This window comes from Musa acuminata, unplaced genomic scaffold, assembly GCF_036884655.1.
Source record: "Musa acuminata AAA Group cultivar baxijiao unplaced genomic scaffold, Cavendish_Baxijiao_AAA HiC_scaffold_1137, whole genome shotgun sequence".
Lineage (NCBI taxonomy): Eukaryota > Viridiplantae > Streptophyta > Magnoliopsida > Zingiberales > Musaceae > Musa > Musa acuminata.
The window spans coordinates 1,545,574-1,616,190 of NW_027021349.1; the positions used below are offsets into that span (position 1 = coordinate 1,545,574).

Genomic DNA, 70,617 nt, shown 5'->3' on the forward strand with positions numbered 1-70,617 from the left:
GAAAAAGTACAAGAGACTACTGAGAAAATTTAACTTTTAAGAAAAACGTTAAAGACTGCTCAAAGTCATCAAAAGAATTATGCTGATAATAGAAGACAAAATATTGAGTTTCAAATCGGGGATTTTGTATTCCTGAAGGTCTCCCCTTCTAAAGACATTGTAAGATTTGGGAAGAAAGGAAAGTTAAGCCCAAGATTTATTGGACCTTTTGAGATTCTTGAGAGGGTTGGTTCTGTCGCTTACATGATAGCCTTGCCACCATCATTGTGCCATATCCATGATATATTTCATGTTTCAATTATCAGAAAGTATATACCTGATCCCTCTCATATCATTAAGTATGAACCGATGATGATTGATAAAGACTTGTCTTATGTGGAAGAGCCCACTCAGATTGTTGATAAAAATATATATATCTTGAGGAATCGGATCATCCCTCTAGTTAAATTGATATGGAGATATCATTCTGGAGAGGAAACAACTTGGGAGCTTGAGGAAAAAATGATGAAAACTTATCCTCATCTTTTTGTCAAATGAGGTCTGATAAATTTAGAGGACTAAATTTTTCTTTAAGGAGGGGAGAGTGTAACAACTCCCATTTTTGAAAATTTAGTAAAATATTTATTTGTAAAAATAAAAATTATTGAATAATTATTTTATATTAAATGATATTATATTAAAAGTTTATGACTAGGGACCTAAGAGTAAATATTAGAAGTTTAATATAATTTATGAAAGATTCAGATTTAAGTTAAAAAATAAAAAAATAATAACGGACATATGTCACTAGCTAACCTAAGGGTGCCACTTATCTTTTCTCTAAAGATGACACCTAGCCCCTTTCATGCATGCATGACACATTGCAACTTTTGCATTAGCCAAAACACAAATAATTAGATGAAAGGTTAAAGAAAACAAACCTGAAGAGTTGCAGCCAACGTGAGTTTGAGAAAAGATGAAGAAGAAGAAGAAGAAGAAGAAGAAGAAGAAGAAGAAGAAGAGCTTGAGGTTTTTCATCAATTTTCCCATATTTGAGATTCAAATAATTTTAAGGCAAGTGTTCTAAGCCCATCCCACAGTAACCTTAATCTCTATTTCCATTTTATTCTACAAAATTTGAAAGATTTCAACTGAGTACTAGACCATCTTTCGTTTTGATATAAAGCTATGAATCTGTAATTTTTCGGTAATCTGACCTCAATGCAATGTTTCGATCATAACATTTTGTAATAAACTCTGATTTAGACAAAGCCTATTCCATTTGAAAGTAGACAAGAAAATCTTTATTTTGATATAAAGATCGAATGATTTGGAGTTTAAATGCCTACTAAGACTTCTGTCTAAATTAACCCTACAGATTCTGCAAAACAGGGACTGAAATTTCTGACCTCTTGTTGCTTAACTACTTATAACTTTCTGCTGTGAACTCAGATTCATACAAAGTATGATTTATTCGAAGCTAGACTCAAAATTCTTTCTGTATATACCTGATTTGAAATTTTTGGAGTACAATTGCTAACTGAAACATCTGCTTTCATCGACCCTATGGATTCAGTAAAATAGAGCTAATATTTTCAGACCTTTCGCTACGAAATTATCTGTAACTCCCTATTGTAAATTCCAAATCTTGTAAAACTTGATTTGCCTAAAACTAGATTGACAAAGCTTTCTAATGACACCTACTTTGTATAAATTAGAGCACAATTGGTTATCTAAATAGTTCATACAATATTCCTATCAAATTCTGCCAGAATTGAGCTTTAGTCGATTTCGGCTTTCCTTGTTACTTCTCTTTGGAAATCAATTTCGGCAAACACTCTATAGTTAAGCTTTACATTATTACCTTAAATTTCTATATACTTTTGTCCTTTATTTATTTGTACATCTGCAGCTATCATCTAAAGTTCATGTTTGCATCGTAATGATTCGGCACATGCATCCTATTGTTCCGCATTTGCTTGCGAGTGTGCCTCTTCCAGTTTCATTTCTTTGGACATTGAATTCATCTAACTTTCTTATTTCAATTGAGCCATATGTGATTTCTTGAAATCCTTGTATGCCCTTGCTTTTGTTTCCTTTCAAATCTAAATACATTTGTGAAAGATTATGTTTGTATCGTATTGACTCGAAAGGCATATGTATATTTTGTTGTTCCGCATGTGCTTCCAATATATGCTAATTTCATTATTCATACTGTCCCTTTGTACTCCGGTGTTTGTGGGATAAATGTGAACCTTTGCCAGAAATGGTAAAGGGAGTTATGCTTAGAGCCCGCGATGCTCTGCCGACCCCCTATGACTTCACTCAGACGTGGGTGGATGGAGCTCCCAAACGTGGGAGATTTATGTTTGGTGGTCATTCAGAAATGGATGGACCATATTATATTATGATCTCACTTCACCTTCTATGTGTTTGATATGATATCCAAAACTTTGGCTATGTTTCTATGCATGCTTTGGATAAGAATGAAATGAATGCATCGTCATGTGACATTTGAGCTTCTATTCATGGTTTGTTCTTTGATATATTTCCGAAATGTTATAAGTCTTTGTTATACCTTGAAAACTACCATATGTCATCGATATGCTCCTTATGCTAATGATATACTCCAATTACCTTTCCTCGATTATATGAACAAAACGTGCTTCGAACGATACGACATTGTAATTCTGCATTCAAACAAAACATGCTACTATTTCATCTTGTATCTCTACTTTGTATTTCGATACCTTATTTGTTTGAAACCTGTCCTCTTTGCTATGGATATGTTAGTCATTTGCTGAGCTTTATATGCTCACCCCATTGCTATATAAATTTTTCAGGATAGTTTATCGCTCTCTAAAATATGTAAATTGGGTTGAGGCAGTGGAAGACTAGAAGATTTTGGGGCAAATATTTTGTACTTGATAGGTTGATGTTGTATAAGTTCTTTTTGGGTGTAATGAAATATCAATGACAAATCTAGATTGATGTATCTTGTAAATATTTGAAAAGTATCTCTTACTTCAGGATTTTGGAAATGTTAAGTTTAAACTATGTACTGATATAAACATGTAGTACATGTTGGTTTTGTGATTGCATTAATTGCCACGCTTATGGATTTATGATATAGTTATGGTTTAGTTAAGTTGCTTTTGGATTTTAAAGAATCATCTAGTGACATGATGTATGATGTATGATTATAAATTACACAGGTTTTGTTAATTATGGATTGTAGAGGTGAATGACTTGAATATTTTTCTTAGTGTCCTCAAATGTGTGATTGGATCCTGGATTGTTTGTTAAATTATAATTTTATCAATCTTGAGTTAGGTTCACACCTCTTGAATGAAAATTAAATTCGGGAGGGGCGTGACATCAGGCGACAGCAGTTCCAAGGTGATTGTACTATCGTCAGGTACCGTTAATTTGGGCGATGGTACCATCCAATGTTAATATTATATGGAGTTTTTTTTACTTTAATTTTAAAGTCATTTGGGGTCTATAAATACTTTAGCTATTCTTGTATGGAATTGTAAGAATTAAGCATAAAGGGGAAAGAATTCTAAGTTATAAAAATGTTGAAAAGATTGAGTTCCCTTGAGCTTAGAGGTTATTCTAAGGGAGGTGTGTGAGGGTTGCCTTGAAGGATGTAAATGTTATCTCCTAAACTTGTGAAAAGGAGAATGATTGTAAGAGGGTAGTTAGTCTTTGCCCATTGAAGGAAGACCGGTAGTGGAAACCGATGGCCTCAAGTGAAGAGAAATCGAGAGTGGATGTAGGTCACGACGATCGAAGCACTATAAAAATCTAGTTTGTATTTACTCTAAGTTTTTCATCTTAATTTCAAACTAATTTCTTACTTTCACTATGCTGACGAACTTGTTTCAAGTTAACATCTTTCTGATATCGATTTTCATCGAACATAATTTTTCAAAACTGACATTTTTATCGTAAGCACAAGGCATAATTTTTATCGATTTTCATGACATAGTATGTCATATTAATAGCTTCGGCCAAAAAATATTTGGATATGCTATATTCATTAAGTATGGTTCTTACCATCTCTTGTAAAATCCTATTTTTTCTCTCAATAACTTCATTTTATTATGGATTTCTTAGAGTAGAGAAATCATGATCATACCTATTTGAATCACAAAATTCTTAAAAATTATGTTTTTTAAATTCACCACCATGATCAATACGAATAAAATAAATCATAAAACCTTTTTCATTTTGAACTTGTTTGCAAAACGTTGTAAAACATTTAAAACAATTACTTTTATGTACCAAGAAGAATGTCCAAGTATATATACTATAATCATCAATAATCAAAAAAGTATATTTACTATCTCCTATACTTGTAATATCAATTGGTCCAAATAAATTCATATAAATTAATTGTAACTATCTAAAGCTACTCACTTGATTTTTAGGTTTAAAGCTATTCTTTATTTGTTTACCTAGTTGGCATATATCACAAACTTTATCTTTGACAAATTTAATTCTAGACATTCCTCTTACAAGTTCTTTAGTTGCAATTTGTGAGATCAATTTTATACTTGCATGACCTAATCTCTTATTCCAAAGCCATACATCATCGTTTAAAACCGAAAAATAAGTTTATCATGAAAATCATCAAGATCAATAGTATACATATTATCGCTCCTTAAGGCAATCATAGATTTATTTTATGTGTTATCTCTATAATGTAAGTATTAGATTCAAATTTTATGTTATATCTCTTATCACACAATTGATTAATGCTTAGTAACTTGTGTTTTAAACCATCTACTAACAAAACATCTTCGATCAAAAGATTTGATTTATTATCTATATTTCTTTTACTGATAATTTTTCTTTTATTGTTATTTTCGAAGGTGACATATCCCCCATTTTGGCTAATGAGTTTCAAGAAATGTGTTGGATCTCCGATCACGTGCCTTGAGTGATAGAAATAATAGAAGATAAGAACAAGAAGCTTTATTGTAGAAATGAAATAGCTTTAGCTTAAATATATTAACATGTTCCCTCTCCTATTTATACAGATTAGGAGGAAGAATTTCCCTCAACAGAATAAACAGAATAGAGAGATTTCCTCATATAGTTGGGGAAATCTTATCTTCTATCAAGTTGGGAAAATCTTATCTTCTATCATGCCCCCGCAAGATGGTGCTCCTGATAAGGATACCAATCTTGGATCGATGCAAAGAGGGCAAGAGCATATCGCTGTTGTTGCTGCGATTGTTGTTGCTGCGATTGCTGTTACTATGAGGGCACAAGTGTTCCCTTCGTTCTCCTTGCGTCCGCCCTTCGTTCTCCTTAAGTCCGCCGACTGTTGGCGGATCAGCGAAAACTACCGCGGTGAGGAAGATGAGGATTGGCTGTGGAGCCTCTCAGGAATGTGACTATAGTGACGTTGGTCGCTGGCCGAAGGCAAGGGCGAAACTTCGCTTTTCTCAACGGCGTTGGTCGCTGGCCAAAGGCAAGAGCGAAGCTTCACTTTTCTCAGCGGCGTTGGTCGCTGGCCAAAGGCAAGAGCGAAGCTTCGCTTTTCTCACTGCTCTGATACCATGATAGAAATAATAAAAGATAAGAACAATAATTGAAGAAGCTTTATTGTAGAAATGAAATAGCTTTAGCTTAAATATATTAACATGTTCCCTCTCCTATTTATACAGATTAGGAGGAAGGATTTCCCTCTAAACAGAATAGAGAGATTTCCTAATATAGTTGGGGAAATCTTATTAAAGACATACTTACAAGAGAGGGGTTTACTTTAAGTACAAATTTAATTTTAGATCATTGATCTATTTTTCTTTACTTTTGGCATTAAATCATATATGGTTCATTTAGAAACTCAAACCAATTTATGAGAGCTATATTTTTTAAATAAACATATATAAGCATAATGACCATATCTTCCACAAAAATTATATTTAACTTTAGGAGGAATATGTAATATAGATCCTTTTACAAATATAGTTAGCTATTATTGAGTGTTACTACTCATGAAGTCGATTCCTTCTATACATAACCTTTATTAGTAAGAATCATATTTAATGATTTACTTTCAATTTTAAATTTTTTTAATATTTATTATAATAACATATTTTTCTTTTTGAACGAGTCTAACTCATCACATTTAGTGTAAGATATTAACAAGCAATTGTTATACTCATTTTTTTATTTATCATATTCACTAAAGAGAGATACATGATCATTTTTTAGTAATTTATATTTCTTACCGATTGTTTTGAGTTCATCATATAAATCATGAAATACATCAAGTAATTCATTATAAAGTAAAGAAATTTCAGTTGAGTCACATACCTCATTGTTGAAAGTCATCAACACTTAGTTTGCTACTTCGTCTTCATTGGTTTGCTCTTCGTCTTTTGATGCACTTGATTCATCTCATGTTGGCTTGAGTGCTTTCTTCTTCTTTTGTGCTAGCAACGTCTTCTTCGATTATGAATAATCATTTTTTAAGTGTGCTAGATTTTGCATTCATAACAAATTATTATATCCTTTTTAAGTTCATTTTTATTATTAGATTTTTGTCTTACAGAAATTATTTTGTTCCTTTTCATGAATTTTTTAAATTTTCTTGTGAGGAGTGCTAAGTCATCATCATCACTTGAGCTTTCACTCTAGTGGTTTTCTTTGGTTCTAAGTACAATATCCTTCCTGTTCTTTGGAAGGTTTTCCTCTTATTCATGATGTATCTTGCAAGTTATTTCATAGGTCATTAATAATCCTAGGAGTTCTTTAAGAGGAAAGTTGTTCTAAGTCCTTTGCTTCTTGAATTGTAGTTACCTTTGGATTCTAACCTTTTGGAAGAGATCTTAAAATTTTATTAACCAATTCAAGATTAGTATAATATTTACTAAGAGCTTTCAAGCAATTGACAACATCCGTAAAATGAGTATACGTGTCACTAATGATTTTGCTTGGCTTCATTCTAAATAATTCATAACTACGTACCAAATGATTAATATTAGATTCTTTTACTATCTTCGTGAGTAACTTCAAGTGTGTGTCCAATTATCATGTGTAGTTTTACATGTAGAAACATAATTAAACTTATTTTTATCTAAAGCACAAAATAAAGTATTCATAGTTTTAACATTTAAAGAAAATATTTTCTTTTTAAGATCATTTCATTTATTTATCAGTTTAAAAGATTTTTAAAAACCATATTAAGTGACATTCCACAAATCAAAATCCATAAAAATCAAGAAAATATATACTTGTGTCTTTCAATAAGTATAGTCCGTCCCACTAAATATATGAGGACGAGTGATAGAGTAACCCTCTTGATTACTAGAAATAACCATTTAATCTCTCTTGGGTGTTAAACCGACTAAGAGAACTAGGCTCTAATACCAATTGTTAGGATCGTAAAAACACTAAGAGAGGGGAGCGGGGGATGAATTAGTATCGTATTATGAAATACCACCTATTGTCATGTATTATGAAATATCTAACTTCACAAAATCAAAACTTTTAAAATTCAAGAAAGCTAAAAATAAATGAAATCTGACAAAAATTTTCATCTATAAGATGAAAAGTTCAAAGTTCTAACCATTTCAGCAGGTATTATCGCTTATTAGTCACGAAAGAAGGCTCTATTAAATGAACAAATATGATACTCTAACATGATAATATTTAAAGAAAACTGGCAACCAGTGAACTCAACCCATCTATGGTGTTTGTGATTACTTACCATCACTTGATTCTCACCTGAACCTCAATGAGAAGGTGATTACTCGACATCTCCTAATTCTCACTTCGACCACAATGAAAAGAAGGGGTAGATAAGGATGTGAAATCAGATTTGTTGAATAATGATAAAAAAAAATTTTAAAATAAAAAATATGCTCAAAGATCAATAAACTAAAAACTATACTAAAGAAATCAATATAAGATTTAATATGATTTGATAAATCTCATATATATATATATATATATATATATATATATATATATATATATATATATATATCCATAGAGAAAAATTAAATTCTTCATGTGAGATCAATTACAAGAGGTTGAGTTATCCCAATCCAAGCATGACTTTTTTTAGACCCTATCATATAAATTTCATAGAATTCACATCATTTTTCTCCTATCCTCTCTAAAAACTCCATGGAATACTTTCCTTGGACTTGTTAGAGAGAAACTATTAAAAGTATTTTTTTCACATCTTACTCTTTCCCATCAAAACTTGTTAGAGAGATATTTATATAAAAACCAAACTCTAATAATTAGGATTTTCTTTCTTCACGAGACCTTCTTGTATTAGGATTCCTTATTCTATTGAGATACTAACTTCAGAAATCTCAAAATAATTACCAATCATAATAGTCTCTACCTTAGTGAATATTTTATCTATTTTTATGCCTCATAAAGCCTTCTAATCTTCATTGCTCATCTTTCTTGAATCTATGACGATCAAATCTTTACAACTCTTAAGTACACTATTTGAAAAAGAAGAAAAAAATTTTAAAACCAAAAGAATATCTAGAAATCAATAAGTTAAAAAGCGTAAAGCCGACATAAGATTTAATGTGGTTTGATAAATCCCACCTATATCCATAGAGAAAAATTAAATTATTCATCATATAAGATCAAGTACAAGGTTTTGAGTTATCCTCACTCGAGAATAACTTCCTTAAAAACCATCTCACATAAATTTTGAAGAATTTTATATATTTAGATACTCTCGATATGCTAGAGAGAAACCCAAAAGGACTAAAACTATTCTTCATATCTTAATTATCTTATCAAAATACAAAGATACATAAAATATTTATAGAAGAACTAAGTCCCAATTATCAAGATTTTGTTTTCTTCATAAATATTTATTCTTGGATGCTTACTTATAAATTCTAAAATACTTATCGATCTTAATAATATTTTATAATATTTTTATTCTCGATGAAGTTAGTCTGCAAGTGTTTCTTTGGTCTATGGTTTATGGAGGAATTGCTACTGTTAGGATCTGCCAATTTGGATTTATGTTATTTCTACGCTTCATTTTGCTTTTGTGCTTGTCATCAAAATCCTCATTGATTGATTTATTTATTTGTTGTAATAAGACACTTTACACTGGTTTATTTTAATTCTGATTTAATAGGATACATATATAGATTTTACAATCATGTATCTGAGTTACATTTTCTTCAAAGTTTTCTCCTCTACCTTTTTTTTTCTTTGGGTTTTTCATTACATTTTGCATTACCTGTCATAGAACAGCATTTCAAAGGTTTTGCTTTCTGATTTAATTAGTGTCCAGGAAATATCTTATAATATGTTTGAGGAAAATTAACAAATATACATTTCAGATTTCTGTACCTCCTTTGCAAGGAATTACTGATATTCTCTTATACTTGTTCCTAGTTAGATTGAGCTAAGGAGAAAATATTACGACGATAAGCATAAAAACTGTTATATGTAATATGTAAAATACTTTTATGTTAGGATTGAAATTAAATAGCATTACATTAGTTTTACGATATGTATCTTTTGATGTAATCTGAAAAGGATATCACCTTTAAATCTAAAATCACTGTTAATATAAAAGGAGAACTAGACTTTCTTCTCTTCTCTTTTGATAGTTCAAGGAGACTGAAAGAAAAACTATAATATCTCAACTGTATTCTCTACGAGATGTGTTGTTTAGATAGACCCTAGAAGTCCTATCTATTTATAGGTAAAAGTTGAGGGTTATGATAAATTATTAGAAGAATTCCTACCATCAAGAGCATCATCCCCAAAGAAATTTTATTATAATATAGATTTCTTTTCTGTTGATCAATATATATTATCAAAATTTAATTAGTTTTATTATATATCTTATTCAATTATAAAGGATCACGTAATCTAACAATAAGAAAAGATCTTTTGAGCTTCATCCTTTTCGGGTCATTATTATTTGATTTGGAACCAAAAAATTCTTAGGAAAATGAGAAGAAGAAAAAAACCATTGTCATTGATGGCAATCAAGTAATGGACAAAAATTTTTTTTGCAGCTAAATAACTATTCCTACAGGAAATTCTAATGAATGGATCAATCCATTTTAGTGGCATGAGTTCATTGCAAATATGTTATTTATTGGTTTTTCTTTCAATCGAGGAGATGTGCATTGAATCTGAGCGCGGTCGTTTCATGCGGAGGCATAAAATTATGGACGGTTTACATGACAAGTCCGTCTTCAGTTAACGGTCAGAGATGGGGCAACGTAACCTTCGTCTCTCCATCTCCCGGTCAACGCATGGGGTCAAGACTGGAATTTTACCCATAAATGGCCACTCAGTTGATGACCCTAAATTTACGAATTTACCCTTCTTTAAGATTCGTGGACACAGTTGAGTCCCACATCAGCCGCTCGATCGGAATCTGACGGTGCTGACCGTACCGGTGAATCCGTCGTTAATTCCGTTTCGCGTACTTCACGAAACGGGAGCGACGAGACAGGGACGTTAACGCGCGTTACTGTCTTCTACTAGTTTCCCAAGCGGCCTCTCGCGTACCATCGTCTGTGATGGAAGGCTGGGGTGGGACCCATTATCCTCGCCAGCCACAGAAGGGGTAGATGTAAGTTGGTGTGCCCAAAACGTTCCACCGTGGGGCCCTTGTAATTTGGCCGTTATGTGACATGGTGAAGGTGGTGGTGGAATCGATCTCTGCGGTGTGCGAAGTCGAGGGCATAAAACGCTCGCGTCCTCTGCTTCGCCACCTCTTGTTCCCCTTTTGTTCCCAGATCTCCCTAATTTTCTCTTGCGAGTTCGATCGATCGATCTGCGGAGGCGGCATGGCCGAGCAGCTCACCGACGACCAGATCGCAGAGTTCAAGGAGGCCTTCAGCTTGTTCGACAAGGACGGCGATGGTCAGACCCTCTCGATCCCATTATGCTCTCCTTCTTCTTTTTTTTTTTTCCTTTTTCTTATTTGTTAGACCTGTGCAAAATGTTGTTCTTTCATGGTTTTTCTATTCACCTTTTGGTGTTTGATCATGTCAATTAGACGTGTTGGTACTTGAGAGTTAACAAGTCTAAAAATCTCTTCATGCTTTCCTTGTGAGGTTAAATTGCTTGATAACTTTCGATGCTTTATTACAGACAGGCTGTTAAGTGTCATTCCGCTAGCTTTTCTTCTTTTTTTTTTATTGGAGATATTTTATGATTATTCACAATCTTTTCTTCTTTATTTTATGATTACTAGATCTACAGCTTTCTTCTTTCTACAATACCAAAAGATCACTATTTGTTTCTACTAATTTGACCCTACTGCTGATTTGGTGAAATCTGATATGTTTTGAGTGAAAAATCTGTCTGGCGATTCTTGTATCTCTTAAGTAAAACTTATACCTATATGTATGGTTTTCAGGACCATGTAGATAATTCTTTTGCAGCCAGAATAAAAATTACTTTTGAGATGAATTCATCTACATGAAGGAGTCTCATTTTTGGTGTACCATTTGCTATAATATTGATGTTAGCAATTTTTGTCTCTCTTCTCTCCAGTATTGCTAATGCTCATGTGCCATGTAGTGAGCATCATGATTCCATCTCCACACATCTGACCATCTGTTTGCTCTATAACTTTTAATTTTTCTTCTGCTAGATTATCTTTCCTTTTACTGATCCTCATTTCTGAAAGACGTGGAGTACAAAGTATTCATCATAACCATGAACATATAAAGAAAATGTGTATTATGCTGCCTGTTGGCTTTTTTTTTTTTTGCACTTTTAGCAAAGGATGGTTGCAAATGAATATTCCTTCTCATAAATAAAAAAGAAACATTTGTAATGTGTTCGTTTTTGGATTATTTGGTTGTTCCTAAATTTTTTTTTATAAGATGCATATTACCTGCATAATTTGAGAGGATTCATGTTTTGGTATCTTTTTAGTACACTGTCATTCCTAGCTAATGCACAAATGCAAACTGGAAGTGGTCACAGTATTGCTCCATAATAGTTGGATGCAATATTGATGAGATCACTATTTATTATCAGAGACCAGGTGGGGGAAGTTACCTACTTTTGAGTTTTATTAGCTGTTACTACAGTATCAACATAACATCAACCCAAATAACCTTTTTTATGTCTTGTTGTTTCCAATAAATGTTCCCTTCAAACTATTTGATGTGCTATTACTTTGCTATGATGAGTCACTGATAATTTCTTAACTATTTCTGTGGACCTGCCCCAATAATCTTTGCTAACCACCTAGGTCAAAAGAGAGTCAAGTGCATGAGTCAGACTACAAAGGTTGTTTGTTTGTTTGTTTGTTTCATTTACATATTAAATTAGTCAATAAGATTATTCAGAGTTTTAAATAAGAAATAAACCATAATTCTGGAGGCAAATTCATCCTTACCATGAAGTTTGCCTCCTAGCTCATAAAAGATTTAGCTCAGCCTTATTAAGTTGTTTATTTCAGCAAGAAGCTTTTACCTTTCCATTTTTATCTAAAACAACATGGTAGATATCACCAGCCATCTTGCCATCTGGCATATTCTTCAGAAATTATCTAATGGAGAAACCAAATGTTTTGCCGTACTTGGTAAACTGTGGTTATTGGCTACTTTCTGAAGTAGTCGATGCCCTGATGGAACCAAGCTGGTCTCACTGACTGGTATCTGAACCTGGCATTTTATTTAAAATTGTAAAATGGAAGTTTCTTTTTTGCTTCTAAAATGTAATTCTGTAGCTAAGATGTAGGTAACATTATGAGTGTGTGGTTGATCATCGGAAGAGCCTCAGCATTGTGATGCAAGAACTATTCAAATGCTCGATCTGATGACTCAAGCATGGCCTTTGCTGGAATTCCCTGGTTTTTTTGGGTGTGAATCATTTTTAGGTCTTTTGATAATTATTGATTTTATTAACAAAGTCAAAGCAAGGCCTCAGCACAACACAATATTGGCAGATTGGTTGATACTATTGTCCATTATGTGTCATACTGATCTCACATTGTACATGATCATGGAGATGCGTGTTTTCTTACTTGCGTTTGTACACATGCAAGTTTATGGAGAAGTGCAGTGCATTTATTAATTCATATCTAGAATGTCCTAGAGAAAAAGAACAGAGTTTCAGATGAAATTTTAGGTAGATTATCAATGAAATGGTTCGAATTGTTTAATGTGTGTTTATGGAAGGTACTTAAAGAGGTTAGCAACTGATTATATCGTTTGCTATATTTAAGTTGTATGGAATGCTTAAAAAGGTTAACAATTGATTATATTGTTTGCTATATTTAAGTTGTATGGAATACTTACATTAACAATTGATTTGTTCATGTGTTGTTACTCCTGAACACCAAGAACCCTTTTGGGAGCCGAGGAAGATAAAATCTTGGATGGTTTGATATGCAATGCTCCAATAGTCCCATATCAGGAGTTGATGATGGGTTGTACTAGTATATAAGACTGAATTGGTTTAGTTTAGTACTAATAATCTGGTCATATGTCTTTAGAGTTATGCAGTTCTAGACTCATTATTATTCCAAGTTATTATGTCAGTATGTCCATCTGGCCACATGATGTCTGATAAATGTGCTTTTTCTTATATTCAGCGTTGTGGAAATGTGGGGAGAATTAGAGGGAATAATCTCTGTGTGATACATGACAAATTTATGTTTCAAATTTCTTGTGTATGGATTTGCATATGTATAGTTTTTAACTTGTTTTCCTATCTTCACTTTTTGAATTTCTCCAGGTAATTTCCAAGATGGAGATATGGAATATCTATCAAACTGAATGATTTTTTATTTCTTTGATTATGGTGTATCTTCACTCATATTTAGATCAATGAAATTATCCCTGAGTACACAGGTGATTATGTTCAGTGATGGCAACCACTCATCTTGTAAATGTTACAACTTGTTAGGATGGTGTGCCTCCTATCAAACAACTTTTCTAGGCAGATTGCATTGGTTGGACAGGGGACATGTTGTATCACAACTAGGAACAGAAGTGATACATGTAAAGTGAACATTGCATGCGTCCAAGTTGTTTGCTTTTCATCTTGTTGCTCTAGTAACTGTCTATTTGGATAGTGACTTCTATTTAGACACTAAATGTTTTTTGTGTTGTATAGTATAGACAAATCATGTATTTAACTACATATGTTAGTTATACGTTGTGTCTATGAATAAAGTTCTTTGAATTTATAGCAATTGTTTTGTTTGATAGAGATAATAATGGCTATAAGATTGCTTCTCGAATGCTGTTATTAGGACCTTTTTAATTATCTACTTGACAGATTCATTCAGACACTGTATATGCTTCATTTCAAACTTGTGAGCTAAACCTCACAGTTCTGTTAAGTGGAAAACATGAGATTCTATTTCTCCTAGTGGTAGCAGCAGTTATATGCTGTTAATACGATTGAGCATATCAAAGCCATAGGGGCTTGATCATTTTGATGACTGATGTCTATCTAGCCTACCTTATTAGTTAACTAATATCTGTTTACAGTTTTTAAGGGTTCTGTATTGTTTGCCTAAACATAATCAGAATAATTCTAGAACTGCATAACCCGAAAGACATATGACCAGATTATGGTCTTGGGCTCAAATTCCGCCTTTGCCGCTTATACATTTGGGAAAAAAATTCTAGTTAAAGAAAATGACCTGTAGTTTTGGATGGAATTCAGTCGCAGATTTGAATAGATTTTTTGTTGCTGAATCTTGGCTTTATTCGTAAGCTAAGAAAAAGTCTTTGAAATTAGATTAACTTGTCAATTTTTTAAATATGAAGAATAAAATTTCTAGTTATATATTTTTTGAATTGGATTTTTGTTCTCTGTGGAATTCCAACAGGCTGTATCACAACTAAGGAGCTTGGAACTGTGATGCGTTCTTTGGGTCAGAACCCTACTGAAGCAGAACTACAAGACATGATAAATGAGGTTGATGCTGATGGCAATGGTACAATCGACTTTCCCGAGTTTCTTAACTTGATGGCTCGCAAGATGAAGGATACAGATTCAGAGGAGGAGCTGAAGGAGGCCTTCCGAGTGTTCGACAAGGATCAGAATGGCTTCATCTCTGCTGCTGAACTTCGTCACGTCATGACCAACCTCGGCGAGAAGCTTACAGACGAGGAAGTTGATGAAATGATCCGTGAGGCCGATGTTGATGGTGATGGTCAAATCAACTATGAGGAGTTTGTGAAAGTGATGATGGCGAAGTGATTCCTCACAATAAGATAGAAGTTGGCGTGAGTTGTAAAATGTCATTTTATTTTCCAGCCGGTAGTTACATCCGATTAGCCTTAGTTGGAAAATTAGAACTGGGTGTCCTTCATCAGTAATTGTTTCATTAAACTTGACTTTGTTGCTTCATTAACTTTAAAGCGTTTGCGTTTGATTTCCGATGGAACTATTTTATATAAATATTTCTTGCGGTCTTGTTATAATTTTTACGTCTTGGAACATTTGCCCTTTGCTTGACCAAGCATACCTATGTGCTTCGCTTGCAATTTGTTTCCTTGTTTAGTCATTGGAAACCCCTTAACTAATTTTGTGCTTATGCTTATAGTTCAGGTAGTTTACTTGTTCCTTTTAGAACACTTATTTATCATCTCAGCTAACTGCTTGTACTACACTACAATCCATCATCTTGCTGCTTGGGTTGACACAGAGTTATCACTTGTTTTTCATGTGACATATTTGTACTGATTAAGTTATATTAGGAGAGAGAACTTTGCACTTGATAGGGGTGGTAATTATGATAAGACTCTTGTAACAGCAGCTGACGCCTCTGACAGACTGACAACACTTGGCCAGCATGGGCCAAAACGCCAATCGAGGCCCATTAACGATCGCTCAAGCTCGCCTCCTCACGACACGTCAACCGTAATGTCAGACGCCATCAGATGTACGATCCTGCTCCCTACGGACAGGCGCTCCAGGTAACGCTAAGCTTCCGTATAAATACCCTTGTGTTCTAAGCAAAAAAGAAAGAGAAAAAGAGATCACGCCACTCCACATCACTAATTTGATCGTCGGAGAGGTCGGGCCGAGCTTTCGACCTGACCCGTGTGCAGGACCGGAGACGAGGCGCCTCACACTGGGCGCGCAGGCGAAGGGCACCCAGGAGACGTTTGGGCGATTCCCCGACATTCAGACCCGAACAAAACCGCGTCGGCCCCGAGGACACGGCTTAAAGGTGTTTACACTAACAGCACTGATTAAGATATATTGGAAGAGAGAACTTCCTGCTATGGGGGAATTCTCTCGAACTCTCAAAAATTTTGGGGAGATCAACAATTAAGGAATAGAAAATATTTGATATTTTTTTGTTTGTCTGTCTATAGAGAAAATTAAGTTCATCACTAGATCTCTTATAGTAAAAAAAACCCACTTAAAGTGTCTCTTTGTATCTCTATTTTACTAAGATCTTGAGATATGTATTTATAGTAATAACTCTTAATTTATTAAAAAAATTTAATGTAATTAGAACTTCTTCAACTTGTTTGAATTTAATTGGTACACAAAATATTTATCAATCCTAATAATCTTCATATTTATGAGGATTTTTTTACTTTTTACCTACGAATTTCTTTAGATTCATTCTAGAAAAATCCGGAAGCACCTAAATATTTTTCTTTTGCCTCTCTTTTATTAAGACTTTATGTTATAATACACCGTGTATTTATCGCATAAAGTCCTAATTCACTAACTAATTTTGAATTTAATTGATACATATAAAATATTTATCAAACCTAATAATCTCCATATTGATGAGTATTTTTTTTTTTACTTTATTCCTTCGACCTTCTTTTTGAGAAAAATTCAGAAGCACCTAAATATTTTCCTTTTTCCTTTCTTTTACTAAGACTTTAAATGTTATAAATACACCATGTATTTATCACATAAAGTCCTAATTCACTTACTACTTTCTTTTTGAATTCCTAATTAATCCTAATCCTCTAAAAACTTAAATCTAAATAGTACTTCAAATAATTTGAATATAATCAGTATTCCTAAATAATTACCAACCTTTATAAAATAATATGACAACTTTATCATTTAAGATGGTAAATATGGATTAAAGTTAGTTCATAATCAGCTATCTTATTATCGAATGTTCTTCTTTCTTATTTATACAGGTTAGGAGAAAGAATTTTCTTTAACAAAGTAGTAAGATTTTTTTGTACAGTTGAAAAAATTTTATCTGCTATCATGCCCCTGCAAGATAATGCTTCTGTCGAAGATGTCGATCTTCACCAAAAAGCCACACTTGGGGCGTTGTTATAGTGCAAACTAGACCTAGCGAGAGGCAAACTTGCTCTAAGCAAGATATAAGATGTATTTTGCATTGAAATTTATTGAATATTTTTTATTTATACATATTAAGATGAAAGATTTTTCTCAACAAAATAACGAGATTTTGCTATCATCCTCCATAAATGCTACAAAAATGAATCAAATCAGACAGTGATCGAAGCATATAAACTACCAGTCGTGAGGTACAAGTGGTAGCTGACACAAAGAGGCAGGCGATGAATTGGAAGTAGGTAGCAACTAACCACCCCCCATGCGCTATTAATACCACATGAGAAGAGAGGCGGGCCGCGACATCTTCCTCTTCTTCTTGTGCTTGCACAACTCAGGGGAGGAGGAAAGGAGAAAGATGGACGGGCAAGAGAAGAAGATGAAGGTTCTCTGCCTCCATGGCTTTCGAACCAGTGGGAGCTTCTTGCGCAAACAAATCAGCAAGTGGGATCCTTCCATTTTCCACCACTTCCACTTGGTATCTCTCTCTCTCTCTCTCTCTCTCTCTCGCTCTCTCTAGAAAGAAGTATTGTTAACATCATCTTCTTCCACCTACAGGACTTTCCGGATGGTATATATCCAGCAGGAGGGAAGTCGGACATAGAAGGCATATTTCCACCACCATACTTTGAGTGGTTCCAATTCAACAAGGTAATGTCCTAAATTAGGGCTTCAGTCGATAACTCGATCTCGGTGCGACAACATCTCATGATAGCTTTGATATGTTGTTATATAGGAATTTACAGAATACAAGAATTTCGAGGAGTGTATCTCTTATCTGTGTGACTACATCACAAAGAATGGCCCTTTCCATGGATTGCTTGGCTTCTCTCAGGTTTCGTGCATCGTTGATAATGGAATGCTAGTTCTGCAAGCTAACTTGGTTTGATAGTAGAGTTAACGTATTGCAGAGTGATCCCTCTTCATAATAAATAATTATGGTTTTTTATTCATTGTTAAATTGGTGGTGAATCTGTCCTGTTCAGCATATGCCTCATTGTTAAATTGGTAATATTTTTGTCTGAATCATAGAAAATCCTTATTTTGTTCATTAGTTTTCCAAGCTGTTGGAAATTTCTGATATTCATTGATAATAAGAAGAATTTCTGATTGAAAACTTTGAAATGATTTTTTTTTTATTATTTGATTAGATAATAGTTAACTTTTTAAGAACTTATGAGTTGTTTCCAACTTTGAATAGTTACGCTTTGCATGTTCTTGAATGCTGCATTTACGGTTACCTCATCAATCATGACTTGATCGGAGTAGATGTAAAGCTATTTTTGAATAAATCCTGTGTTCTTAGATCATGCTCAGGTAGGTATAGGAAGGGATCTTGAGGTTTTGCTTTTTCATCTCCTTCTTCCAAATTAATAGTCTTTATGAGAAAGACTCTCTCATTCTTTCAACCCCAGCAAGTGGCTTGGCCATGGTGATCTGCAAGAGACTAATGATTTCTTTTCCTTTGTCACAGGGTGCAACACTATCAGCACTTTTGATAGGCTATCAAGCTCAGGTAAGCCACTGTCTTTCAAAAATAAAAGGAAAACATATCTTCTTTTTCCATCTTCATTAGTGTGTTCAAACCATAACCATTCTGTAAAACACAATTCTATCTGAACTCAACAACTTATGGTGTAAAACTATGAACATTGTAAAAGCAAGCTAGAATGTGATTGGTTACCAAAGCTGAATTGATTTTAGATCTGAAACAAATACTTGCTCAATATATATCGCTAATAGAAGCCTTAACACAATACGTTTCCTAGTATTATCTTATGTTGATTGTCCAGATTAAATTGATGTTTACCTTTATCATGTCTGGACAGGGAAAGGTACTGAAGGACCACCCACCAATAAAATTTTTGGTTTCAATATCAGGTAGCAAGTTCAGAGACCCAAGCATATGTGACATTGCTTACAAGGACCCCATCAAGGTGAAATCTGTGCACTTTATTGGAGAGAAAGATTGGCTGAAACTGCCTTCTGAGGAGCTTGCTGCGGCCTTTGACAACCCTTTGATTCTGAGGCATCCCCAGGGCCACACTGTCCCTAGACTCGGTTGGTATTTATTACCTCTTTTTTTTTTCTTTCTTCGACTTGAATCAAATTATAACTTACAGCATGAATGGTACAAGAGTAAGATGATGGTATACAGACAGGAGTTAGTTCTTGCATTAGGTATGAATTGCTTGAGATTCTGTCTGACTCGAGTGGCTCTCTGCAAGTTTACTAAGATTGTGTTTGAGCTCATCTTCGATTAAAGATATCAATATTTTTTAGGAATTTTCTTTTATTAAAGTGCCCTCAACATCAGAGTAATATCAGACGATTTGTTAAATCAACAGGTACAACACAGCAAACACAAAATTTACAAGTTGATAATTTAGCAGTAATTCAGATGGATTGATGCAACACAAATGCTCCATGTGAAGATAGCATAAATTAGATATAATATCTAGAAACAAAATTTACATAAAATGCTTTCTAGATCCACCTGAACGATAATGGCATATATATGAGTTGGTGTAGAGGAGATATATGGTCCATATATTACATTCTGTGAAGCAATTTGTATTGTGTTGTTTCATATGATTTGTTTGTCTTGTATCAGATGCAGTTCTCTGTACCACAAAATTTTGATGTGAGAATTGATAATTGCTGACAGATGAGGCAGCTGCGAAACAGCTATCGGAATGGACTGCAAGCATTACCAGAAGTGAATTCGCTTGCGGTACTTCTGTTCCGAAGAATGTTGAATGTGAAATGAACAACATCAAGCATGAAGCGATAGCTGATCCAAAATGCATCGAAGCTCCGAGTGCAGCTTAGGTTTCACCACATGAACCGGTAAGTAAAATAAAGAAAAGAACATGGTATGACATCCAACTGTTGTTTCTTTCTTTGAACAGCTACATGAACTTTGTAATCCTTCCACATGATGCATTTTGCTGAATCCAGAGTTCCCTTATCAGTCACAGAACACTACTCAATGAATGTTATATTCACAAATGTCGATCGCATATATTTCCCATCTGTTGTTGTTTCTTACACACATTATCAGGATTTAATCTTTCTTTCATTTCAGTCATTAGTGACAGATTCATTTAATTTATTGTCTCAGTTATTTAGGAATAATTATATGAATATTTTTATCATGAAGCCTTGTGCAAACAACCATCTCCTATTTAAGTTGACCATGTAGAAATCCTACTCCATTGGAATCTAATTCGACCCAACCAGAGTTGACCCATCCCCCTGGGCTCCACAATTGCTGCCTCCAATCCAAATCCACCCAGTGGATAGATATCATGCAACACAATAATAAACCGATAAAAGTTGCATCATTCTCACGTAATTAGAACGTCAGCCAGCATCCTTAAAGCACTCTGTGATCAGAACTGCAGTGGGGTGTTTAGATCAAGTCAACATCTTTGACTTGGTCCTGTTAGCTTTTAGACCCTATAGAACAGTCTTAGTGGCCCCTGGTTTGGTGGTCAACAAATTTGACTCGGGGGTCCAATTTTGACCCCGATTCCAGTGCACAAGGTGGTGAAGAGCTTTCCACCTCCGTATGCATATGAAATGTGAGATCTTTGCCTTGCAATTCTTTATGCTCTTTGGTGGTCATATCATATGCATCATATGCTACATTCAAGATGCAATTGCATGGAAGATATCATGGAAGTTAGAACAGGAAACTGTGGCCTCGCTTCCACCAAGTGTTTGATGAAATGAAAGGATGAGAACCCAACAGTAGCATCGACAAAGGAGCGTCCTTTACATGACGCCCCACGAGTCGAGGGACGAAAAGGCCGGGAGCAGCCCGTCGAAGTCAGAAGCCGGCCCGAACGAGCTGCCCTCGTCGCGGTCCAGCAAGAACGCCGAGGTTTCGAGCGTGGGCAGGTGGGTCTGCTGCAGGACCGCCGGCCGCACCGGCTCTGGCTTCACCAGCGGCTCGGCCAGATCCCCGTCCAGCCGGACGCCGGTGACCCGCTGCACCATCTCCCGGAAGTGGGCCGGGTCAGCGTTGATGTAGGTGGTGGGCGCTCGCTTAGACGGGCGCGACCTCCGCTTCGAGATCCTCCCCGCCGGGGTGGGCGCCAGCGGGTTCCGCCCGCGGAGGGCAGCGACGTCTCCGAGAGGGGAAGTGACTTGGTAACGAGGGGGAAGGACGGGGGTGCGGGAAGTGGAGGTGGTGGTGGTGGCGACGGAGGAGAGGGTGTCGTGGGAAGCTGAGGAGGAGGTGTCGGAGAGGGAGATCTGGAGGGCTCGCGTGAGGGCCTCGTTGTCGCGGGCGAAGGCCTCGTTCATCCACGCCGACTCCGTGCGGTGCATCCACGGATCGAGCACCGAGCAATTCTCCGCCATGCTCATCGTCCGCTCGATCTCTCGTCGGGCGCTCGACGGGCTTCTCAAAGAACTCGGATAGTTTGGTATGGGGGGTTTAATAGGCGCGTCCGTCGGCCACGTGTCCTTCAATCGTCCGCGTCGGGTGACGGCGTTTCGTGTCGGAGCGGTAGGGTTCATAGTTTATCTCCACCTTTAAACCTACTTAGGAGGAGAATCGTGACGTTGACCGTCAGGCCTCGTCGTCCCTGCGACCCACGCGCAGGTTCGTGAGTGCCGTCGAAATATTACGGTCCTGCCACCTTTCCGGAGACGAAACCGATAACCCCTAACCTTACGATTATTTACGACGCGGACCAGCGCGTGTTCGGGAATCTGGTAGAGGGTCGTCGGTGCAATTAATGGGCACGTCGATGGTTGTTACGGGGAAAAGAGGAATGGGGAAGATAAGAGCGCGTCAGCAGTGACGTGGGATCCGCTTGCGTCACGTCCAAGTGAGGATGCCGTCTGGTATGGCCATTCGGATGGACCAGAACCGTTTGATCTGATAGCTGACGGCTACGATCTGTTGCTCCTCCCTCTCGTCTTGGCTGCCCATGAAATTGGTACAACGAACCAGAACCGTTTGATCAGCCAGATGACGGCTACGATCTGCTGCCCGTGAAATTGGTACAATGGACCAAAGCCGTTTGATCAGCCAGCTGACGGCTACGATCTGCTGCCCGTGAAATTTCTACAATGGACCAAAGCCGTTTGATCAGCCAGCTGACGGCTACGATCTGTTTCTTCTCCCGCCCATTGCAAGCCTTCTCGTCTAAGCATCTCAAGTATCCAAGTCAATCAAATCCTCCATCGAATCTCCCACCATCTTTGTTCTATACTTGTGATCTTGACCATTAGAGATCATCTTTCACGGACAAATACTAGTGGCAATGTCACACTAAGAGGATTAAAGAGCAAGTCACCTCCACAATGATTCTTCTTGTCCATGGATTATTTAGATGCATGACTATTGGTCCCAAAATCTCGAAGAACTTCGTAAGTGCTTGAGAAATAATAGATAAAATTATATTTTAAATATATATTGATATATGTATTATTTAATAAAATTATAATTTAAAAGTTTATTGAATATTTTTATGTAATTTTACCCTTTTAATATTAAAAAGTGAATATATAATTTTTACTTTAAATAAATAAATAAAATAAGTGAAACGAATGTATGTATGTATGTATGTAATCTTATAAAAATTTTCATATGGCCTAAATATATAATAAATAACAAAAGAATTTTTAAAAATAAATAAAATAAAATATCAACTTATAAAAAATATAAATCATGCTATTTTGTCGCTAAATTATTTTGATAATATTATAATTTTAGATAAAATCATAAGATATTTTTAAATTTTAAAAATTATATTAGCATCCCACAAATACTGAGATGCTAATATTCCCACAAGTTTTGAACTAAATATTACCTAAAGGTAATATTAGAATTTGAGTACCTCCAATATAATATTTGAACTAAATATAATTTTTAAAAAATATCAAGTATTGATTCATATTTCAAATATACATGGAGCCCTCCATTTCCAATGTGTTATCAAACCCACTCTGGGCATCTCTCTCCATTGCTTTGATGGCAGACAAAATTGCATTAATTTGTTGACATTTGGGTGTAGGAGTCAGTTGTTTTTCTTTCTGTTCTTGGGAGGCCTGTATTTTTAAGTGTTGGACTTGAACAGCTACAGTAAGGTCCAATGCATGGCCTATTACTATGAACTATGTCAGAGGGCTGGTGGCTGGGTAATCTTGGAGTTTAATATAGACTTGATCCTTTTCGAACCATACAAGTTTCTTTGGATCATTGATTAGTGATTATGCAATCAACATCTTTGGCATGATATTAGAGAGGTCATATATTTGATTCTATGTATGTAATTAGTTCCTACAAAATGATTCTCTCTTCAGGGATTTTTTTTTTTTTTTCAGGAAGTGTTTTTCCAAAGAACATCTCTTAAAATATCTCTATGATAATTGTAAGACAACTAAAGCGTTATCTAATACGTATAATATTGATATCCTCCTTGAGTTAATTGGTCTAAAGTGTTTTTCCAAACTTTTTTTCTTGTCCGTAACAAACCTTTTGTTCTAGTTAGGGGATTAGTTCAGACCTCGGGCAAGGTAGGTCAGGTTGTTCATTTCTTCTCCGTCGTGGCAACCTTGGGATACAAGCGAATTGTAGTCGCTCTTGTCTCGATCTCTTGTGGGTTTCTTGCTCGAGACTATTGCATTGATGGCAATGTACCGGTTGGTTTTTTCAAGTATTTCAAGCATCGTTGTTGGTGTCCTTTCTACCAATGACTAAAAAAAATAGGAGGGCTTTAGTCCCATCATAAAGGACCGAATCACAAGCGAGGAGTGAATATTGTTTATGCCTCAGATCTTGTTGATAAATCGATTGATGAAATTCGAGAGTGTCTCCTCTTCTTCTTGTCTTAATTCGAGAAACATCATCGTCGTGAGTCTCGGGTATACATTTTTTAGAAAGTGGAGTTCGAACTCCTTTGCTAGTTAAGCGAAGAAGCTGATAGAAAGTGATTTCAAATGAGTGTACCACTCTCTTATTGAACCCCTCAAAGTGGTTAAGAAGATACGATTCATTAGGGCATCCGAGTTTACAAGGCAACGACATGCTCTCCTGGGTTGGTAGCACCATCAAAGATTTCCAACAATGAGAGGCAAAAATTAGTGGGGATTAGTTTCTCTTGGATATCTTGAATAAATGAAGATGGGCCCGATGTAGAGTTGATCTACCCCTCACCTCTGGATTAATGAAATTCATGATATATTTCTTTTAGGCACCAATCCATTTGTTGCAGTTGGATCCTCAAAGAGTTATCCGTTAAGTTAATCGAATGGGTCTCAAATTCAAGTAGAGCGGAGCGTTGGTGGGATAGCCTATTAAATTCTATGGTCAGGGAGCGAGATGCTCTCTTGGCTGATGGTTCGATAGGTCTTGGATGCTCATAAGTTGTTAGCAATTCGTCAGATGGAAAGACCCTAACAAATGTCGATGCTGGTGGCTACCGAGCTGTCACCAATGGCTGAGGCAATAGCGTTACCTGCTAGTCTGACCAAGGTAGGAGTGGAGCGATCGCCTGCATTATGCCGACTAATACTTGTATTTGTTGGGTGAGATTCAATAATGCTTCGATAAGAACGAGAAGATAGTTAGACGACACTCCTGGGGATAAGAATCTAAGGTCGTTAAATGAATGTTAGTATTGTAGTGGTACTTGCAATGAGGTGGGGAGCGGGTGGTTGCTGACCTATATGAGTGAAAGTGTTGTTGAATCTCGGATTTTGACGATGAAGTCAATTGTAATTTGTTTGATCTAATCTATATGTTGAGAAAAGTATGTAGGATTAACTACGATAGCAGTAAGACATAAAGCAGATGTTGTACCAGAGTCAAGATCGAGATCACTTTGGGAGTTCGAGGGTTCGACGGAAGTCCGGATGTTCATCAAAAGTTCTGCGGGAACCAATCGAGAATACAAAGAGGGAGAAAGACTGATAATACAAATTTTAAAGTTTTTCTTGATAATACAAAAGACCGATAATCTTTTGTATTAATCTTTTATGATCTTTGATATCTTTCATGTGATGATCATTGATGTAAATTTTTGCATATCTCCTCCTCTTCTTTCTTGTTTGCAATAACAAAGGGGGAGAAAGTCATGCTAGCTTGCATATCGCAAAAGGAAGCAAAAATTACTAACTTGCATATTTTAAGGAAAGAAAACTTACTACTTTGCAAAGGAAAGCAAAAATTGCTAGCTTACACATTGCAAAAGAAAGTAAAATTACTTAGTTGCACATTTCAAAAAGGTAAAAACTTGTTATCTTGCACATCTAAGAGAAAAGTGATAGCTTACTCATCTTAAGAGAAGCAAAACTTATTAGCTTTCATATTTCAAAGAGATGAAATAATGCCAACTCAATTACGGATCTATTGGGCTTGAGTTGGGGGTGTTTTGGGCTAAGTGAGGCTCATGCAGCAACCCTCAGTAGACCCAAGCAGTGGCACTGTCAGGGCTAACGATGGCACCGCCTAGGACTCGGCCTCCCAAGTTGTTTAGGTGGTGGTACCGCCCAAACTACTAGTGGTACCACTTAGACATAATCTTCAAGACTATATTAGGTAATGGTATCGCCTAGTGTTAGTGTCAAACTAAGCGGTGATACCAACCAGTGTCAGATCAATAGGCGATGGTACCGCCTAATATTGGCGATGGTACCGTCAGTTACTTGAAAACCCGGGATGATATAGGTTTGGCTTCAAATTTGAATCCATTTGAGACCTATAAAAACCTCACTCATCCTTGCTTAGTAAACACACAAACTGAGAACAAAATTAGGAAAAAATACTATTGTAATCTTGTGAGAATTCTCTTCCTCTAGCTCTAAGTGTTTATTTCAGTTTAAGAGAGGGGTGAGTGGGTTGTAAAGGTTATCTCCTAAACTTATGAAAAGGAGAAAAGAATTATAAGAGGATAATTAATCTTCGCATATTAAAAGAAGACCGGTAATAGGTGTTAGTGACCTCAACGAAAGAGAAATGAAGAGTAGACGTAGGTTACGACGATCGAACCATTATAAAATTGGTATGTACTTTCTTTGTTTTCTGATTATTTATCACTCTTATTTTAAGTCAAGTATACTTTTAATATCTTTTTAGATATGCTTTTATCAAGTCGAAAGTTTTCAATCAACTTAATTTTTATGTAAGTACTAATTCATCACAGTTTTCGATACTTTTAGCGTATGCAAGTCTAAACAACCCAACTTGATAGTGAAAAGTACCTATAAATAGGTGTGATTTCTAGATATATAAATCATCGGTGCTTTCAAACAATAACTTCTTGACAAGTGTCTTGATCATCTAAGATGCTGTTGATGATCTCAGGATGATTTTTAAGTTCTTTTGTTTCTTTCATTTTTGTGTCCAAAAATATTTCCAAAGGCAAATAAAGACACATGAAAAGTGTAATTTTTTTCTTTAACAATAGAAATGAGAAAATAAAAAAATATCCACCGGTTATTCATGCGAATGAAAAAATAAATTATCTTTGAATATATATATTTAAGTTGGTTAATATAATATTACATAAATGATCGATCTTAGTTTTAAGTCCGTATGTCATTTGATGTAATATTTTTTATTTTTAAAAATAAATAAATAAATATTAAATATAAAATGTGACAAATTCGATTACTAATGCGAGAACGAGTATTCATGCATGGTTCCCATGCTTTTAACGGAGTCGCAAAAGATCCATGGTGGAACCCACTGTTCTTGTTTCAAAGCAGGAGTCGGGTACCGGATCGGGTAATTCGCCAACGGATAGGCGAATCATTATTTATTTCGCTATTGGGACGCGCCGCTCCCGGTCTCCCGTTGGTTTCCTTTCCCTGTTCCTTTCAACGAGAGCGGAGCAGCGACACACCCACTTCTTAAACTCGTTCCCCGAGATCCCTCCCTCGACAAAGGTAGAGGACGGGAGGAAGCGATTCCGAGCCAAACTCCGAACCCCGTCCGCCTCTCTCTTTTGGTTTTCGCGCTCGATCTGCGAGTCCTGTGCGCGTGACGACGCCCGCGGATCGCCAAGGCTTCTCCCGGTAGGTGACTTCTCTACCCGCTTCCCCTCTTCGTTCCATTGTTCGATCTGTCCTCGACTCTCTTCGTGTTCTTCTCTCTCTCTTTTCCAGACTTCGATCCTGGAGATCTGCCTTCATCTTGATTGCTTTCCGTTCCTCTTTCGTTGTGCTAGGTGTTTGCTCTTAGATTCTTAGGCGTGCCTTTTATTTGGTTTCGAGTACTAGTTGTTTGGTTTGTTGACCTATTGTTTCTTTCTTTTGTTGTTTTATTTGATCTTTATGGCAGATTAGGGTTTGAATCGGCGTCCTTGTTCGGTGCAGTTATTATATATCTTGGATATTATGTTTTTAGTGCTGTTTTCTTTTGTTTTTGGGGGCTTAAATATTCTGTTTGATCTTCTCCGGTTCTGATTGCTCGCTGCTTTGTGCGTCTAAGGGTTAGGCTGTTCTTTCTTTGGGGTCATTGAACGAGCACATCGAGCACCGAAGCGGAGCCATGTCTGGTTCCACCGCTGCAGCAGTTGCGGCGACACCAGTGACCAGCAACGGTGCTTCGCTGACTTTGGATGCGAAGGGGAAACCAGATGCGAGGAGGAGAACGATGGTGATCGTGGAGAAGACATTGAATGCTGATGGGCTTTCTGCTGGAGGAACTAATGGGGTCGCTAATGGGAAGGATTTAAGCCACACGATAAGGGGAGAATCCGTGATTGAGAGACCAAAAGACTATTCAAAGTTGAAGAAACGGCTGATAGCTTCGTCCAGTGTATCCCCACGGCGGAAGAAAGCTGTTCCAAAACCTGGGAAACCCAAATGGCAAACTGTCCTTAGTGTGTTAACCAAGAATTGCCTGCTTCTTGCAGCTCTTTTATGGTTGGGGCAGACTGTTTGGAGATGGAGTTACAGCATAGGCGACAATGCAAACTCTCCATTTGCTTCATTGGATTATGAAAGCAGAATTTATGATGTTGAGGCATCTATAAAGGAGACTGCCAAGATGCTTCAGGTCCAATTAGATGTAGTAGATAAGAAAATAGGTAGTGAGATTGGCATTGTGACTAGGGAATTGCTGAAGCAAGCTGAAGAAAAAGGAGCGTTGTTTGAGGAGGAGTTGAAGAAGTTGGAAGCTAAAACTGATTCTTTGGACAAGTCTTTGGGTGAATTGAAGGACAAGGGTCTCCTCTCAAGGGAAGAATTTGAAAAACTTTTGAACGGTTTAGATGATAGCAATATAAACCTGGATTTGGATCAAATTAGGGCTTTTGCTAGGGATATTGTTCAGAAAGAGATAGAAAAGCATGCTGCTGATGGTCTTGGAAGGGTTGATTATGCTTTAGCTTCTGGTGGGGCTAAGGTGGTTAGACATTCAGAGCCATATGGTTTTGGAAAAGGTAATAGTTGGTTTGCTAAAGGTCATAATGGAGTTCATGCTAATGCACATAAGATGCTGGAGCCGAGCTTTGGAGAACCTGGCCAGTGCTTTCCTTTGCAAGGAAGTAGTGGATTTGTTGAGCTTAGGCTAAGAACAGGGATCATACCTGAGGCTGTCACTCTGGAGCATGTGGCTAAGGTGAGGTTTTTCCTTTTTCCTACTGCTCATTTCTACTTTTCACATAAGCTAAGGCTGTTTTTTATATTGCCATAACATTTGACCTTTTTCTTTGCTTCTCTAACTATCTTTGTCTGTGTGTTTAATCTACACTCTCCCTATGTAGATCAACATTATAAGATGGATTTTGGTGGAACAAAGTAATATCAATTTGCCTATAACTAATAATTCTTGGGCCTGGATGAGGGTACAACACTTGCATGCAATGATGACTCAGTGTCACAATACGAGTTGCTTCAACTCTTTCTTCATTTACAGTCATGTTGGTTTTCATACTGCAATGACAACAATTGAACTTTTATTATGCTGTTTTAATTCATGCTTCTTACCTGTTTGCTTGGAGGCTTGGGCACTACATGAGATCATTCAATGAGAGTAGTCAGCCATCTTATGCTGCTTATGACCTCTTTTTCATTTTGTAAACTGTTGGTGGCTAAACTGAGACGGAAAGCAAATAAGTGGTACATTGGAAACCAGTTAGCTCTTTGTGTAGGTGAAACATCTGCAGCACCTTAAAGTAATTTAGTTTAGATGTCGAAAATTGCAATATCCAAATTCATCTAACTTTAGTTCCTGTGTCAGCTCCCTGTTGCTCAGAAATGTTAATTTCTGAAATTCCATTTTGTTAAAATTCAAGATCTACCTTTTGTTTTATCGAAATTAAGATTTTAGTTTTTCAAAGTGGCCACCTTTGCAACTGCATATAAGCATATGCAGTTTATATGACTGCATGGCATAATGCCTATGCAGCTTGAATATGCTGCATAACTGCATATGTGGTGTATGCAGTTGCTTTGGCTGTAGATGTCTATGTGGCTGCTTATGTAGTCTGTATAAGTATCGAAATGTGATGGCATATTGTTTTATATTCTCTACCAACTGCCTTTAGCCTTACTATATTGTTTTATTCTTTTAGATTGTGGTTGGTTGCAATGGTGATGCACTTTTTTCATAATTCTTTTAACTTCACTTTTATGACCACTTAAATAATATAAATCTCATTGTATATATTTGTGAGTTAGTCATATCATATATTGTTTTCTTTTTTCGTCTTTGTGCTTGATTATATTGAGTATCTTAATATGAATAAGCACCCACAAAAACAGTGCATACTGCACAAGTTTCCATAGAGTAACTTGAGTTGGGATCCAATTTTATTATATAATTTTAATTGAGTGGTGAATGACAGTTGCACTATCTTCACTATTGCTGTTGGAACTAGAAACTCGGGTCAAAGGGAACAGCTCAAAAACGTACGCTGTTGACTTTGAGGTTGCTGAATTTTATAGGAAAAGATACAAGGGAGAGTGTAATATACGAGGAAATGGAACAGAATAAGGTGAGAGAACACATATGTAACACCACAAGTGTTATACTTTATTGTTACTGAAGTTCACTAATAATTAAATAAAATAAAAAATGGGTTCTCTAATTACTCACCTTTGTTCTGCATTTTCCATTAGAATGCTATTTACATATAACAAAGAAATTACTATAATCTTTTTAAAGTACTCTCTACTTGCTCATAATGGCCCTAGCCATGACACGAATGTAAATGTATATTATAATAAACCAGTGATTTCAAAAGGCGCTCGGGACTCGCCTCGCCCGAGCACCTAGGCAAGCGCCCAGCTTTTTAGGTCTAGTTCGGTTGTATTTGCGTTAGTTGGTTCGATTGAACCAACTAACGCACCAATATCAGCCTCCTCGCGACTTCCCCCAACCCCAACCTTACTTGCGATTCTACTGCCGACATTTCCTCTCTACTGTTGCTGTCGCTGTCGTTGCCTCTCTCCGTTGTCACTGCTATCGCTGCTCTCCGCTGTCGTTGCCGCTGCTCTCTGCTAGCACTGCCGTTGCCTCTCTGCGCTACTGCTGCCGCTGTCGCTGCTCTCCGTTGTCGTTGCCGCTGGGCTCTGCTGTCATTGTCGCTGCCTCTCTCCACTATTGGTGCTGCTGCCGTTGCTTTTCGCTGTTGCTGCTCTCAAATAGTAGCCTCCCATTCGCGACTCAGTTCTCACTATAACTCAGCTTCTCACCTCGGTCTCCTCCTCACACTCTACTCTTCTCTACAGCTATTAACAGTAGATAATATTTTAAATATTAAAATATTTTTTTATATTTTAATATTTTAGAGCTCCTCACTTCGCTCAAGCGAGCTGTCATGGACATAGTTGGTTTTGCCTAAGTCGTGCGGCACCCTTGCGTGTCCATCCACAAAGGTCAGCCTCCCCGAAGCTTTCCATGGTCCTTTAGGACCCACAAAAGAGTAAACGAGTTAGAGAAAACGTCTCACTTGGGATCCACAAACAAACATTTCCGACAACACTTCATAGACAATGCAAATTACAAACATACTTTACAAGCTCTGAAAAGTTACACAACAAAGGGTCAAAATGGTCCATTACAGACCTAAAATCTCTTACAAGTGTCCACATGACACAACCTTTATTTACAATCCTAAAGCGGCCACCAAACCCAACTAAAATGGGACTATTAAGCCTTCGGCCGTCCCTCTACAAGCATGAACATACCAAAAGACACGGACGTACATAAGCATTACATTAAACATCCTGTTTAGAAGTTTGTCCATGACATTCTCCCCACTTATTCCTTCGACGTCCTCGTCGAAGCCTTTGCCGACCCTGCAACTCCTCGTCTTTGCTGAGTCTTCAATCTTCTACTCCAGCTGCAATGCGCCTCTTGGCTCCTAGCTGCTGTTTTTGAGTAGTCGAACCTTTGATCCGCCATGCTGCTTTAACTCGTCAATGACTCTGACTCTAGTGTGGCGTTGGCTGAGTTGTGTTGATCCTTGTTAATTCCTGCGAATCCTCCTGAGACTTCAATCTTCTGCTCCAGCTGCAATACGCCTCTTGGCTCCTAGCTGTTGTTTTTGAGCAGTCGAACCTTTGATCCGCCATGCTGCTTCAACTCGCTAATGACTCTGACTCTAATGTGGGGTTGGTTGAGTTGTGTTGATTCTTGTTGATTCCTGCAGATCCTCCAGATGAAGGAAAAGACCAACCTTATTATGCGCCAATCTCTCAAATACCACATGCTGCTTGAATTGGGTGGATGCTTGTTGGAGCTTTAACGAGCATCGCCTCGCAAACTTTCGAAGTTTTGGGTCCTTCCTCCACAAAATTTGTCCATCGACTCTTCTTTCACTTAGTTGTCCCTTCCAAGTAGGTTCGCATCACTTTCGCTTTCGATTAGCATTTCGTTGGAAAATGAAGTGGACAATCTACTCTCAGTAGCACTGATCACCGTTGGTGAGGATTCGACAACTATTGTTTTCCATTATCTTCGAAGGGTCTTTGAACCTATGCAGAGCTCCTCAACTGGATATATAAGAGAATTGAGGTACTCGGTTTCGCCCATTCTCTTAATAGTTGAGAAGGCAAAGGTTACTTGATTTCGCCCGCCTCCTCGAGGTTGTACTCGATGCATCGAGCTGGTTACTGGCCTTCACCTGCTCTTTGCTCACACTTCTGAAGCACTTGAAGTGTTTGCACTCCTTGCGTTGAGTTAGTTACTGTGATTCACCTTCTCAATGCCATCGAACTTCTGGAATGCAGGAAGTTTTCACCCCAACTTGGAGTAATTCTCTAATAGATTTGGTCGCCTCAGGGATTGTACCGTCTTCTCCATCAATCCTACTGCCTACTCCACTGAGTAGCAAAGGTACAGCACCGCGTATTGCCTGCTTCGTTCCTTGGTCGTGCACTCTTGCCTGACCCGAAGTCCTTCACTTTCGACTATCTTGATGAGAAGCTCGTTGACATCGGTCTTACGAAGTTCCTTAGCCTCTGCCCTTCAGCCTTGTCTCGGTACTTGGAGGTTGCCTCTGCATGCTCCACCTTCTCAGCCCCTTTCACGACCAAGCGCTCTCCCTCCATGAGAGTAAGGGATCATTGACTTTCACGGAAGTCCCGCCTCTGCGGTACCATGGCCCTATTATCCGTCGCCTCGCATCTGCATTCCTTTTCTTCACGATTAGTAGATATGTCTTTGTGGTACTCCTTCGAGTCAATCTCCATTCTAACTAATGCTTGATTTTGGGTAGCTTAGTCCCTCTGGACTCGTCGTCGCTTCATCGACCGTTTCGACCCCCTGTTTCAACACCTCTGTGTTCTCCAAGTAGCTCCTTTTAGTCGATGGAAAGACAAACTGCAACTCCCATGCATGGCCTCTGCTATCACGTTGTAGGGTTTGCACCGATTCTGTTCTCCTTAGCTTCCTTGGTAGCAACGTTCGCTTACTCGACCTTGTCCTCTGACTTGCCGAGCTCCCTTAAGCGAATATGGGCTCTAGAGCAGTCCAATTCTCCAGCTGCTTCGATCATACCTCTACATGATCAAGTCCCTCCCATGGGACTCACTGGTACTTGCATTCAAACTTTTCCCTTAGTGGAACACAGCCCCCATATGCTGATAACCAAGGCTTTCATCTGATGCAAGATTCGATGCATGCACGGAAGACCCGCCTCTACGGTACCATGGCCTTCAATCCTTGAATCCATAGCCCTTCTTGCCGTCGTGTTGTTCACCGAAGTGGAGCTTCCAATAGCTCCCGATCATACCTCCGTATGATCTAGTCCCTCACGGGACGATGTCGTGTGTATCGCATTGCCACGAATTGTTCCACCACGATCCACTGCACCATGTCGCCTCCTGGTGACATCTCTATTGCATTCTGATCCTTGTGGGATGAACTCGAATTGTGATCCCTCAATGTGTGGCCTCTGCCAATACATCACAGGGTCTCTTCCACCTTCGATTTTGTTCGCTCCTTTGGCAATCGACCTTCATCCACCCACTCTTGGGTCATACCTAGATGAAGCACTGCTCTAGGACAGTCCGTCGCCTAGTAGCTCCCGAAGTCCACCAACTTCGCTGCAATTAGTGCACAATTGTCTGGATCCTGGGCCTCTTCCCCTACCAGCACAATCTCCGCTGCCCACTGCTTCCTGCCTGACAACTTGACTGACACCACTATGGCATATTCTTCAAGAGTACCCACCTCTGCGTCCTCTTGTCCCGTGCCAAGGCCTTCTGAACTCAACTTCGCCTCCGCAAGTTTAGTCGCCTTAGTTCCTACATCAAATGCTTCTCCGAGATAAGGTGCATGTGCCCAGAAGCTCCTTTCGTCTTTGGCACCATGCAAGATGAGTCCACTCCGTCAGAATGAAGGACCCATGGAACAACATGATCCTGCTCTTGCCTCTGCAAGAGTTCATGTCCTTGACCTCTGTCCAAGGAAAGCACTGTGCCTCCGCTCCATGTTCCATCTTCTATGCTGGCTCCCTTCATGCGACTTGGGTACTTCGCCAAGTTACACCCAAGTTGCTTCGCTCCTCGTTTTTTGCATTGAGTTGATGGTGGCCCTCGCGCCCACCATTCCACGGGTCAACCCTCCCTTGAGTTCGATCTCCATATCGACTCCAAGCGTGCCTTCATTTGTGTTGCTCCCCCACTTGATCTCGTAATGCATCCACCAATGCATTCTCTCAAGCGAGATTATGCGACGACTCCTCATCGCTTGCTCGGTCAATTGAGATTCATGGAGTTATTGTTTGTTGAGGTACTCCTCAACATGTGTGGTCTGTTGCACATGATTCTCCCTCTGGAGAAACCGGGATCTATCCCTCCTGGATAACTGTCCCGTTTGAGCAACATCTCTCTTCGTTTCGGAGACCACTATCCCTTTGGATTACTCCGATTTGCTGAACAAACTGTGCATTGTTCTGCCTCCTACAAACGCACTTGCTAAATTGCGACTCCACGTCAATACAGCCCCCGCTGCACCACTCAAGGCCTAGTAACATGCTGAACTCGCTGCACATTTCAGCCTTCTACGGACGTATCCTTCACATACCGAAGAGAAAGTTTCAATGCTCCATGGCGCCGAGTTTCGGTCGCCTTGGGATGGCCGCGAACATTCCATCGTTCGCATACAAGCCCATGCATGAGTACCAAAATTCTTCGAGTTAGCAATTCCCCTCACCTCTGTGAGCTTTGCACACAACTCTTTCGGTCATTGAGCAACTCATTCCACCATGCATGGTCTCATCCTTTACCAAGCGCCTCACTTGCCTTGAGCACCATCAAGTATAGTTGTTAACGTTGAGTCGTAGCTCAGACTCTGCCATCCCAACCTTTGTGTGCTCCGCATTCTTCCAAGTTTGTTTGTTCTCGTGGTGCCTCTTGCGCGAAGGGTTGGCCATTCCTCTGAATGCCAATCTCAGATGCCCGTTCCTCCTAGCGACTTCTTTTCCCTACATCTCCATGCTCGTTTTCCCCCAAACGGTCGGGCGTGTGCTGACTGCCCTCAACGCAGCCCTACTAGGTCCCTCACATTTGCATGCCAAGTGTTTCTATGAGTGCTTGTCTCGCTCTGATACCATTTATCATAAACTTAGCTGGTTTTGCCTAAGTCGTGCGGTACCCTTGCGTGTCCGTCCACAAAGGTCAGCCTCCCTGAAGCCTCCCATGGTCTCTTAGGACCCACAAAAGAGGAAACGAGTTAGAGAAAACGCCTCACTCGGGATCCACAAGCAAACATTTCCGAAAACACTTCATAGACAATGCAAATTACAAACAGACTTTATAAGCTCTGAACAGTTGTACAACAAAGGGTCAAAATGGTCCATTACAGATCGAAAATCTCTCACAAGTGTTCACATGACACAATCTTTATTTGCAATCCTAAAGCGGCCACCAAACCCAACTAAAATGGGACTATTAAGCCTTCGGCCGTCCCTCTACATGTTGTGCAAAGCATGAACATACCAAAAGACACGGACGTACATAAGCATTACATCAAACATCCTGTTTAGAAGTTTGTCCGTGACAGAGCGCCTAGGCGCTCGGGCGTTTTGGGACCTTGGGCGCCTTCTGGCGCCTAACGCTTTTTTAAATCTTTGTAATAAACTAATACTTCACATAGCATGGAATTGACAAACTTTTCTAATGAGGCATGACTAGGAATTTTAGTTTGACAAAAGAAAATTTCTACACTTCTTAGACTCTTCTGCAATTAGGTAGAAGAAGATGAGAGTCAATTGAAGATCTTAAAAGAATTATGACCTTGTGATCCATATGATGTAACCTCAATCAATCCAGTCCTAGTAATCTCAAACTTTAATGTAAAATCTCATCTTGCATGAATTTGCTTTTGCTGCATTTAGATTTGTCTCTATAACTATAGATGTTGAAGTTTTGGTTGTGATGTAAATCATCTTCTAGATTTTGTAGTTGAAGTAGACATAATTGAAACCTTTGTCTTGAACTGCTTGATCATAAGTAAACATTAACATATATAGTTCACATGCATAGGAACCATGTCAAGTGTGATCCCTTGTCTATATTCCTTCTCTAAAATTGCATTAGACAAAGTTGCTTCATGATAACCTTATAATTATCCCTTGTCTATATTCCTTATCTCATACTGACCTAATCAATTTTTTCTTCTTTATTTTTGTGTGTGGTATGACTCAAAGTTTGATATGGGTGGTGACTAAAAATTTGGACCTGTTACTTTAGCACTCATGTATACCATGAGCAACGGAAACTTTAAACATAATAAATTGATTTTTATGTTAGCTTTAGTGAAAAGCATCACATCATCAGCAAAGCAGCAAATTAGAAATATTCTGTCAAGAAGAGGAGAATGTGGGACGATGCCACTTCGTATTATTATTGTCAAACTTCTACCGAATATGTATGGACAAGGGAAGAGGGGATTTCCTTGATGCTGAACCCTTCTTGGAGCAAAAGAGTATAGTTTCTCTTCTTAGAAGTCAGCACATTCAGTTTTTCAACTAGCTTTCCTGGAAAAACTCTGATAGTAAAGCATTTCACATAAGCTTAACAGTTATATTGTTGACAGATTCCAACTTGTTCTACAAAAATAGGTGGGAATTTGTAGGGACTCAGAACTTTGTACACCTCTACAAAGGTAGACGATGGTAATGAAGGTTGAATTGACTGAAACCACCTAAAACGCTGAATTGTTGTAGGTTTTGATACTTATGAATCCTTAGAACTTTTCGTTGACCACTAAACAAAACAATTCCTCAACATATGTATGGACATACTTTCTTCTAAGAGCTTCAGGACCTTATCAGACACTATTCACTCGAAATGAGATCCTCATTTAGTTAAAACAGCTTGAAGATCAAATCTAGAAAATTGAGTCAAAATATGCTCTCTTTTAGTCAATTGACTCAGTTGAGGAAGAATCTGAAAGTTTGTATTGCTTTTTAAGCTTTTTCTCAGAGTGTATGTTTAGTTGTTTTAGTTATTCTGAAACTTGACTACAATAGCAGTTATACAATAGCAGTTATGCTGAGTGGATAAGGAATTTTGGAGGGGGGGGCTGAGAAATGAAGCAAACATGGAGAATGGAAACAAAGGTCATGGAGAGGGGTAGATGGTCAGTAATGGAACCAGAGTTCTAGGGATTATTAGCTTAGAATCAGTTTGACCTTCTTCTATAGCTATAGGGCATAATTGTAGGGATATATAAGCTGCAAGATAGAGTGGGTAGATTATTGTCCTTGTATTTTGATGAAAGAAGTTGCAGCTTGGTATAATGTTAGTCTGCTAGGTCTTTTAATCAACTTTTGGGTAAAATGTTGTGAACTCTTACTACTAATTGTACTTGAGCTGAAATATAAGCTTGCAAATAATATTATAGAGAGCCAATGACATAAGCTTACTACTAATTGTTCCCAGAAAAAAAAATGTTTCCAGAAGATGCAACACCTGGTGATATTATTTTTGTCCAGTGAACTTTATCATCTTCTTAGCTTTTCGTTTTCTCTATATATCTTTTGGAGTGCATCTCTGAATAAGGAATACTGATTTTACACCACAAAGTTATCCTGACACCTTCTATCTGAATTTGTCACATGCAGAGTGTGGCTTACGACAGGTCGAGTGCCCCCAAAGATTGCCGGGTGTCCGCGTGGTTTGAGTCACCTGATGAAGACCCATCTAGCAACATCAAGAAGATTGTCATGTTAACTGAGTTTTCCTATGACCTCGAGAAGAGCAATGCTCAAACCTTCGATGTCGTGGTAGGGGATGCTGGTGTCGTCATCAACACGGTTCGTCTTGACTTCACCTCCAACCATGGGAGTTCGGCTCTGACGTGCATCTACCGTTTCAGGGTGCATGGGCATGAGCCTAGCTCACCAGCAGCCATGGGTCTGCAGGGCTGAGAGAGTGTGCACTCTCCTATGTTCCTTCTTCCTTCCCTCGCCGCGTGTTGTACCCTTAGTTTATTTAGCCCAACATCAAGGACTGTAGATTTTCTAAATATTTGCCCTCGTTTATGTTCTTCCAAGCAGCAGCAGTCACCCTGAGATGCTGACATCGCTTTTGTGGAATATGCAAGAGGGGAACTTCTCTTGATGTTTTCCGCTTTTGTAATTATTCAATTACACAAACTGTAACATCAGTACTTGTTAGGTCGATATTTAATTTTGCATCAAAGTCTTATGTCCTATTGTTCGATCTCTAATTGGTATACTTTTTTGAGAAAGAAACTGATTTACCTGCGCATTAACAGCAAAATTACATGATCTACGTGTTAGCAGGCAGCTTTTGTTGATGGATTGATATCATAAATCTTCACACACACACACATGTGATTTTCTTAGAAAATATTTATATTTTGAGTATTTCTCAACCAGTACCTCATGTTTTGTTTTTTTTTCAAATTATATCTTTAATTTAAAAAATATCCAAAATATCCTTCAAAACATTTTTATCATTATTTTCACTCATTATTTTTATTAATTTTAAATTATTATAATATTTTAATAGCATTTTATAATATTTTTATTAAGGTATTAAAAATACTATAAATATTATTAAAAACATTATAAGTGACATGTTATTATGTCTTTTTGTTGTCATTTGCTTGTAGATCATTATGATATTATATTTTTAGGTTTGTAATTGGTTCAATTAAGGTTAGGAGTTCATCTTGATTATTTATATTTTTTTTAAATAGATTTAATTGTGGGGGCCAACAAATCATTATTTTTATTTCTATTTAGGTGATGTTGTTCTTAAACTATTACAAATACTTATTTGAGTTATGATGTATCAATCAAATGGTCTTCATGTATTTTGATTTCATTTGGTTTGTTTTTAATTATATTTTATAATACTTTAGGTTTTACAGTATTTTTGTTATAACATATTAAAATACTATAACAGGTGAAAAAATTATTTAGGGTAGTTTGAGTTTTTTTTTAAATTAGGAATACTGTTTAGAAAAAACTAAAAGAAGAGTACTGTTTGAGAAATACATAAAATGTGGATAATTTCTAGAGAAATCGTTATATATATATAAGTTATTTTTATAATGATATTGAGTTTATGATATTTATCGTTTTAATTAATATTAAATTCTATATGATCAAAGATTAATTATAATGAAAATTTAAATTAAAATATATATATATATAGAGGTAATTTTTAAATTTAGAGGAATAGTTAAGATATTAATCTTTACTATTTATGATTAAGAAAAAGGTCCGCTGAAGTTGGAGTTCCTACAACCATAACTCACGGCAAAGAGCGAAACCACGCGTCCTATGCATCTCACGTCCTCCGATTGATCCCAATTTTCTCCTGCCGTTTACATGGGTTTGATCTCAAGCTCTCTCTCCGCCGATCGCGTGCCGCCGATAGCCACTTCTTTCCTCCGCATATGGATCATTACAAGACGTTAGGGTTGGGAAGGAACGCCACCAAAGGGGAGATCAAGGAGGCGTTCCGTCGATCCGCCCTCAAGTTCCACCCTGACAAGCACTCCCAGTCGTCCAAGGAGGTCAGGGAGGGAGCGTCCCTCATGTTCAAGCAGGCTTCCGAGGCCTACGAGGTCTTGATCGATGACCGCAAGCGGGCGGACTACGATCGGGTGTGGCGGGGCGGATACTCCGATCGCTGGAGCAGAGGAGCTTCTTCTTCTTCTTCTTCTTATTCGTACTCTTCACAGTACCATGAGGGCCGCCAATATAGTTACCGCAGACCACCGGCGAGAGATGGCGTGTTCGGGTTGGATTTAGAGTCGGTTTTTCGGCTCCTGACGAGGCGCTCTTTTCTCGTGAATATGGCTTTTGCGAGGTGATTTTTTCTGAAGTTTTATGAATCTTTCTTAAGACGAATCTTAACTAAATTTTTCATGGGATCAGAGCAATTGACATCACTTGAATTTGCTGTTAAACAGTGTGTTCTGGATCAAAATCAGACGAACCAGACTGGTTTAAATACTTGGCATAAAATTACCAGGATTCTTATTTTGAGTCACAAGTTTCTTCGTTGCCCCTTCATTCCACTGAAATTTGCTGTTAGAGTGAGAGAGGAAAAGAGGTGGCCAAAACAGAGGAGCAATTCTTAGGAAAACAACTGTTTTTTAGAAATAAAAAAACCAAACAGTTATTATAGACAGATGTAGACAGTTGTTGGAGGAGGAGCAAGATATAGACAGTTGTTGCTAGAAGCAATGCTGAAGCAGAGTTCAGAGTAGTAGCACAAGGTATTTGTAAACTCTTATGGCTAAAAATGCTTCTAAAAGATTTACGAATACCTATTGAAACTCCTATGAGACTATATTGTAACAATAAGATTGCTATTAACATTGCTCATAATCTAGTGCACCATGATAGAATAAAGCATGTTGAAGTAAATCGACGTTTCATTAAGGAGAAAATTGAAGAAGGAATTGTCCGCATGCCTTAAATTCCTTCAGAAAAGCAATTAGCGGATATTCTTATCAAAAGGCTTCAAAGATCTTCTTATGAGGATCGAACTAGCACAAGCTGGGAATGATTGACATCTTTGAGCCAGCTTGAGGAGGAGTGTAGAAAATCCCATAATTAAGGGATTCTGAATCTCATAATTAAGGGATTTTATAATCCCATAGTTAAGGGTATCCCCTATTTTGGGCCACTCAATCAGTATCAAATCATCCCATTATTATAGGAAATGAATTAGAATGAAATATTACACAGAATCAATTTCCTTAGTTGTATAGGTTGTAATCAGCCTATATATGTCTTCCTTTGTATACAAAAAAAATAAATGAATTGAGAAAAATTATATTCTCTTGTGTTCATAAAGTTTAGTAGGTAGGACCTGGTAACATTTAGAAGACACTAATTTTGCAACTCTATGAATGGTTAGTTCTTTTGTAATGATCAGTGATGTGCATCTGTTTGCCATGTCACATTAAAGAGGCAGTTTGTGCTCCTGATAACTATTAGTTAATGTATTTTTTTTAAAGTAAAACAGCTAAATTAACTACTCAAAAGTCTGGAATACATAGTCTCATTATCAGAGGTAATGATGCTACAAAAGTCGGCTGGCGAAGAACTAGAGTTCTTAGCAAACGTTGCTGCCCAATTAGCAGCATTGTTGGCTTTCCTGAAGTTAATGTATTAATCTACCAATATACGGCATGATGGCGACTTTGGGTTTGGCAAGTAACCGTTCTTCAAGATTTGAAGCCTTATATATAATAGTTTGACTGCCTGGCTCTCTCTGGAAAGTGGAAGTGAAAAATTAGTTTTATATTTTTTTTAGTTACAAATGAAAAATCAAGTTAAAAAGGAAAATTGGAAAATAAATTTGATAGAGAGAGAGAGAGAGAGGCCTTTCATAAAATTAAATGCAGGTTCAATGATGTAACCATCTACATTGAAGTCCATTCAAGATCTGTTGTACACTTGGAATTGGAAGGACACTTGGAATAGGAAGCATAGGTGGTTTTTTGTTCTACGAGACTTAGTAGGTTTAGTTTGGCAGTAATTGGGCATTTTGTCGACTAGACTGTCATGCTGATTACCAAGGTTCAATAGTTAAATAGGCCTGACATCTGAATAGCTATTGCTTAATGAAAACAAGACACTTTTTTGTTACCAAGTAATTCCATTTTCTTTTCATTTTAATTGTTTGATGCAACATAAACACAATCCTTTTAGGATTCTTCTTAGGTATCACGATTAAGCTCCAGCTTTACCTCTATTCTGTTCTGATTTTTTTCTGTCTGCATTTCTCTTGCATAGCTTTCGTGTGAAGGGCTTTCCACCCAAGTTCTTTCTGAAATGTTGAGCAGTGATATGTAGTCATTTTTATTGATTACCTGAATTCAATTTTATAAAAAGTTGGGTCTGACTATTGGTTAGATCCCAGTCATTGTATTTTTGTTCTTGGATATGATTTTCTATTAATTGAGATTCTTGGTTTTTTAGCCTATTTTTTGTTTTCAGAAAGCTTAGTATGAATATTTATTTAGTATGTTGGTACGTTTTCCAGTAATTTTCGGGTGCTTTATGTGTTCAGTTGAAGTTTTAAATACAATCTACACTTCTCATGAGTTCAACTGCTATCATGCTGCATGACAATGCTCTTCTTTACCTTTTATTAAGAAATATTGCTTATGGTATGAAGCTTACTAGTCAAAAGTAAATAAAATATCTGCATGGAATGTAGGTGGATAAGATTGATCCAGATTTTGTTCTTGTGAGGACTTATATGTTAACATGATCATATAGCCCATTTTGACCAACCGACATAATTGTGCAGTGACAATGCGTTAAATTGTACTTCTTGTTAGTCATGAATAATGATGCCATAGATCTGCTCTTTTCATTAGATATGCTTTCAGTTTCATCTGTCCATGTGGAAAGGTATAGTATGGATACCGACAAAAATGCCAATAAATATAACAAGATCCTTTTGTCTGTTAGATAGTTCATGTTTATTACTCTTAAGCAGCGAACTTTCTTGCTATTCAGGAGTTGCACTTACCTTTTCTTTTCCCCCTTCAGTGTCTTGCTAGGTGCAGCAGTAGTTGTTGAGAGAAGTTCTGAAACTATGTGGAAAATGAACAATTCTGGGGTACAATTTCTCAACTTTTTATTCTGACTTGCCATTAGATAGTGACGGTTTTATGTGCTGCTTTTTTATCTCCATCCTATCTGTAGGTCTTAGTTTGAAGATAAAAAATAGGTTTGACTAATTTGACAATGTAATAAGAGCCTTTGTATTTAGTACCTGAATTATCTAAGGTAATCATAGGAGCCATATCTGCTTCATTATCATGCTTTAAACCACATACTGCATAAATCCCATGGAACTATGGGTGACATTTATCTGACTCTGTTGCATATCAAATGTAGGAATCAATTAATCCATAAGCAATAACTTGATCTTCTTTTGGTTGTATAAGCTGAAAGTGTTTGGTGGTGTGACTTTCTCTACATTTCTTTTGGTTGTTATACATTCTTTAGTTACAATAAGGTGTCTATTTTTAGAGTCAGTATTAGTTGAGCAAATTGATAAGAAGAGCTTATGCTTACAGTAAGAGCTTTTGCCATGAGCTGGTTTTTCTCATATCAAGGTTGATGTTGGGCCCACTTTGAGCCCTCCCACTATATTTATTAATGGAAAAGTGCTGGTGTTAGCTTTGTTTTTTTCCCAAAACAGAATTGTTGTATTATCAAAAGTCTGATACATCCAAATCCTTGCTCATCCTAGCACTAAAACTTGATAGGTCAGGAGGCCGATGCCCCCTCCAGGTTTAATAACATTTGCTGGTTTTAGCATGTGAACAGCAAGTCAGTCGGTACATTTGTTACCTTTCCTGTAAAGTTTTGTGAGCACGAAATTGACTCAGAAGCAAAAAAAAATTATCACGGACAGAGTTAGTCTCCAGGATCTTAACCAGAGTCTCTGCATCTGTTTTTACCATTATTTGTTGAGTTCCCTACTGTTAACGCATGAGTTAGGCTTCTTGAATTTCAATGACCTTCCGGAAAATTTCATTCTGCCAAAACTAGTGTGAGTGTTGCCGCTACCCTTCATCTTATCAACTCTGTTGCTCAAGAATGTTATAATAAATAAGCTAATAAATGACTGGCATTTTTCTGCAGAAATCGTTTGAAGAAGCAATGGAGTCGATCGAACAAAATAAGGTCAATAAGGAGAAGAGTTGATACACTCTGCTAATAACAAGTCAAAGTCTCATAAAAGTGCACAGATTCTTGGATAGACTTGTATATCTGATTCCGTAAGTGCTACTCATCTCAAACTGACTATTTCTGTCGTCAATTGTGATCAAGTTTTTTCTTTTTTTCATATAGTTGTCATGAATATATATATATATATATATATATATATATATATATATATATATATATATATATATATATATATTAAAAGATGATAAATGTTACATGCGACTCCGATCAGCGTGGGGTGTACTTTTGTAATTGATTGCATTATATGTTATACCATGGGATTTGTCATGTTTAAACATTACCTTTTCTTTTGTAATTTAGGTGTAAATTGTTATAATGTATTTATGAAAACATGTTCTTGCACAACGTGAAATCAAATTTACTTGAGTTGGGCTTGATGGGCCTAATGGGTCGAGCCTAACTTATTATATTAAGCAGCCCCAAATCAATTCTAACTTATTTGACACCCTTAAGGATATAATGAGCTCCTATACTTTTAATGTGTTTAAAGAATTCCTTATGATTTTTTGAGATTTGAAATTAAATACATACCATCTATGTGCACTATGATATGACCTTTAGAAGTTCAAATATTCTCAACATAATTTTAGCATAACTAAATATGTAATAATAGTCGAATTATGAGGATAGTTTAGCCCTAAATGATTCTATTTTAAGCTAAAATTTTGTATAGATTTAGTTTTATATGTCTCCTAAGTTTTTGTAAAATTTCATGATTATACAAGATGGTTTAGTCATTAATAATAGTGAAGCAAGATTTCTTTACAGAATCAATCACGTTGTTATTTGATTGATAATTACTAGGTCATTTGATTATAGGTTGAATTATTAGCAAATTGATGATATAATTTAGGTGAATTTGCAGGTTGGCTATAATTTCAGTCAAAAGAGATTCTACTAAAATTTTGCTATAAATTATTGCTTAGATTGAGAGTTACAAGTAATTTAAGATGTAAGGTTCTTAATTTAGGCATATTTCCAAATTTGATAGGTTTACAATTGACCATGGTCCTTCACTAGCAATTTCATTTTAAGTCGAATCAGATAATTATATGTTTAATTTACTATATACTAATGGTCATATGTATTATATGTATTTATAATGTATTTTTGAAAAGTATGTTTTGAATAATATGATAGCTATGAGCTAGGTATAAGCTTGAAATTAATGTACAGATTACATAATCATAAAAATATATAAATTATAGTGAAAATATATTACATCCATGTATTTGCCATAATGTACGGTGTAAGAATGCATACATATCTTATGACATATGATATAGGAGTGCACGGATATATTATGATATATTATGATATATGATGCATATATATGTTATAGTATAGGAATATACGTATGTATATATAGTGAGATGTAATATAACATTGCATGTATATATTATGACATATGATATGAGAATATATATATATATATATATATATAATGATGTTTGATGTGAAAATTCATAGATGCACAATAATTGCAGTGCTCTTAAACATGTGTGTTCCAATTGACTTAGAATAAAAAATTTATCTTTTATTATATATGTGTTATGCATATTATAAGGTTATAAGTTGCTAAAGAGACCAAAAAAGATGAGTTTACTATGAAAAAGTTTATTTATATGATTTTAAAATGTTATGCTCACCTAAATAAAACTAAAGAGATTTATACTTATTATCACTTATAGTAAACTCTATTATGTCGATAAAGATACTAGTAATTCACCCAACACATTTATTTATTGATGATGACCTAGGCATTTTTTTTTATATATAAATTTTGGATAAGATATAAATATATAGTTCTTGTGTTTATAACATATGTACTATCATCACACATTAAGTTACATCATTTTTCTTAGCAAGTGAAAATACCTTAAATTTGTTTACTTTTCTGTCATTTTATTATTTTTATTGGTTATATTATTGTTGATAGCATAAGTAAATGATAATATGATATACCATATTCTTGTCATGTACACATGAGTGTAATTAAGAGTACCATATTTTGATGAAGGCCTGCCTCTCTTAACCATTTCTACCTTACCTTCTTACTCATAACCATTCCCTTATAAGTGCGATGAATATGATGCTTCCCATATTCTTGTCATATTATATGATGATTCCCTTATGCTTCCCATATTATTCTTAAAGACCGGCAAGGAAGGGTGAATCTTGGAAACTAGCCGGCTGTATCTCTTGCACGATGAACTCGCCGGAATGCTACGCCATACTGGATAGAACACTAAGACTTAAGTCATCAAATATGGATGGGTGGGATCGAACTCCTTACAATCTATTAAGCTACTCGATCGAATAGGATAAATACATTGGAGTTTCAAGAACATTTTAAATAATTGTGTTTTGATGGCACAAGATGCTTCTCATTCCGTGGCTAAGTATGTCAGACCAAAGCAAACATTCTCTACTTAAAAAGGGTGACTTGATTTCACTTTGTAACGTAGTAATACCACTTTACTTTTCTTTCGAAAAAAAATATATATTTTATGTGGTCCTTTATTTTTTGTCATAGGGTATTTTTAACAATTAATGCCCTCAAGACAGTTGATGCTGTGTATAAATAGCTATTAAGAACTCACTATCTAAATGAACTATGTAATTACATTTCATAGTTTCTTCTATAATATTTATCTTTTATCTTTTTCATTTAATTCTTTACAATGCATTGCATGGATTGAAATAAATTTTATTAATTATAAAAGAAATAAGGTCGAGTATTTTTTGGAGAGGTTACGATAAAGAAGATAAGATGTGATTTGAGGGACTTATTATCGATCGTTAAAATTTTTATCAACTTAATTAACTGACATCTTTAAAAAGAGTTGAGTTAGTTGCATCAGTCCAAGAAAATAATATAATTTTTTTCAAAAAAATAGAAAGCTTTATATATATATATATATATATATATATATATATATATATATATATATATATATATATATATATATATATATATATATATATATATATATATGTCTTTGATTTATAACTTAATTTTAATAAAATAATTTTACTTCTTACCTATAACTCTCTTTTCTTTCTTTCCTCATTATTCTTCTTCTTCTCTTCCTCTTAATTACTTAATTGCTGGAGGTGACGGAAAATGACATAAGAAGATAGATGATGAAATGAGACAAACTGAAGATCGAAGAAGAGGAAGTGAAAAATAATTTTTAATATTTTTCATAATGATTTAATGTTTTTAAGATTATGTATATCCTATAATAACCCAAAAGATATCATCTTCTAGAATATCAATTACATTAACTCTGCAAACTGCTTGGCAATAGCCCTCATAGGAGAGGGCTATGAGGAAGAAAAAAAATAGAATTAAAAGGGATTGTGAACAATAAAATATTATTTTATTAATTTTTTTTATGGGATTATAAATAGTAAAAACGAGTTCTAAATAGTCAGCTCTTATTCGTTTTTACTTTTACTTGGTAGTGCAATTTGCTAAAATGACTTGATCATATGTATTATTAAAAGAAATCTAATTTTGATAATTAATTATTCTAAAATTCTAAAAAAAATGATAAGAATCATCTTGGAATCTTGTCATAGTAATTCTGTGAAATTTCGAATTGAATTACAAATTAAGTTATATTCGATTATGAAACATATTTTAAAAAAATTAATTTTGATAATTATTTTTATCATAAAATTTTAAAAATAGAAAAAAAAAATATAATAATCATTTTAAAATCATGTCTCGGATTATGAAACTTATTAAAAATGTTTAATTTTGATAATTAATTATCATAAAATTCTATAAAAAAGATTGATACTAATCATCTTAAAATTATGGTTAGTTATTTTAGTAGAAGAGTTTGAGTTGAATTAGTGAAATCTGATCAAATTACACTTAAACATTTAAACATATTCATAAAATCTCTAATTTTGATAATTCTCTTTTATCATAAAATTTTTAAAAATAAAAAAAATACTAATAATCTTAGAACATGTTTAGTAGAAATTGATAAAGTTACACTCACTCAGATCATAGCCTGCTAAGTGACTATAACTCCAGCGAGTCAAATTCAAGATGTAACTCTCAGGAAGAACAAAAACTCTCAGGAAGAACAAACAAAATGACCCACATCCTCTGTATTATATTTCCTACACAGCAACAAGATTCCAGTATCCTCTGTAAAGAAAAAAGCAGAAAGCCAAGCTAAGTCTTTACATGAGATCATTCAATTGAGATAAAAGAAAAAGAAAAATCAAATGAAGATGAAAATTATCTGATGTTGATACAATAAGTTGCACACCACGACTGACAACCATTTACCACCACAAAAGGGTGGTTCACTGAGAGTATGATGGGAAGCTGGTGCTACAAGAGTGAACCAGATACGACCTGCAGAGAAAGATTCAATCAGCACTAAACAGCTTTATCTCATAAAAATGCACCACAACCAAATGACCGGTCGTCGGTGCAGACAGTCAATTATTTATAACAGTCAATTATCTATGGCTCGACAAGAGTTAAGCATTTTTATATCATGGTGAAGGAGCCCTTTTGAGATTTGCAGAAACCTGGTTTTGTTCTGGATCCAAACGTCGTCACCCAAGTATAGCAAACAATATACGTAAATAACAAAGATTGCGGAGGTGATGAGATCGTAATTTGATTTTAAACTCGAACGCCTCATGTTGACGTTTCAGAAAATTGAACAATTTCAAAGATAAAAATAAACCACCGCTAGTGTCATGTGATGTTCTCATTTGGCCGAACAAAAGACATGGTGAGGAAACCAGAGAAATGAAAAGCACAGACAAGAGACATGAAGACTGTCATGAGGTGTAAGTAGGGCTTGATGGAGGAATTTATTTTTAATATCAGAGTAACCAGACACAAATTAAGGAGACCTGGAAAAAAGGATTATGATTAGAACAAAGAGCAAAGCTTAAATGCGGATATATTTTGAGTAACCGTCATTGGGTTATCGCAAAAGTACAACTATTTGATTAAGATCTTCTTTACAAATTGTTTTTATATATAAAGTTTGTAAGGAGCCTGAGTAAACATGAATTGGTATCAATCTCAATGATCCTACCAGTTGAAATCAATCCTCACAAGGGAACATGGCATTTGGCTAAATATTAGAAACCGGAAAAAAGAAATACAAAGAATGGACATAATACGATATGAAATCCAAAATATGCATCTTAAAAAGTAGACATAACAAAACCGTACCTACAGGAAACCGGATTTATTCTTCAACATCTCATTCTAGAACGAACTGTTCCATGCTGTCTTTCAGAATGGATATCTGGCCCTCCTTGAGAAGTATGTCTTCGTCAAGAGTCTCAATCTTCTTCCTGAGACAACTAACCTCATTCTCCAGAAGCATGTTAGTCTTTCTCAACTGTTTCACTTCCTCCCACATTTGCTCCTTTTCCTGAGAGACGTTTTGGAGTACGCTCTGAACAGAAGTTAGATCCCTCATGGAAAACTGCATCTCCTGATGGAGCTGAGAGATTGTCTCATCCTTCTTCAGTATCTGCTATTTTGATGACCCTCATCATTGTCAAGTTCATAAAAAAGCAAAAGTGATTCATCAAGGTACCAAGTCAATAAAAAGTAGTAAATCAAAAGACACAAGTTTAGAAAAAAAATAGAATTATGAAGCATCAACTGCATAATGCTGGTTCCTGAGCTAGTCACAGTGAACTACTTTTACTGACAGAAAAATCTACAATGTCCCTCAAGCTGCAGGATAGCAAACTGCCTTACCAATCTCAAGACCTCATTAGAACTAAAGCAACTTTGTTCTCCTGAAGGCATGAAGTCATTGAGATTTTGTTGACAAGTGAATTGATAAATGTAATCATAAATTGTGCTCATTGCGACATCGAAGTTACATGAGAGGGAAAATATACATAAGAGCAAGGATTAAAGTTCCAACCCTACCAATCGATACAGGACATTTTTTATTGATTTGATGGATACCAGTATGTGATTTGAGCAATTTTGCCGGATCCAATCCTTGGAACCAAGCTTATCACATTGTATCTTAATACATTGGATTTATCGAGCGATAAGCTAATCAATGCTTAACCATAGACCCACTGTACTTTTTTATTTTTTTTATCGCTACTTCTCTCCTCCATTGCTAGCATTTCTCCTTCACGTTCCTGCCCCCACTGCTTGTTTGTATCACTGCATTGCTGTCTTTCCGACATTATACTATAAAACTCCACCACCTATCTCTCTCTTTTTGTTTGTAATGATCCAACCGGTATACTGACACTTGCCAACTTGTATCGATGTAGTATATTATATGGTACTAAATATTAATGCTCCACAGGTCTGGTCACCAACCAGTATATTCACTTGACCATGTAGCACCGAAAAATAGAATATAAAAAACTCAAAAGAAACACAGATAATGCACTCTGTGACATCACTCTCATCAACCAAGTAAAATATCTGTAAAAATAAAGCCTACCTGCTTATGCAAGTAAAGGTTGATTCTCCAGTAACTTCACTAGAGCAAGTAAACTTAAAAAGAAGCTAAGTGGTTTTTCTAATGATTTTAATGGGCCTCACATAATTGCTAGAAGCATTTATGTTCTCAAGGTGGTCAATTATTTAAATTGATGGAGAAAAATAACGGAGCAGTGGTATCTCAAATAATCAAGACAACTTATGATGCATCAAAACTCAAAAGCAATAAAAACAGAAGTAACCCAAATTAGCAATCAGATCTTCTATGCATTATGATTTAGTAAACTACATAAAGTTAATACATTAGTACATCCAAACAGTAAAGAATTATTTAGTACTAGTCTAGGATAAAGCAAACGAAGGTAGAAATACATAATTTCATACACTAGTACATTCAAACAGTAAAGCATTATTTAGTACTAATCTATGATCAAAGAAACACAGTTAGAAAACAAATGTAAGCAAGCCCTTCATGTATACATTCACCTGAAGTTCCAAGTCCTTCATCTTATGGGTAAGACAAGAAAGTTCATCTTGCAGTCTCTGGTTAGCAGTTTGCAGGATGCCACGAGCCCTAACTGAAGTTGCAAAGTCAGCTTGTAATTGCTCGTATTCCAATTCTCTGGAGCACAGATTCTCTTTCAATACTCTCGATAGTATGGCTTCTGCCCTCAGGTTTAACAACATTTCATCCTGAACAGATAAAAAGTGGACAACAGATGACATGCTGAACAATGTGAATGAAATAACTTCTGGAAACATTGATGCAAGCCTTTATTCATTAAGCAGTTAGGATACAAACAGTTTAACTTTTTCCTACTTGAACAAACACCCGATGTTCAATTCAGTTCTGGAATAAAAGAACATAATAGAAAGGGCCAACCCAACTGTTGTCGATCTAAATATACTCTACAAGGTTTCAAGTTCTAGTTGAACCATTAGGTACTATCCGATAATTACAGCTACATGCTTTGCAGATTGGCTACTGGACTTGTGTCGGTCGATGGTATGTACCTTGGTACCAATAAGGAGCTTTCAGGGAGGGGGAGGAGGAGAAGGGGGAGAAGAAGAGAAAGACAAGAGGAGGAGGCGGAAGAGAGAGAAGAAGGGAGGAGGCCGGGGGGGGGGGGGGATGGTGCGGTGCGGCGGGGCGGGAGAGGGGTGGGAAGGTGGGGAGGTGGAAGAGAAAGACGAGGGGAGGAGGAGAAGAAGAGGGGGAAGTGGAAGAGAAAAAAGAAGATGAGGGGAGGAGGTGGTGGTGGCAACAGAGGAGGAGAATTAGAGAAGATCTGGATGGATCGATGGGCTGACAATGTGGGCAGTGCAAGCAATGGGTGAGAGAAGTGGCAGCTGTCATGAGAGAGGTGAGCACTAGAGACAGAAATCATAAAAGAGAGGAAACCATTGGAGGATCATGTGATCCTAATAAAAAATAAAAAAGAATCAAGCAATAAGCTCAATTCAATAGGCTTACCAGGCAGTAAGCTACATATTCACCTGAAAAGAGGCTGTCCATATCCCAATTTACACCTGAACCGGTGAATTCCAGCCGATATGCACCAGTCCAAATGAAATGGCAAGCCTGGCTTTACCATTACTACTACCATAACATGACGACATAAATTAAGACTGCACATTTGCAAAGTCCTTCAAGGATCCAAATTTCTTGTAAATATTCAAAGGATGGCAAAAGAAAATTAACATATATCTTGTTTGGAAATTAGCATATATATTGTCCGTTGACTGTACTCAGAAAGATTAATGCTTGTATCAACAATAGAAATCATCAAGATAACAAATATCTTATTTGGGGAATATGAAGCAAGATTTACCTCTAACACCTGACTCTTCAGTTGCCTTGGTTTACCATCTTCTATAGTTTGCACATGACATAGCAATGAGTCTAGATTGGACTTCTCATCTAATGTTGTCAATATAGTTTGCAAGTTTCTTCTGAAGTTCTCAATCCCTCTCTTTAGACTCTGATACTTCAGAATGTACTCGTCCACTGAAAATCCATCAAAATCCATGCTAGTGTCCTGCTGATACCACCTGCGTTTTATAAATTCTAACAGATCACCAAGATAGCAGCTATTCTTATCTAGCAGCGACAAACCCTGAGTCTGCAAGTGGTCTACTCGGGCATGGAGTTGTCGGTCAAGTTTGATAAATGAGTGGCCATAACCATTATGAGTACCTTGAAGACGGTCCAAGAGGGAGATGTTTTCATGCCTAAGAGATTCCATTTCAAGCCTGCAGGACTCAACCTCCTTTCGCAGCATCTGTTCGACACCTGTTAATCGTAACTGTTCCATTTGTAACCTACTGATGTTATCACCTTCCTCTATTACTTTCTTACATAAATCATCACTGTATCCTCGTCGCAATCCACTAATTGATTTCTCTTGTTCACTGCATACTCTTTGCAGCTTTACAACTACTTCTTGCAGTTCCTTATTCTCCTTCTCCTTTTCCTTGTAGCATCTCCTGAGACAATCTCGATCCTCTTCTGATCCACTATATCTGTCTTGCAACTCGGATAAGGACTGGTGAAGATCATGGTTCTTTGTTCTCACGTCTTCCAAACAAGCTGTCAGCTCATTCATTTGCCTGTCTGAGTTCAGCATCCTGCCCTGAGCTTCTACCTCATTAACCTTGAGTGAGGAAATCTCTCTTTGAAGTGCCACGTTCTGCTCAGCAAGTTCTCTTACACGTTCACGTAGCCTCTGCTCTTCAGATTGAAACTTAGCAAGCTTCAATGACCAGTCATTTGACCTTCTGTCCAACTCTCTCTCTAAACTCGATTGTATCTCGTTCTTCTCCTTCTCAAGTCGCCTTGTTCTAGTATCCAATTCTGCCTTAGACTGTTTAAATATCTCTTTTGCTGAAAATCTCTCTGAAAGCCTGGATCTAATTTGTGATGAGAGCTCAAGTGCCAAAATTTTCCTGTCTTCGTTGATGTTCTGAATAATTTTGAGCATTGCTGTTAAGTTTGAACTTTTACTCCTGTACTCCATCATTTCAGGGTTTTCTTCAGAAAGGAGCTTGAGCTTCTCCTCCAACTCTTTTACCTTCCTTTGTAACTCCTCATTTGTTTCTTCTTCCTGCAGCCTGGTGTTAAATATATTATCAACATTAGCATCCATTATTGCATTTCTAAGTGAGCATTTATGTCTTTGAAAACCAGTTAGTTCCTCTGTGCAACAATCCTTTACATCTTCACAGGAAGAAGTAATCTCAGATTCATGCATTTCAGAAAAGCCATTTGAGGTCAAGGACGGTTGTGCATCAGAGAAATCATCATTAACATCATCTATGGTCGTAGTTGTTCTAGAGTCATAATCTTGTGGTTTTAAAAATTTTCCAGCAAATGCATGGAATAGTTTCTCAGCATTTCTTCTTGTCTTTCTGGAAGGGGATGCTAGCTTAATATCATCTTTTGCCCAATCTTGAGTAGAACAACGTTGGAGATGATTTGTCTCCCTAAATGAGTAGCTCCTGAAGTTTTCTTTATCGTAGGTAGGTGGCATTGGTTTCATGTACTGAACTCTGGGTGGCCTTACCGGACATGGGAGCACATTTTTGTCTGCTAAACAGCCATCGACTTCAGTGCCGGATGAGTGGCTAGTATGATCTTGATTGAATTTAACTCGAGGCTCTCCATCAATGTAGAAATCATGAAATTCAGTTTTGTTTGAAGTACTCATATGACTTGCTCTGCATCTTAATGGAACAGGGGAACCGCATGATGAATTTCCTGATGAACAATTTTCTCTTGAGCCTGAAGAATCAAACTCTACATCACGTGTATATTGGATGGCAGCCAGATCTCCTCTCTTTTTTCTCGAAGCTCTTTCTGGTGTTGACGATTGACAGCTGGTAGCAAGCAAGAATATGATATTAGACAGCAGCTTAAGTGTAACTGAAGATGAATTGAAAATGGCAGCCACATCAGCTAAAAACTGTTGGGACCGCAGAACTTAATTAAGTTGCCAATATCAGAACTTCATACAATCAGTAACTGATATATACAATCTACCAGAATAAGATTAAAATATTAGATGCCTTGTTTGCCAAGAAAATAAAAAGGAAACTCTCCACAATGTACATGATTATTTACTGAAACTTGACAGCTATTGCCATGAATATAGTCATACTCAAGAATATATGAATATAGCTGAGCATCAATCAAGTGAGAAATATGTTGTGATACTAACGGATACAACGTATGAATCATACTCATGAATACAGTCAGTAAAGAAAGTGCAAAATGTTGGAGCTGATTAGCATGTTGTACCAAAGAAATGTAAAACAGTCGGTCAAGATAACATCAGTTTAAAAATAAAAAAATTAAAATAATCTTTTATCCACAAGTCAATGTGTTCATCCAGGAGTAAGACATAAAGTAGAATATGTAGCATGTGGATCAACATTAGGATATTAGAAGCACATTTACCATGGAACTGGTGATAAGGCGAATGGGCATCAAGCAGCTTATGCATGTTCTTAATTTAGAAAATCTATTCAAGCCAACCAAATTATAATCTCAATTAACACCAAATGTCAGTCATATTATTTAAGAATCAAAATGAATGGAATCAAAATAAACGTACAAAAGCGGAAGAGCAATGAACTCAAGAAAAAAGGTTTAGTATAGAGCATAAAATGCTAATGTTTAAAGTCGTCTTAAGCCACCAACTTATAGAAAATTGAGAACCTTTAGGATAAGTGGCATGACAAGAATTGGTCGCACGACTAAGAACTTACTGAATAGGACAGTTGTCAACATGATTTAGTGTGTTGCGACAGTTGGATGGTGATCTGCTGAAGTCACTCAAGAATTTTTCTTCCATACCATAGTTGGTGGTGGCAGAGGAAAATGAGAGGCTCCGTCGATGATCAAGTGACTTGAGTGAATCCTCATCATCCAGGTACCGGTTGCACGGTTTAAGAACAGTTTCCTTGGGAGATTGAGAGGCATTAGGAACACCATCGCAAGCTGGAACTTTCACATTCTTCTTTTGGTTGTTTGGTGCAGGAGCAGCTGTGTTGCTATTTCCACTATTAGATGTAGACGATCTTAGTGAAAAGAACCTTCTCATCTTAAAGCACTATATGGCTTCTCATAACATGAAAACTTCCAAGTATATATAGACAAATGCTCCAAGTTAGTGAACCTCAAAATTCCTGGCTGAAAGAAGAAAAAAAAAATTAAATCTTCAAGCATTAAAATAAGCTCCAAGTCTAGACCCCACAATCAAATTTCAAATGAAGAATCTTACATGCCAAAAGCATGGCTACTACTTAATTTGGTCTCGGCAAAGAAGAAAGGCGAAGAGAATTGATCGAAGAATCCCATCGAAGAATAAAAAGCCTAGCTTAGGAAAATTACCAAGAAGATTGGTATTTTCCAAATTGCGTGCGGGAGTGTCCTACCTAGAAGAAAAAAGGGCCGAAAAGGGATATATACAGATCATAAGGGGCAGAAGGAACCTTCCACAAAACTATAATTTACAGTAGAGCTCAGATACCCAGAGGAGGGATTATAGTGATGGGAGAAAAGTCCAATATAATAGATCGGATTTTTTTTTTAGAATTTGCAAATAAGATCTGAGCTTACGAGCAGAAAAATCCAATTAATCCAAAAATTACCAAAATTAAACCCCTCTCAGTCCTCCAACATGCGAGTCCGTTCAGCACCATATTATAAGCCATCAGAAACCACATTTTCTCAGGCAGAGCTCAATCGAGAACTAAAAAGCACACACAATTGGGGACTCAAAAGAAACACCGAGACGAATAAGATAGGGAAACGAGCACAATCATCATCCAAGGCAAAGCGAAAAACCCATGGAGTAAACGCACTCAAAAGAAAACCCCGGCCCCCAAAACACCAAGAACCGCGTCTAAGCACCTCAAGAGCCGCTACCTCCTCCTCGGTCGAATCGGTCAGACGATGCTTCGAATCACGAAGAAGACAGGGAGTGGAGAGGGGGGATGAGCAATGAAGCCACATACAATTGGCCCAAACGAGAGCGAATCGAAGAGGATACGGAGCGAGAGGAATGTTACCGTTGTGGAGGGGGCTTCGATCCTCGTTCTTGAGGAGCCGCGGAATTTAGGGGGAATTTGAAATGAAGAATAAATCTTTGATTCCCTGCCTTTTTGTTTTACCCTAATTGAAGGAGCCCTTTTTTATGAAGTTTCTGCCCCTAAACTTTAACATAATTACTCTTGTACCCCACCTCCGTTGGTCAACTGATCAGATTTTGCTACTAAATAGAGAGACCCAAAATAGGAATTATGCAATATTATATGTTAAAGGGGATAACGGTGTGTTATTGTAAGCTAAATTCGAAGATTTAAATGAACTGAGAGTCCCACAACCCACAACTCTGCTTCTCTCACAAGCCTAAGCTTAATTGGTGGACCCCACGTGTGAATTGGCACATCACATCTGTAGAGTTTTTCTAGATGTAAAGATATTTTAAAATGTAAATTATTATAGATGTATTTGTGACTAAGTAAATATTATTTTTTTTATTATTAGGACCTTTAACACTAATAAGTAGATTATTATGTGAGGGTATTCAAACTTGTTTGAATGGAATCATGAATTATTATTATTTATTTGATTTGTTTAAAATAAGATAGTCTGAATTAAAATTGTCAATCAAAACTCAATATATAAGTCAAATCAATTTAGAAACAATAATGTGTCAAATAAGTATGTCACATCATAATAAAATCTAAAAAGAATATTCTCTCAATCAATCAAGTTGTATTAATTTTTTTTTTATCAAGTTGATAATCAAAATTGATAGTAAAAGATCGGTGAAATAAGGAGGGTTTGAAGAAAATATCATAAGAAAATCAAAAATAAAAGATTGTTCAAGAAAAAAAATCAAGGAGAACGCTCCTCTCACAATTTGCATCGATGATCCTTTTATAATTTTGATTTTTGTTCATGTAATAATCTTAAAATTCTTAAGTTATGTTAATGAGAAGCAAGCACAATCACACAAGTAATAACACAAAAACAATAGATGATTCACATGAAGCCAACATGGATCCAATACTATATCAAAGTTTATTACTTCTCATCCAATATGTGTGAATTGGGTGAAATTTGGATAAGTCTTAATTGATTCCAATGCATCAAAATCTCAGCCTATTACATTCAATTAGGCTCATGAATATACCAATGCATCAAACCATGACACCATCAAACCTCGAACATATAGAAAATTATTATAGATCTTTGGTTAGATAGGCAAGCACCAAGACACCCTAGGTAAGCCCATCCCCAACCTAGTTCAAGGTAAACTCATACCTAAACGAGATAAACCATGATCCCTTAGAGGAGCCCCTTCACCATCATACCCATGTTATAATCATGAGATCGTTGACTGATGAGTCAGCACAACTTAGTCATGTTCCGAAGGCACAAACTCATTCTAGAAGCCACGTGATGCTCTCAGATGTTGGTTGTGGTGGGGGAATCGGTTGGCACGATCTTGAGGTGCTACTTATTTGCTTGAGGTGGCTTCTGTGCTGGGCCAAGATGGTTGGACATCCTCAGGATTCTGGAATCGAACTGAGGAGCATCTTGGCTTCGCGGAGGTTCCTATACAAGAGGTCAATGTTGGGGGAGTTTTCGACTCGACCCATCTGATGGTAAAGTCGGTAGTGGGAATCAAAGTAGTAGGAATTATTTTTCTCCCCCTTTGGGGGCTAGCTTTTATACTTAGATGGTCAATGGCAGGAGGTTGATGGCTCCTCCCTTACTCCGTGGTCATTTAGAGGCTCATTTATATCGACGATCGGTTGGTTCCTTCCCTTATTAGCGAAGGACAATCATAGGGTTATTGTTTGTCTGGGCTAATGTCGATATGGGAAAAGATGATGGTGGTCGCCCACACCGGGTGATTGAAAAGGGGGAGATGTATTTCATCGTTAGGGATTAATGATGTCGGAAAAGGGAAAAATATGTTCCACCCTCAGGGATTGATGCTCCCGTGTCTGAGCATGCAACCTTTCTCGAAATCATGGTTGACAGAGGGAAAGGTCGCTTCCCAACCGCTCGGCCACAGGGCAAGGGAGGTGCGTGGGCTCTTCTGCCATGATTACTATTGAGGTAGGAGTGGGACCCTAGGTGAGTCAGCAAGCCAAAGCTGACATCACTTTATTCACTATCACCCACTATACTTTTGTCTTGATATCAGTAACACAAATATACAAGAGATATTTCTAGTTGGGCATTAAATATTTGACCCACTTTTTTATCAAACAAAAAAAATCTCATCCACTTCTAGTGAAAAATATTTGATTCTCTTTTTGGGATGATAAACGTTAAGTTTACTTTTACATTATAAAGAATATCTAATTGCAAAATACATATAACCCACTCATATCAAGGAACAAATATCTAACTCATTTTTATCAAATAAAAGGATACTCAATTCACTCTTTTTAGATAAAAAAATCTAACCCACTTTTGTCAAGTAAAAGAGTATTTCACATAATTTTGTTGGGCCAAAAAAATATCTAACTCACTTTCATTAGGTAAAATATATTCGATCTAACTTAAGTATGATAATAAATATTCGACTTACTCTTGTAAAATAAATATTTGACTCAGTCCTATCCAACACACTCTCATTAAACAATAAATTTTAAATCTATTTAGCCTGATGCATCTTAACCGAGTAAAGTATCTTTTTATGCACGATGTAGGCATTTAAAACTATCACCAAAACTACTTAACATGCGCTAGCTATACAAAATATCTTTTTGTGTATGATGCATTCATAGAGGATATAAACATCAATGATTCAATGCATCTTCTCGTGCTTGCTACATCAATTCAAGATACAAGTATTAAAGTATCTCATATATCCTAATTGAGCTAAGATCTTTACATTAATATTATATTTGTCTAGTTAATAAGCATCAAAATGTTAGGATCGAGAGCACTAAGAGGGGGGGGGGGGTGAATTAGTGCAGCGGATATTTTTCAGCGATTAAAAAACGAAAGCTGCGTTCGTTCGATAAAGACTGTTTTGATGCAAAAAGTCGATTCTAAGATTACTTATGATTAAGTGCAGTTTACGTTTAAACACAGTTAGCGTCTAAACGCAGTTTGCGTCTAAATGCAGATTGCGTCTAAACTCAGATTGCGTCTAAGCGCAGTTTGCGTCTTAGCGCAGATTGCGTCTAAGCGCAGATTGCGTCTAAATGCAGATTGCGTCTGAGCGCAGATTGCGTCTAAACACAGTTTGCGTCTAGAAGCAGTTTAAGCAGAAGTATAAAGACAGTGTGCTGCTGTTGTTCAGCTCAAAACGTAATCTGCAAAAAACAGATTTACGTCTAGACGCAGATTTACGTCTAAACGCAGATTTACGTCTTAAACGCAGATTTACGTCTAAACTTTGAAACTCGTTTGTATACTCGCAGAAGGCAGTATGCAGTTGAAATCAAGACGTAAACATGAACTGAGATCTGATGATTGTGCGAGGAAAGCCGATTTACGTCTAAATGCAGTTTTACGTCTAAATGCAGTTTTACGTCTAAATGTTGAAACTCGTTCGTAAAATTGCAGAGGACAGTTTGCAGTTATCAATAGAATCAAAATGTAAGTGTAAACTGCAAAGAAACTCGTTTGTAAAAGCACGGAAGACGGTTCTGCAGAATCAAACGTAAACGTAAACAGTAATGTACGAAAACACGAATTTACGTCTGAATGCAGATTCGGAAGAACATCACTTAGAACTTGTTCGTGAAAGCGCAGAGAGCAGTAGTAATGAAGGAGGTTTGCAGTAATGATAAAGTGCTAAAAAATAAACGCAAACCAGAGATTTAGAGTGGTTCGGTCAGCCTTGACCTACTCCACTTTTGGCTTCCTCCACCGACGAGGTTGCCGACGTCAACTAGGAGCCTTCCTTCAATAGGCGAAGGCCAACTACCCTCTTACAGATTCACTCCTTTTGATGGGCTTAGGAGACAACCCTTACAAATGTTTTCTCTCCTCTCTTTACAACTCAAACTTGAAGAACAGAAGGAGGAGTAAAACTAGCAGTTTTGAGCTCTAAGAACCACTGAAAAGATCAAGATTTCGGCTTTAGTTCTTACTCTCTCAGTGCTGAATGGGTGGGGTATTTATAGGCCCCAACCCAATTCAAATTTGGAGCTCAAAACGATCAAATCCCGGAATTCCGGGATCAGGCGGTTGCACCTCCTGACTGGAGAGGTTGCACCGCCTGGCAGAGCTCGAAGACTGAGCTCAGGCGATGCCACCTCTTGACAGAGGCGGTTGCACCTCTCTGCCAGAGCTCGAAGACTGAGCTCAGGCGGTGCCACCTCTCTGTCAGGGAGGTTGCACCGCCCAGTCTTGCTCGAAGACTGAGCTCAGGCGGTGCCACCTCCCGGCTGGGGCGGTTGCACCTCCCAGCCTCGTTGGAAGACTTAGCCTGGGCGGTGCTACCTCCTGGCTGGGGCGGTGCCACCTCTTTCACTATTTCAGCTCACTTGGTTTGGCTCCAAACTTGGCCCAAACCAGTCCGAACTTGGGCCTAATTGGCCCCTACTTGGGTTATAGGATTAACACCTAATCCTAACCCTAATTAATGTGCTAACTATGATTTTAAAGACATTTTCTAAGCTATTACAAAGTCCGCAAGTCAAGACTTCTTCTAGCGAGCTTTCGGCAAACTTCCGGCGGTCTTCCGATGAACTCTCGGAAACCATTCTGCGGACTCCTGGCAAGCTCCTAGACTTCATGATTTGATCTTAGCGAGTTCCAACGAGCTTCTTCGGCAAGCTCCGATCTTTCTCGGCGAGCTCCGCGAACTTCCAACGAACCTTCCGGCGAGCTTCCGAAAATCCTTCGGCAAGCTCCCAACTCATTCTCGGCTAGTTCCGGTAGCATTCCCGATGAACCTTCGGACTTCCGTCGAACTCTCGAACTTGCAACAAATCCTTCGCGCTTGACTCCGACACTTTGTTTCGCTTTATGTCTTCATCGTTATCATAGTTAATCCTGCACAATTAAAACAAAACTTCGATCGAGACAATTAATCCTAAGCAATTAACCAAGTTGTCCGGCATGTCATTGGTCCCTCGACGCTTCGTCCGATTCTTCGGCGCATCGTCCTTTCCTGCAGCCTATTGCCCAATCGGCCAGTTGACTCCGTAACTCCGATATCCTTGACACAATACCCGCTCTTCTTGGCCCGATGCCCGAGTCCACGGCCCGAAGCCTTCTGTCGTTACGTCGACCGATCCACCGGCCCGACGTCCAATCTTCTGACATGTTCCTTCGGCACAACATGATTTTCCTGCTTTAATTGTCTCATCCTGATCAAAGCACCCTGCGTCACTCAAAACGCAGATTAAATCATAAACATATATCAAGGAGTTTCATCATCAAAATACGAGATTCAACACAAAATGCCCAATGCATTAGTATGATCGACAATGGATTGAGAGCCCCTAAGTTACTTATTTACAAGAGCATCTGGGTTGATCTTGAATCAACATGCCTTGTTCATGTAATAATCATGAAATCTTTAGAGTTATATTAGTGAGAAGCAGGCATAATCACACAAGTAGCAACATAAAAGCAGTAGGTCATTCACATGAGGCTAATGAATTTATTGGAATTTAGATCCAAGAGTAATTCCAATGGTTCAAAATTACCTTTGATTGTGCCTATTACATTCAATTAGGTTCGTGAATATACAAATGCATCAAACTATGGCACTATCCTGATATATAGGACACTATCATGGATCTTTTGTTAGGTAGACAAGCACCAAGATACCATAGGCAGGCCCATCCCCAACCTAATTCAAGGTAGGCTCATCCCCAAACAAATTAGGTTGGGCCCATACATCATTCATCCTCCTAAAAAAAAAAAAAAAAAAGAGCCCATACATCATTCATCCTCATAAAAAAAAAAAAAAAAAACACATACATCAGTCATCTTTTTTATTAAATATAAACAATGATCTCTTAGAGGAGCCCTTTCACCATGATACCCATTATACTTTTATTATGATATCAATAACACATACATATATATAAGAGATATTTCTAGTTGGGCAAAAAATATTTGACCCACATTTTTATCAAACAAAAAAATATCTGATCCACTCTCAATGAAAAAGTTTGATTCTCTTTATGACGATAAATATTAAGCTCACTTTTATATTATGAAGAAAATATCTAACCTACTCTTGTAAAGGAAAATAATTTTTGCCTTCTCATATCAGACAATAAATATCTAACTAATTTGTTTATCAAATAAAAAGATACTCGATTCACTCTTTCTAGCAAAAAGAAAATAAATCTAATCTACTTTCATCAAGTAATAGAGTATTTAACCTAATTTTGTTGGGCCAAAAAATGTCTAACTCATTTTTATTGGGTAAAAAATATCTGATCCACTTAAGTATGATAATAAATATTTGTTTTGCTCTCATTATGTAAAAGAAATATCTAACTCACTCTTATCCAATATACTCTCATTAGACAATAAATTCATATCCACTTAGCCTAGCAGAGACCTACACACCTTACGCACCCTAACCTAGTAAAGTATCTTCTTATTTGTGATGCATCCGTTCAAGATTAGCACCAAAATAACATAACATGTCCTAGCTATGCAAAATATTTTCTTATGTATGATTCATTCATATATCCAATAATATATTTGTCTAGTTAATAAACATCAAAATGCCTAATGCACTTTAATCTAACAAGACATCCCCACACGCATGATGCATCCAATTAAAATATAAGCACTAAGGCTCTTGATGTCTCATAATCAGATAAAACATCTCCTAATGTATAATGTGTTTGCATAGACATAAGTATCAAAATAATCTATATGTCTTAACTAAGCAAAATATCTTTTTATGTATGATACATCTACTATGAAAATAAATATTCAAATACTCAATACACAAAGTATCTCCATGTATATGTCTTCGAAGGGCATAATTAGCATTCAAAATAAACAATGTGTCCTAATTGAGTAGTGCATCTCCCTCGTGCAATGTCCATAGTAAACAAAATTATCTAGAGAATTTGATATATCCTGATCGAGCAAATCATCTTTCTCATGTGATGAATATATCCTAGATATAAGTATCAAAGTGTTCAATATATTCTAACTCAGTAAAATATCTCCTGACACTTGACATCTCTATCTCGATAAATACATTCAAAGCACCGATGCACCTTAACCAAGTAAACCACCTCTATATTTGATGTGTTCATTTTGATCACAGACATCTAAGCATTATATAATATTTTTTATATAGATAATATCTATCAAAAATTGGAGATGGATATTGTGCTTTGATATAGACTAACTATTATGGTTTGACATAGACTCATCGTTATCCCAAAGCTTTATAGGGAGAAAATAATATGATAATTATTTATTTTATAATCAATTAGAATTGCACATGAAGCCTAATTAACTTAAAACGATAAAGTGTCAACAAGATTTGTCATATTAGCATGATATCTAAAAAAACATTCTCATATTGGTGCACTTAATATTCTATAACTAATGATGATTATGAAATAAATACTATAAATAGGAGACTTTCTAGGTATAATATCTAATGGTCTAAATGAAAATTAGACAATTAAACCCTTGTTGAATTTGGAGGAACTTAGCCTCCAAGTAAGTCACTTCAAAAGTAAAGGTGAAAGCTCCTAGAGTGGACATCTTCTATAGTCAATCTTAGTAGCTCAACCTACTCTATCACTTCACACTCCAAAGTATACTTCTTCTTCAACTTTAGGCACGATAATATTTTTACAAAATGGAATAGCTTAGGAAAACTCTAATAATAATAATAAAATTAAAATTTGAGATATGTATGTATATTATTTATCATTTCTATTCAATCTAATTAAGTTAAATTATACTTCTTCAATTGCATGGGATTTATTAATGGATTAATTGTTGTTATCAAGCTTTGTAATAACATAACCTTAGTTGAACCAAAAACATTCAAATCTTTATTTCATGATATCTTTTTATATCTTGTTCTATCTCTCGTTGTACCACTCATACTCAATTGTCTCGTATTTTTTAAGTATGATGTCCATATTTAAGCCATATTAGGATTATTGTTAATTGTATGTGATTCAAATATCAACAAATAGAATAAATACATCATAATTTCTTAAAATCAATGATGTACACAAAATTATTTTCCTTAATTAATAATATTATTTTTGCTCTGCTCTTTGGTTCAACTATTATTTTGGTAGATAAGCTTCATATCAGCTGGATTCTGCGGTCCATTCCATGATTTGAGTCCATTTCACTATTAAGTTCAGCCTTGGGTTATCAGTAGTCTAAGAACAAGCTATTTCCATGTTTGATGTATTCAATCTGCTTCTATCTTTGATCTTTTGGTTGCATCCTATTCTGATTATTGCCTGGTGATGTCAATTAGCTGAAGTCAAGTTTGATGCATATCAGTTTAACATAAGTGCTAATCTGTTTTTGTCATCACCAAGTTGCAAAGCCACGAAGAACAATTAAGCTACAGTGAATCCTTTTCTTTCAAGTACATAAAAAGCTATTGATCCATCGTATTTTCGTTAGAAGTGTTAGCATAAAATATGTAATCATGTTATTTGTAATGCAAACAAATTTTTATGTCAAAGTTAAAATTAAATAAAATTAAATCTAATATATTTCGATATGTATATTTTATTGTTGTTCAGAAGAATAAATCTTATATGATTTACATGCGTTCTATCGTCGGATCTGAAATATCAATATGCAAAGAGAACTAGACAATCCTTCTACTCTCTCCCTATCTTTTCACAAGACCACCTAGATTGATTAAAAAAAAATTATTAATCTCTCAATTACGTTTAGATGCATCTAATTAGTCCTTAGAAATCCTATCTATTTATAGGAGAGAGTATAGGGTCTAGGATAAGTTATTAGGAGAGTTCCTCCTATCAAGGGTATCTCCTAAGGAATCCTACTATAATTATTCTATTGATCAATAATCATATTTATAATATATCTTACCTAATTAAAAATAAATTACTTTTATGTTTGATGTATTCAATTTGCTTTTGGTCAAATCTTTTAGTTGCATCATAATCAGCTTCTATCGATGTCAATTAACAAGTTTGATACATATTAGTTTAACATAAGTGCTAATCTGTTTTGGTCATCACCAAGTTGCAAAGCCATGAAGAACAATCAAGCCACAGTGAATCCTTTTCTTCCAAGGACATGAAGGAGGATGAAGCTGTTGATCCCTCATCTTTTTGTTCGAAGTCCATCCCATACTGCTCCACCGTAATCATAGCAGCCACCAGTATCGAAGACCTTCCCATATCAGTAATCGAAGTCTTTGTGCATTGTGGCCATCAAGAGTGTCTTGCACTGTAAGCACACTCTTAAAGATCATTGCAAGTGTTTTTTATTAGCAGTGATCTCCTTGTCCTGAAACAAAGACATTATCTACTGATTTATGTATGTCAGCAAATCCATTTTATATCTTCAGATACAGTGGTACCTTCATTGGAACTTGAATCCTTGACCTTGACCTGTCTCAGATCAAGCTAATCTTTTGCAAACACAATGAAGCAGATATCCACACACAAGTCACCATAAAAATATTCCATACCCATGTTCTGCTGCTGAAAAATGTTCTTGTACTGGATGCAAGGAGCCTGGAAGTTGCCATAGGTGGAGGATGGTGGTCTCTGTTGAAACAAGGTGACTCTTCAAGTGAAGGTGATAGACTGTGCTGTTTCCAGGTTGTCCCTTCTCAAGGATGAGATTCTTAACGAAGAGAAATAGATTGGTTGAGCAGATTGAATGATTATTAAACCTCGGTATTAAGACACTTGGAATTCCCACTTTTGATGTATGATTCTGCTCAGGACATAGAGAAGTGGGAGGAGGGAGATGGTCATCATCATGTGCCTCTTGCTTCAGCACCTTCTTCTTTCCCTTCCAAGCTAAATTAATCTCTCCACTGCCTTTCATGTAATGCCTTTAGATGAGGTTTTGGGCATAATCTTTTGAGGCAAATCTTGAAGTGACACATGGTTTATCCCCAACCATTTTTAACTGGCACTTGTAGATTATCAAGATATCTCTGTGGCTACTTTATTATTATTTGTACTTCACACTCTCTATTTTAGTATGTTTCAATCTTGTCACATGTTTTTTTTTGTCAGTTGTTACAAGTGATTGTATCCTAATTCACTGCTTAACACTATGCAGAAAATATAAGTGCATTTAATGTTGAAGACATATCTAATTCTTTATAGTTGAATTATTCTTTATTTCTTAGATTTGCAATCTTATTTTGTTCAGTTTGTTTGTGTTTTCTTAGACAGACATGAGAGGATTATTTCATCAATACATCATAGTGGGTTGAGAAAAATAGTAAGTAGATTTCTCAAATACTTGTAATAAATTCAAACAAATAACAATGCCAGATGGTTAATCATGATAAGATGAGAGCTGATTGATAATTAATCCAAAGATAATGAGGATAACTATTTAAACAACCCTTTAAGTTTTAAAAGTTTGGTAGGAGATCCAAATTCTATTGTAACTCATTTCCAATCCATTCATTCTTAGGAGTCACTTCAATGAAGTCCTCAACTTTGGTGGGATTACATTGTGTTTGTTGATCCCTTAATTTGCAAGAAATATAGTCACAGATGCAATCAAGTGTTAGAAAAAGCTACATCATGGAAGATAAATATGTGAACTGTATGATGGCTTTGATTACTTTACATTTACTAATTACACAAGGGATATTTCTTTTGTTTAAAGATGAACCCACCATTGGACATACAAGTATATTTTTTATTTTCATGATTACTTGGGTTATAATAAAAAAATCTTTACCATTGTAGGAAGGCTCATCTTTAAAATACTTTTTTATTTTATTTTACATTATAAAATTTTTAGTTAATGGACCATAATGCAATGACTGCAGTGTCATCTGAGTTACTAAGGTATACAATTTGAGAAGAGAATTGTTCCTCATGAGGCACAAATAACAGTGACAGTTCATTCACACTTTGAGAAGAGAATTGTTGACAGTGTCAGTCCAGATGTTTCATTCTCCACTTTAACAGTGAGCTTGTTGTTGTGTTGAAACCTTGTTAGGGGATGTGAAAAATCATAACAAGCATACCAAAGTGGCACATATTTTAGATTATCTTCTACAGTATCATCTGACAGCTTCAAGAACAATGTCCTGCTGCAGAAACAAGGACAAGAGGACCAATGAGATGGCATAGAAACTATCACCCTGCAAATCTCTCTCTCTCTCTCTCTCTCTCTATATATATATATATATATATTCATATATAAACACCCTGTGAGGATAGAAAAGTTTAAATGAACTATGTTACACATAGTAGAGAATACTTTTGCTCCTGTGAAGAAACATATTCAATAAATTTCAGAGATGAGTGAAAGAGCAATGGAGTGACAAATTACTATACTTCTGTCATCAGTTAACATTTACTTGGAAGATGGATAAATCTTCAAATGTTATTACAGAAGAGGCTTGAAGATTTCTGCATTGATGAGGGTGACAGATCTAATAGCTAATGTTTATGAGGGTTCATTAAACAGCTATGACAGACACCAGTTTAATGATAATAATCTGATCTCAGCCTATACATTTCTTCATGGCCACAGCAACACAGCAACTTATAATCTTTCTCCATCAGTGTATTTCCTCCAAAATAAAAGAAAAAAAGGGCAATTATTTCACCAAGCAATGCTGATATCACAGAACAAATCTCAAGGACCACCTTGAAGAAAAAGTCCAGTCTGTAGTTCTGGCATTAAGTCAAATAATCCTGTTTGGAGTTTCTGCCACAGGCATAGTACAAAATGCAGAAGAGTAACATATGTGAATCAGTACACTCTTCTCACCTTCCTAGGATGACTCCTGTAGATTTCCTTATGTAAACCAATTTAGAATGATTAGAACAGGAACTCTGTGGTCCCTCTCGTTCAAAGAGTTGGGGAGTCCCCAATCATTGCCAAGTTGGATTTGATGGCACAAGTTGAAGACTTTGCATCACTCTTCTCCTGTGATATATTCCTGCACACAACATTCTTCTTTTCTTTCTTTCTTTCTTACTTGTAAGACCATTCTTGTTTGCAGTTTATCTGGTGAAGCACCACCACACTATAACACACCCTCTTGAGTTATTTCAAGCATGCATAACCAAAAGATGACCATTAACAAGCAGCTAAAGGACTTTTGTTTCTTGACATGAAAGAAGTAATGATGTCTCAAAGAAACACCTCATGATGAGGAACCTCCTTCGATGCTATGCTATATTTGTTTCTCTAAACATCTCATCTCATGATCATGATGGGGAACCACCTTCAATGCCATGATATATTTGTTTTTCCTTCCAAAGATAATGTACCAAATATGGATTGTGGCATGATTAGTACCAAAACTAATTTTTCTTTATTCTTAGAAAATATATAATATGATTTTTCTAAAAATATCTAATTTTGTTTAATTTTCTTATTTATTATCTTTTTTCTTCTAATATTTTAAATAATTCTTATCTTGTTATCTTCATCTCACTACGAGGTCTCATCGACTCTGTGCTTACCTCTATTTTATCGTTTCCATATGATCATCTATATCTCATCGCAAAGGCCTCATTTTCCCCTATAATGTTTCGTTACTTTCACCTCGCTATGAGTTACTATCGCATCTAAGTGGCCAAGTGTGAAGATGAGAAAAGAAAAAAAGAAGAAGAGTCGAAGTGTAAAGAAAAAAAAATAAAAGAGAAGAAGACGGGACGAAAGCGATTGAACGTCACGATCGGACGAAAGCGACGGATGATAAGTGAGGATAAGGTGTATTTAAGATATTAGAGAAAAAAACCAAATAGTATTTAAAAAAAATCCAGAGATAATTTTTTAGAAAAATCATACAACATTTGTTTGATTCTTATGTAATGAGAGGTTTATGCAACGCCAGAGAAAGGAGATGGAAGTTTGGCTTTTAATATTCCTGCTCCTTTAGAGTAGTATACCCATCATGGGACCTTCGTTTGGGCGACAAAGCACAAGTGCATGATATGTCACCACAGACAGATACAAGAAGGCCAAGAACCGAGGCTTTCTCACGTCATGTCCTCACTCCTAGGATTCCCTCTGGTGACTTTCCAATTGCCGAGAGTTTGTTGTTTCCTTATGGAGATGGATGCTGCAGCTGATAGATTCTGATCTGGTCCCAACAGGTAAGGAAACAGGAAGTATCATAGGATCGCTTTGTTCTTGGTCAGATGTTTGTGTTGATTCCTTTGCAGATCTTTTGGGTCGAGCGAGTTCAAACCCAAATAGCCTCTTTGGCTGGGGAATCTCTGCGATATCCATGTTAGATTTTTTCTTCTTTGTTCTAGTTGGACATGCTTGTAACGTAATCTTTGATGGCATCACCATTTGGGGACTTGATTTCTGCGTCTTTCTTTTTTTGTGTTTGACCGGGTAGGGTTCATCTTCTTTTCCCTGGACAATTTCTAAGATCTTCTGATGTAATTTCCTACATTGATTGCGCTGGTTTTTAGCGGTGGCCACTGCAAGGGCTCGACTGTGTTGATTGAAGTTGTTTCTCTCTGTTGGAAAGATGAAACCATTCATCCTTTCTAAGTTTCCTGTTTCCTTCAAGCCTTGCATTACAGTCTTCAGTGGTTTGTGCTTCTTTTATGCAGGGAAGGTAGTCCTTCTCCTCGAGGATCGTAAAGCTTGACCTTTTCCTTCTTTCCCCCCTTTCTTGTGTTCGCTTGAAGTTTAGACTTGAAAGGTTGTGTGAATTCTTTTTGTCGGACTGGCTAAGAGGTAGGAAAGTAGCTGGTGTCTCTGGGCCGTAAAGAAAGCAGCAAGATGGGGCACCGAGCCTGATGATCCGATGGTATTCTAGGTTTCAGCAGGAAGAACTGGTAAATGAGCATGACAATGGCGACTCAGGGCGTTGGTGGAGGGCAGCAGTCACCGATCCAGAGCTTGGCCAGGCAAGGGTCCCTTTACAGCCTCACCCTCAATGAGGTCCAGAGCCACTTGGGTGAGCCCTTGCACAGCATGAACCTTGATGAGCTCCTCAGGAGTGTGATCCCGTGCGA

At 36.7% G+C, this 70,617-nt stretch overlaps 8 protein-coding genes across 18 annotated transcripts in view; 6 read left to right on the forward strand and 2 right to left on the reverse strand.

The window, feature by feature from the left end:
- Nucleotides 1-3,070, forward strand: part of LOC135670927 (uncharacterized) — a 12,794-nt gene extending 9,724 nt beyond the window's left edge. For both annotated transcript variants that reach the window (XR_010512565.1, XM_065178693.1), the window contains one exon: nt 2,823-3,070. Coding sequence is in view for 1 of the 2 variants with exons in the window: in XM_065178693.1 (XP_065034765.1) it covers nt 2,823-2,861 (39 nt within the window). In the remaining variant the exon portion in view is untranslated. The remainder of the gene's footprint in view (nt 1-2,822) is intronic.
- A 7,597-nt stretch (nt 3,071-10,667) lies between these two features.
- On the forward strand, nt 10,668-15,413 carry LOC135671062 (calmodulin-1). The gene is made up of 2 exons (XM_065178959.1): nt 10,668-10,875; nt 14,816-15,413. Exons 1-2 carry the CDS (start codon nt 10,800-10,802, stop codon nt 15,187-15,189), a joined length of 450 nt encoding a protein of 149 aa, XP_065035031.1. The 5' UTR covers nt 10,668-10,799; the 3' UTR covers nt 15,190-15,413.
- Nucleotides 15,414-17,539: 2,126 nt separating this feature from the next.
- LOC135671060 (dihydrofolate reductase-like) lies at nt 17,540-20,368 on the forward strand. The gene is made up of 6 exons (XM_065178957.1): nt 17,540-17,752; nt 17,833-17,925; nt 18,011-18,109; nt 18,749-18,790; nt 19,104-19,335; nt 19,943-20,368. Exons 1-6 carry the CDS (start codon nt 17,555-17,557, stop codon nt 20,104-20,106), a joined length of 828 nt encoding a protein of 275 aa, XP_065035029.1. The 5' UTR covers nt 17,540-17,554; the 3' UTR covers nt 20,107-20,368.
- Nucleotides 20,369-20,853: 485 nt separating this feature from the next.
- On the reverse strand, nt 20,854-21,721 carry LOC135671061 (calmodulin-binding protein 25-like). Its single transcript, XM_065178958.1, has one exon. The coding sequence runs from the start codon at nt 21,649-21,651 to the stop codon at nt 21,055-21,057; it is 597 nt and encodes a 198-aa protein (XP_065035030.1). The 5' UTR covers nt 21,652-21,721; the 3' UTR covers nt 20,854-21,054.
- Nucleotides 21,722-26,955: 5,234 nt separating this feature from the next.
- Nucleotides 26,956-38,411, forward strand: LOC135670924 (SUN domain-containing protein 1-like). Of its 4 annotated transcripts, none has more exons than XM_065178686.1 (3): nt 26,956-27,312; nt 27,734-28,861; nt 37,821-38,411. In XM_065178686.1, the coding sequence occupies exons 1-3, from the start codon at nt 26,971-26,973 to the stop codon at nt 38,124-38,126; spliced, it is 1,776 nt and encodes a 591-aa protein (XP_065034758.1). In that variant the 5' UTR covers nt 26,956-26,970; the 3' UTR covers nt 38,127-38,411. The 4 variants fall into 4 exon arrangements, with proteins under 4 accessions (XP_065034758.1, XP_065034761.1, XP_065034760.1 ...); XM_065178689.1 differs by having other exon boundaries at nt 27,106-27,316; nt 27,728-28,861; XM_065178688.1 differs by having other exon boundaries at nt 27,106-27,316.
- Nucleotides 38,412-39,461: 1,050 nt separating this feature from the next.
- LOC135670936 (chaperone protein dnaJ 72-like) lies at nt 39,462-46,489 on the forward strand. Of its 2 annotated transcripts, XR_010512571.1 has the most exons (4): nt 39,462-40,044; nt 42,750-42,819; nt 43,854-43,990; nt 46,119-46,489. XR_010512571.1 is itself a non-coding variant. In XM_065178711.1 (3 exons), the coding sequence occupies exons 1-3, from the start codon at nt 39,629-39,631 to the stop codon at nt 43,914-43,916; spliced, it is 549 nt and encodes a 182-aa protein (XP_065034783.1). In that variant the 5' UTR covers nt 39,462-39,628; the 3' UTR covers nt 43,917-44,236. The 2 variants fall into 2 exon arrangements, 1 of the variants encoding a protein (XP_065034783.1); XM_065178711.1 differs by lacking the exon at nt 46,119-46,489 and having other exon boundaries at nt 43,854-44,236.
- A 1,567-nt stretch (nt 46,490-48,056) lies between these two features.
- Nucleotides 48,057-56,579, reverse strand: LOC135670935 (uncharacterized). 3 transcript variants are annotated; one of them, XM_065178710.1, is made up of 6 exons: nt 56,512-56,579; nt 55,207-55,630; nt 52,272-54,315; nt 50,926-51,132; nt 49,186-49,492; nt 48,057-48,345 (listed from the first exon to the last, which is right to left on the reverse strand). In XM_065178710.1, exons 2-5 carry the CDS (start codon nt 55,539-55,541, stop codon nt 49,217-49,219), a joined length of 2,862 nt encoding a protein of 953 aa, XP_065034782.1. In that variant the 5' UTR covers nt 55,542-55,630; nt 56,512-56,579; the 3' UTR covers nt 48,057-48,345; nt 49,186-49,216. The 3 variants fall into 3 exon arrangements, with proteins under 3 accessions (XP_065034782.1, XP_065034781.1, XP_065034780.1); XM_065178709.1 differs by having other exon boundaries at nt 56,369-56,549; XM_065178708.1 differs by having other exon boundaries at nt 56,354-56,549.
- A 12,937-nt stretch (nt 56,580-69,516) lies between these two features.
- Nucleotides 69,517-70,617, forward strand: part of LOC135583644 (ABSCISIC ACID-INSENSITIVE 5-like protein 3) — an 8,524-nt gene continuing 7,423 nt past the window's right edge. Inside the window, exons 1-2 of one of the 4 annotated variants that reach the window (XM_065178762.1) lie at nt 69,517-69,738; nt 70,210-70,617. The exon at nt 70,210-70,617 is cut by the window's right edge and continues 589 nt beyond it. In XM_065178762.1, the coding sequence (XP_065034834.1) occupies nt 70,442-70,617 (176 nt within the window). In that variant the 5' untranslated portion in view covers nt 69,517-69,738; nt 70,210-70,441. Of the gene's footprint in view, nt 69,739-69,775; nt 69,875-70,209 lie in introns of those variants that run through there. The other 3 variants (XM_065178761.1, XM_065178763.1, XM_065178759.1) reach the window with 3 other exon arrangements.

Bases quoted from the DNA above. Each gene is read 5' to 3' on its own strand.
- LOC135670924 (XM_065178686.1), top strand. From the start codon at position 26,971: ATGGTGGAACCCACTGTTCTTGTTTCAAAGCAGGAGTCGGGTACCGGA. The intron at 27,313-27,733 runs GTAGGTGACTTC...TCTAAGGGTTAG, and splicing joins GATCGCCAAGGCTTCTCCCG to GCTGTTCTTTCTTTGGGGTC. The intron at 28,862-37,820 runs GTGAGGTTTTTC...TGTCACATGCAG, and splicing joins CTCTGGAGCATGTGGCTAAG to AGTGTGGCTTACGACAGGTC.
- LOC135671062 (XM_065178959.1), top strand. From the start codon at position 10,800: ATGGCCGAGCAGCTCACCGACGACCAGATCGCAGAGTTCAAGGAGGCC. The intron at 10,876-14,815 runs GTCAGACCCTCT...GAATTCCAACAG, and splicing joins GTTCGACAAGGACGGCGATG to GCTGTATCACAACTAAGGAG.
- LOC135671060 (XM_065178957.1), top strand. From the start codon at position 17,555: ATGAGAAGAGAGGCGGGCCGCGACATCTTCCTCTTCTTCTTGTGCTTG. The intron at 17,753-17,832 runs GTATCTCTCTCT...TTCCACCTACAG, and splicing joins TTTTCCACCACTTCCACTTG to GACTTTCCGGATGGTATATA. The intron at 18,110-18,748 runs GTTTCGTGCATC...CCTTTGTCACAG, and splicing joins GATTGCTTGGCTTCTCTCAG to GGTGCAACACTATCAGCACT.
- LOC135671061 (XM_065178958.1), bottom strand. From the start codon at position 21,651: ATGAGCATGGCGGAGAATTGCTCGGTGCTCGATCCGTGGATGCACCGC.
- LOC135670936 (XM_065178711.1), top strand. From the start codon at position 39,629: ATGGATCATTACAAGACGTTAGGGTTGGGAAGGAACGCCACCAAAGGG. The intron at 40,045-42,749 runs GTGATTTTTTCT...TTCCCCCTTCAG, and splicing joins GTGAATATGGCTTTTGCGAG to TGTCTTGCTAGGTGCAGCAG. The intron at 42,820-43,853 runs GTACAATTTCTC...ATTTTTCTGCAG, and splicing joins GGAAAATGAACAATTCTGGG to AAATCGTTTGAAGAAGCAAT.
- LOC135670935 (XM_065178710.1), bottom strand. From the start codon at position 55,541: ATGAGAAGGTTCTTTTCACTAAGATCGTCTACATCTAATAGTGGAAAT. The intron at 54,316-55,206 runs GTAAGTTCTTAG...GCTTGCTACCAG, and splicing joins GTTGACAACTGTCCTATTCA to CTGTCAATCGTCAACACCAG. The intron at 49,493-50,925 runs GTGAATGTATAC...TCAAAATAGCAG, and splicing joins TGAAGGACTTGGAACTTCAG to ATACTGAAGAAGGATGAGAC.